General features: G+C 47.3%; 1 protein-coding gene across 1 annotated transcript; it reads right to left on the reverse strand.

Moving 5' to 3' along the window:
* Window positions 1-7,112: 7,112 nt before the first annotated feature.
* LOC123191879 (uncharacterized) lies at window positions 7,113-19,197 on the reverse strand. The gene is made up of 8 exons (XM_044604444.1): window positions 18,956-19,197; window positions 18,560-18,871; window positions 18,328-18,465; window positions 18,136-18,225; window positions 18,011-18,036; window positions 17,876-17,917; window positions 17,659-17,730; window positions 7,113-7,294 (listed from the first exon to the last, which is right to left on the reverse strand). The coding sequence occupies exons 1-8, from the start codon at window positions 19,180-19,182 to the stop codon at window positions 7,113-7,115; spliced, it is 1,089 nt and encodes a 362-aa protein (XP_044460379.1). The 5' UTR covers window positions 19,183-19,197.
* Window positions 19,198-72,089: the final 52,892 nt, after the last annotated feature.

Raw genomic sequence — 72,089 nt, forward strand, 5'->3', positions numbered from 1 at the left:
ATGCCCCCCTTTAGTCCCGGTTGGTGCCACCAACCGGGACCAAAGGCCGCCGCTTCCCGCCCTTTGGGCTGCTGAAAAGAGGCCTTTGGTCCCGGTTGCTGGCACCAACCGGGACTAAAGGGGGAATTAGTCCCGGTTTATGCCACCAACCGGGACTAAAGCTTGGACTATATAACAAACACTTGTGAAAATTTTCAGTTTGCATCGCCAGTTCCCCCCTCCCCCGCCGACGACGCCGTCAGGCTGCTCCACCTCGCCGTCTATGCCGCCGCTGCCAATGTCGTCGCCTCCACGAGCCCGCGTCGTCCTCATCGCCGGCATCCTCGAGCCCGCCGTCCTCGTCGTCCCCGTCGCTGCGTGCCTCCCCGAGCCCACCCCTCCTCGTCCCTATCGCCGGTCGCGCACCGTCCCCATCACCGTGTGCCGCCCCGAGCCCGCCGTCCTCGTCGTCGGACTCCTGCCATCGCCGCCCCCCTCGAAGTGAGCCCCCCCTTTCCCATGGTCCCGATCGAGTGCGGCCCTTGCTCTCTGCCGGCCCCTGCTCCATGGTCGCCGCCGGCCCCGACGCATTGAAGAGCAGAAGGAGAGGAGAAGGAGAGTAGGAGTGGAGCAGCAGCAAACTTTTCTGAAATTTCTGAATTTTTTTACAGATATGAACAGTGCATATAGAGGGTGTTTGATCAAATGCTAGATGGCTTTGGGCATTTTTAGGATTTATGATATTTTTTGTGGTGAGGTACTGATGCAAGACAAAGGTGATGGCAAAATTTCAGAATTTTTTGATTGGTTTAGAATAGGTTTTCAGCAAGGAATTTGAATCTGGTTCAAATTTCATTTGAATGAAATTTAAAAAATTTAAACTATGGATCAGAAGGTTTTTGGTGAAATGGAGTGTGGGTACTGTCATGAAGTTGGAGTAATTTTTGTGGTTGTAAAAGAGTTAGGAAAATTTAGAATGTGCTAAATATGTCAAAAATGTCAAAAATTTATGTGAAAAAGAATGAGAGGAAAAAGGAAAATAAGAAGAGGAAGAAAGGAGAAGAAGAGGAGAAATAAATAAGAAGAAGAAGAAAAAGAAAAAGAAGAGGAAAAGAAGAAAGGAATAGAGGAGAAGAAGGCCTTTGCTGAAGACATGGTTTTTTGTACAGGATAATTTGGAAGGCCTTCTTCAGCAAAGGCCTTTGAAATACCGTTATTTGGAAGGCCTTCTTCTCCACTATTCCTTTCTTCTTCCCCTTTTTTCTTCTTCTTTTTTTTCTTCGATCTTCTCCTCTAGCTATTCCTTTCTTCGAGGGTTCTATAGGGCCGAGGGGTCGAGAGAGGTTTCCTAGTGTCAAAGTATTAAAGAAATCCATGGCTTCATCATTAGCCGGAAGTAACCAGGGCATGACCAAGTCCATCAAAGTTATTTTGGAATGGTGTCCCGGATATGATAATTTGCCTTTTTGTATGAATCTCAGCAAAGGCCTTCCAAATAACGATATTTGGAAGGTGTTGCTGAACTTTGTACCAAAAAGCGAATTATCTTATCTGGGACTCCGTTCCAAAATAACTTTGGAGAGCTTCATACCATCATGCACATGTTACTTTTGCCTAATGATGAAGACATGGTTTTGTTGAATCCTTTGACACTAGGCAACCTTCCGACCCCTCGGAGATCCTCTCGAACATGAGAGGAAGAAGAGGATAAAAAAGAAGAGGAAGAAGAAAAAAAAGAGGAGAAGAAAGAATAGAGGAGTTCTTCTCCTCTATTCTTTCTTCTCCTCTCTTTTTTCTTCTTCTTCCTCTTTTTTTATCGGGAACGAGGGTCGTCGAGGGACATATAGATGTAGTGTCGTCGTTGTCGATATATACCCCCTCCCGATAGCTTCAACACGTGGGGGGGGGGGGTCGAGGCCACTAATTAATATATATGATTCCTTACTATGATTAGGTAGCTAGTTCTACGTTTGGCACTAATATATCCATCTGTCATGTTTGAATAATAATTTCCACGTTGTAAATATTTGTAGAAACTATGGACACCGCCCTAGACGAAGCAAAAAAAGCGTTGTTGAGGGACATAATTGCAGAAGGAAGTGATGACGTCTCGTTGTTTCTCAACGACACCGATGGTCTGGAAAGAGAGGGTGAAGAAGCTGGCTATGGTGACCTAATGCCGGTGCAAGAAGAAGAACATGAGGACGGCTCCGGTGACCCAATGCCGGTGCAAGAAGGAGACCGTGATGACGGCTCCGGTGACCGAACCGAGTCCGGCCAGGTATATATATTAGTTAAGCCTGTGCTGACTAGCTGATTGATGCATTCATTGTTTTGGTATGTACACATATTAATTAAGTCTTTGTTCTTTTTTCTAGCCCTCCGGATCGAGCACAACTTCGGTAAAGAGACGAGGCCCGAAGAAAAAGTTGAGCTTGGATGAAAAGTTTGAGATCATAGCAATCGCGCCCGACGGCCAACCGATTGAACCCCTCCGGACAAAGAGCGCATTTGTTGCTCAGTGCGGGGTTCTAGTTAGGGACAAGATCCCGATAAGCATCCAACAATGGTTTAAGCCGGCTACAGAAGACCCTGAGGTGTCTTATGTCAATGATATGCAGAAAAATGATCTTTGGACTGAGATGAAGTCAAATTTCACCCTACCGCTAGAGGATAATCCAGAGAACCCAGTTAAAGAGCAATTAATCAAGTCTTTTGCTCTTAAGAGGATGGCAGAACTATTCAGGAGGTGGAAGAAAGAGCTGAATAAGTTTGTCAAAAATAATGAGACACCAGAATTCAAGGGCAGATATGAGAAGATCAGAGATCACTGGCCCGCATTTGTGTCCCACAATACATCGGAAAAGAGTAAGAAGATGTCGGCGACAAACAAGCAAAATGCTACGAAGAAGATGCTTCACCATCGCACGGGGTCAGGTGGCTACCTCGTAGCCCAGCCTAAGTGGGCCAAGACTGAGAATGATCTGGTTGATAAAGGGATCGAACCAGAGACAATTAGCTGGCCAGACCGTTGCCGGACTTGGTTCTTCGGGGCTGGCGAAACCTTGGACCCTGTAACAGGGAAGTGCATTTGGACGAACGATCAAATGGACATACCAGTCAGGAAGCTTAAGCAGTATATCGAAGCAGCGCAGCAAGGGAAGTTCTTTCCAGACAGAGAGAACGACGAGCTCACAATGGCCCTCGGGAATCCTAAGCACCCTGGACGGACACGAGGCACGCCAGGCTCCATTCCGTGGAAGGTTGGGTTTCCGGACGCAGGCGGTTACAAATCCCATGAGAGGAGGAAAAAAGTGCAGCAGACCCAAATGCAGGCGCTGCAAGCAAGGGTAGACGCGATAGAGGAACGAGAAGCAAATCACAGCAAACATACTGCCAAAGCCTCCCCCGAAGCTACCCCGCCATTTCAGCGCAGAAGCAGCGTGGCTTCCACCGAGCTGCTCCAGCCGGAGCATGCCTTGATGGCTCCTGCCAGCTATCCCGTGGATGCTATCACGGAGTCTCAAAATTGCCACCTTATGACGCAATGGATGAATTTGAAGGTCAAGGCGGCTGTTGGCTCTGTTTATCCTACTGAACCCGGCGCAACTTTTCACTGCCGGCCGATTCCAGAAGGATATGCTAGGGTGATGGTGGATGAAATAACGGAGGGATTTGAGGACCTCCAGCTTGACCACCCTACCGGTGAAGGGGAGACTCGGCTGGGGTCTGCTCTGAAGACTCCATGCCTATGGCGGAAGGAGCTCATCAACCTTCCGAACTGGATGCCTCCGCCTCCTCCTCCTCCTCCGGCGAGTCAGGGCACTCCGCCTCCTCCACTGCCTCCTCCTCCGGCGAGTGACGATCAGGGCCCTCGGCCGGCTCCTTCTCCGGCACGGGGCGGCACTCCGCCTCCTTCTCCGCCTGCGCCGACGTGCCCGAGCAGCCAGCCTCCTCCTTCTCCGCCTCGTCAGCAAGGGCAAAAGAGACCTGCCGCCGCTCCAGCTGCTCCGGCGCATCGTAGTCCTTCTCCTCCGCCTCGTAAGAAAGTAAAGAAGACAACCGCTCCGTCTGCTCGGTCGGCGTCTAGCAGTACAACCAGAGGCGGGAGGACATACAGATTCGGTCCTTCTCTGAAGACTCCAGAGAAGTTACCATATGAGAGGACCCCGGAGGAGAACGCCGAGATCGAGTGAACCGAAGTGGATGACTGGTTTCAAGGGTTGAGAGTAAAGAGACATCCACCTCCGGAGGAGAAGGTAGATCCGGTGAAAGTGAAGCGCACTCTGGCTGCCTTGGCAAAACCACCCAAGTCTCTGCCAAAAGGCAACTATGAGCGCATTATTGCAAAGACATGGGCCGAAGCGGAGCGGTCGGGAAGTACAGTCAGTGATCAAAGGCTGAAAGAACGACGAGCAGCTGGGAAACAAATTGCCCAGCTCGGCGAACAAGCGAAGCAATCGTGCCCCCCCCTCAAGGTGCCTAGCGACATCGTCGATCCGAGGATGGTGCCCGGTTATGGCAGTGTTGACGATTACCTGCCCGACGATTTATAGTATGATCCCATGGAGGTGCAGATACACAGATACGAGTACGGGAAGCCTCTCGTCAAAGATGAAAAATCTTTAACAACGATGATGCGAAGATTACATGATTGGTACTTGAAAATCTGCAGAGAGTCTGGGGGGAGGAGTACTTTGTATGCGAGAGTTAAACCGGAGCATGACCTCATTGGAATTGAACTGTTGCCTATTCCATTTGAGGAGTTCTATCAGTTTTTCAATCAATTGGCCCTCGATAAAACAACGATCACCTGCTACTGTCTGTAAGTACTACTACTTCTGTCATTAAGTCTCTCTATATAGCTCATCTCTTTCATTGCATGTATTTATAATTATCCTCACTATATTATGCAGAATGAAGATCGCCGAATTGAAGAAAAGACAAATCGGTGATATTGGGTTCGTTAACACATATCTCATAGATGCAACTGAGGTTCAACATCGTCCCGGAGATACCGAGGCAAACTTGCTACGATCATTAAAAAAAATGAAAACAAAGATATAATACTCTTTCCTTACAACTTCAAGTGAGTGTTACTGTCTTGTGCATATTCGGTTTCCCTTATATATTAGTCCAGGTTATAGTAATGTAATTGATGAGTTATGCATGCGTGTGCAGTTTCCACTATATTCTCCTAGAGATTAGGCTTGAGCAGGGAGTAGTAACCGTCTTGGACTCTAAACGAAAAGATCCCCAGGAGTATGCGGACATGACTGAAATCCTCAAGAAGTAAGTTAAATCGATCATTATCCACCATATCAGCAACTTTGTTCATTTCCTGATATCAAGTAATTGTTTTCTTTGTCCGGCAGGGTTTGGAGAAAATTCATCAGAAAAGTTCCGGGACTGCCGAAGGAGCTGGAATTTAGACACCCGAAAGTAAGTACTATAGTAGCATGTTCCGCGCATCTCCTAGTGATTCAAGCGCTAGTTTCATCAATACCATTTAGCATTCTTGCTTATCAGTTTGATTGACCTCTATTTCTTGTAAAGTGGTTGTGGCAGGAACAAGGAAATGATTTCTGTGGATACTACTTCTGCGAGTCCATCCGCCACACGACCTGTGAGCGGGACGGATACTCTGACGAACAATATGAAGTACGTAAATAACAACATTCACAATTTTATTTTATTACCATCATTTGTATTGAGTTTCATTCATTCATATATACATGTATTGACCCCCTTCTTCAAATTAGATGTTTCGGAAGCGGGATGAACTCCTAGCACCAGCTCGCATGCGAGCAATTCAAGAGGAATTGGCGACATTCTTTCTTGACCACATGATCGCTGAAGACGGAGAATACTATGTGGACCATGAGTCCGTATGATTATATTTGTGAGAGATAATTATTGTATATATGTAGCCGGTAGTGTCGGATAGATATACGAGAACTTGTTGTTCGACCAATCTCTCGGAGAAGGAGAGGTGGTCGATATCACTTCTCTCTGTATGCATATATGTTCATGACGATCTTCTGTTTCCTTCGTTTGCTTACTAGCTAACTAGCGTGTCTAGTCCTCTCTATACGTATGTATAGTACGTAGCGTCGACCAAGCACGGACATAAGAGAGGACACTTCTCTCTATTAATTATAGCTAGCTAACACAATATATGAAACACCTAAATTAACCCCCCAAAACCCCCAAACCCCCCCCCCCTCAAAAAAAAACCTCAGCCACAGAAATGCTGACGCGTGGATGCCCACCAACCGGGACCAAAGGGTCTCCTGCCTGGGCTCCGCGCACATGCCACGTGGAGGCCCATCAGTCTCGGTTCTGGATTGAACCGGGACTAAAGGGGCAGGGCATTAGTACCGACAGGAACCGGGACTAAAGGCCCTTACGAACCGGGACAACAGGCTCTTTTTCTACCAGTGATGGAGTAAAGAATTGCAACAAAGTCATCAATCTCCTTGTGTGATTTGTCTAGATTGTTCGAGCTGAAGCTGAAAGAAATGACTGTTGCTGCCGGTTGAGACATCCCGAGAAAAAAAATCAAATGCGAGTGATGTAGTCCTACCATCAAAAGAAAAGAAAAAAAGAGTACTCTACTTCTCATGCATCAACGTGGCTCTCATGTGTGGATGTGTGATCAAGGAAGATGATATGGCAAATAAAGGTTGTGAAGGATATTTTTTGGGGGTCCGTTGGGAACAGGCCGTGAGGCTGAGATTTGAGTCCGTGCTTCTGCTACGAGGACAAAAATGTAAAGCGCCAACCAGCAGATCAGCTGCTGCTGCAGACAAAAAAGTTCAGACTTGAGAGCCGTGCATCTCGCTTTCTTTGCAGAGCATTGCATGGCATGCAGGTGTGATTGTAATGAGAAGGTTCATGGTCCATTTGTCGTAGTACTCTACTATCATAAGATTGATTGATAATGCTATTTTAGTCGGGATTGTGATGATTTATGTCTTAATGGTTATGCTGTAAATAAAAACTTGATTAATTAAGTGACACTAGTTCAACAACGCCCCTGCCCAGCCCACTGGATGGGTAGGGTACTAGAATTAATTACTGTGATTGCTAATTCTCGCAGGTTACCCCCTCATCAGCTCTATTTATTAGGCTTATCGCCCAAGAAATGTCACAAAGCGGCCGTCCGCCCAGTGGGATGGGAGGGAAGAACGGTTGTCCTTACCTGACCGACTGCCCAGCGTACGTGGCCCCATGGTCTTTCTTCCTTTCTTCCTTTCTACTTTCACCCAAAGGAAACAAGCTTTTGAGCTTTGACCCTGCACTCTAGCCATTTCTGCAAATCGTGGGTTGCCAATGGCAGGCAATCCAAACAAAAACACTGATTAGTTCTTCTTCACGTGCTTTACCAATTTTTCTTCAAGGTAACAGAGTGTAAATACTCGCAATGAGGGATGGGCACAAAGTCATGTACAAGCCAGCGTACGTACGTATCAAAGGAGGGACATGCCCCATCCAGAACTCACTAGTCTATCCACGGGCACACACAATGCCTGATGCACTGCACGAACGCACCTTAACCCGGCCCACAACCCACTAAGGGCCTGTTTGGTTCCAATAAGTCACCTGACTTATAAGTCAGGTGACTTAAAACCAGTGACTTATAAGTCACGCCTGTTTAGTTGTCACCTGACTTATAAGTCACCTGACTTATAAGTCAGGTGACTTAAAACCAGTGACTTATAAGTCACGCCTGTTTAGTTGTCACCTGACTTATAAGTCACCTGAGCACATCTTTTCATCTTTTTTTTTATGTAAAGGTGGTGAGACCCATGCAAAAGGGGATGACTTATAAGTTTTAAGTTGGGGTGAAGCAACTTATGATAAACAATTCACGAGTCGTGCTCCTACAGTTTATTCTATTTTGCCGCTGCTCGTGGTTTTTTTTTTCTTGCGATAAACAATTGACGCTACATATGTAAAATGCTTGCTTGCACTTTTTTTTGTGTGTGCGATAGATAACTATTTCAAATGCTTATACAAGAGTGAGAGTGCAGTTCGCCTGTATAAACTCAATCAGACATTTGAGGCTTTTTAAAAAATCAAAAGTCGGTGAATCATTGGATAATATTCAATCTATATTGACGAGCGAGCCTATTATAGAATAGACAACCGTTATCAAGTGCTTGAACACCTACACCGACGGGTTCAATGTTAGTCGGTAATCAAGGTCCCCCCCCCCCCCCCCCCCCCCCCCAACACACACACACACACACACACACACACACACACACACACACACCCTGTGGTGGAGCTAACATCTAAAAAAAACAGGTGTGCAAAGCTCATTAAAAAAACTTAGTTATACTCAAATTTCTACTAATTTGTTTGTTGTTATATGTGATTAGACCTATGTATATAATCTTTTGTCAAAATAATGGATATATATTTGTACACCCATGTCCTTAATTGTGTAGTTTCACCCATGCATATACAACACAAAAAGGGCCCGGAGACTAACTTAGCACAAGCCTAAGGAGTTGTAAGTGTCCACTCCTTTGATGGTGGACTTGGGGGGACTCCTCCTAGATCTTGAAGATGAGTATCATCCCTGCGTCAGACCCATGCCACCACTCAATAGTGGTGAACATGAACTAATCGACACATGCGAGATTCCTTCACCTCTCGAGTGAGGCAGTCGTTCTCCCCTTAGAGAACGACTGCCTCCTATCATTTTTTGTCTTAGTCGACTTTCAACATCGTGGCAGATTTCTTGATGACCTAATACTTCACGACAATAGCAAACCATCGTTCTTTCAGTGCCTCCAACTTGAATTGGATTTTGGTTTCACCTACTCCGTCTACTTCACCATTCGCATCCAGTGGTCCAAAATGCAAGGTTTTTGTTGCACCAACCAAACATCGATCTTCCAGAAGAATGGGTAAGACGCTTGAAGCATAAGTGCAGAGCTATCACTCAAGTTTCTTCTCTTTGTTACCCGTGGAAACGGTTGTAAGGACTTACTGGTGTCAATCCCTTTTTTATCAACTGAGCAAGCAACCTCTTTCCAGGCTAACCCATGTAGTCCTCTCCTCATGCCTGATGAAGTAGTCAACCCCCCCCCCCCCCCCACACACACACCTCTTAACTAGTATGCCAGCATTTGTGACAACGAGGAAGACTTGTTGTCGCTCGGAGCAATATCTTTTAATTTGTCAAGGAAGGCTTGTTTCAAGTTGTCGCATTTTGCCACAAAAAAGTTAGTGATAACGACGAGGGAATGGTGGGATAGGGTGTTGGCACGGAGAGAAGTGGAGAATGTGTGGTTGTTGTGCGAGTTGATCGAGATGAGAGAATAATTAGCGACGGAAAACAATGTCACTGGCCGAGCTGATGGCTGGGAGGAAGATGTAGTGGTCGAAGAAGTGTGGCGGGTAAGATTGAAGTTTAGCGTTTAAGATATATACGAGGTGAGTTGAGCATGTTCTTACCTCTACCATGTTCAAACGTATTTGAAAATAATTGACTGAAAAAAAGAAACAATCATATAGTGACCCGCTCCCCCCGCGCCGTCCTCCCCAGGGCGGCTCGGGCGGCGACCCCTCCCCCCGGCCGAACCACCCCTTTAGCTACTCCCTCTCCCTCCCGCCGCCGCCAAAAGCTCCTGCCGGGCAAAGCCCGCTCAGATCTGGCGGCTGCGGGGCGTCGTTCTTTGCGCAGAGCGCCTACGAGCCGGGGGAGCTCTGTGTGGCGCGGGCGGCGCGGCGTGACTCCGGCGCGCGTCTCTTCTTCGAGCGCGGTGGCCGGGGCCGGTGGGGGGTGGGTGCGCTTGCGGCTCCCTCCCGCTGGCCTCCCTCGAACCGGCGACTCCCTGCTGCGTTGGTGCCCGGTGCTTCGGGGGCGTCGGGGATCTGCTGGTTTCGGTTGGGGGTCCGGCGGAGGTGCTCTGTGAGGCGCAGGGTGGTGGTGCTCGCCCCTTGCCTGGGCGACGTGCCTACCGGCCGCGGATTTGGCTTCGATCCGATGGAGGGCGGGCGGGGCATGTTGGATCCTGCCGGATCTGGCCTGCGGTGGACCGGGTCCGGTCATGTGTGGCGGCGGGGCTGCAGTGGCCCTTCTCTGTGGCAATGTGCAGGGGGCAGTGCTCCACGACCTATCGATACTTCTAGGAGGTGGTATTCTCACTTGGGCGAAAGCTCTGCTCCTGCCGGAGCCGGCGACGGCTGCGGGCGCCGTGCACCTCCGTGGAGGCGGCGCTGTCATGGTGAGTGCTCCTCCGAAAACCTGGGGAAACCCATGTTCCAGGTTCTCCTGGAACGGGTGATGGCGGCGCATTTTGTGTCGCATCCCTTCTTGAAGGCATCATCTAGGTTCGGCTCGGTTCGTCTATGTGGGGGCTGCTCGCTGTGGGTTTGATGGTGGTGGTGGTGTGGCCAATTTGGGGTCGACGGTGGTGTGTGCCTTGTTGGTGAGGAGGTGGTGCTCTGTCTGCGAGATCGTGGCTCAGCCATGCGCCGGAATGGGGTTGATTTTCATCTGAAGCCGGGTTAGCGGGGTCGTTATCCTACTCAATGGATCACCTCGTTCCCATATGGCACACCTCTACCTCTGCGGGGTGCTGTTGGGTGGCAACCAGCCGACCAACGTTCAAGGCTCTTCTCCTTGCTTGGTCAGATGAAGGTGTAAGTTGAGGTCCTCCTCCTTGCTGATTGTGCTGATGATATTTGGAATGGCGGTCGGTGGTGTTGGTGCGTCCGGCTTCGGATCTTCAAAAGGCCTTCTTCTGTGCCCTTTCCTCGGCGGGTCTTCCGGAGGTTCGGCTGGATGTGTGTGTGCGTGCGTGTGTGTCTTTTTTGGTTGTGTCTCCTCTTGTTTCCCCCGTGTATTCTGGTTCGCTTGAACCTATCTTGTATGGAGCTGCGAGGCTTCTAGGCAAATTCGATGGAATATGAGCATGATTGGTTTGATGCCAAAAATTGGCATGCCAACATTTGACAAATGCCAAATATTAGCTAGTGCTTGGTTGGTTACCAAGTTTACTTGCCAACCTCACGAGAAGTTGTCAATTATGGCAACTTTGAATATTGCCAATTGTTATGCCAAATGTTGGCATCAAACCAATTATCCTCATATATTCAGGTGGTTGAGCCCCCCCCCCCCCCCCCTCCTCCCCGGTGAAAATTTCAAAAAAAAGAAAATTTTGACTGAGATCAAAAAGAAATGCGGACACTCTAGTCCTCTTGTGTGAATGTGATCAAGGAAGATGAAGGGCTAATAAAGGCCGTGAACGATTTTTTTGCCAATCTGGCAACAGTTGGTGCGGCTGAGATTCTGAGTCCATGCCTCCGCGGACCGCGGTGGTATTGCCGCTGCCCGCTGCAGGTGCAGAAAAGAGTTCAGAGCCGACTTCAGCGTGCATTTTTTGCTTTCTCGATCCTTCTTGTCTTGTAGTACTACTAGTATATGCGATTTACAGAAAGTAAAAGCTGAAGCCTGCACACAAGGGGCGAAGGCACAATGCAAGTCACGCCTCCGTAGACCGTAGTCGTCCTGGCTGGCCGTCGGGGCCTCCTCCGCCTCGCCACTCGACCACAACGACACAGCACATCCGGCGCCTCCCAATACCCTCCCCCTTCATTCCCACCTCGAATTAAGCACCCCGTCTCTCTCCCCTGGAGCGCAGCGCAGCGCGCACCCGTCTTCTCTCTGGTTCCTCGAAAGCGCAGGCGATCGTTGGGGGGGAAAAGCAGAGCGCGGGTGGAGCGAGGAATCCATGGAGGCCGGACATAATGCTGCCGCAGCTGCAGCCGCTGGAGGGGGAGGAGACCCCGTCGAACCAACAAGGTAATCCCCTCCGTAAACCCTAGGCTAGGGTGGTGTATCATCAGGCGCGACTAGTTCGGCGCCGGATGCTGTGGCGGGCGTCGGATGGAGCGAGGGCGAGTAGGGAGCAGCTTTTGCGCGCTTGGTCGGCGGCGCATGGAGGCGGAGTTGGGGCTGGAGCGAGGTCGAGGAGGGAGCAGCTTTTGCGCGTGGGTACTGCGAGGGCAGGTTTGAGCGCGAGCGTGTAGAATGTTTCCCGCAGCGGCGGAGACGCCGACGCCGACGGCAATGAGCAGCCGTAGCCTGTCTAGGCCGCGGGCGACGGCTAAACGGGCCAAATCTCATCGGCCCAAAATATTTACAACACCTGAGCAGCCCAAGTAGGCGTGCTCCGCGGCGATTTGTTCTTTAGGGTTTCGAAAATGTCATGCCTTGGCTCGGCCATCATGCCTAAACCGGGCCTTGCACACGACACGGAGTCCTTAGACAGGCCGTTTGCCACCAGAATTGACTCAGACACTTATTTTCGTTGGGGAGGATCTGCTTATCTAGAGATACAGTATTATTATTAGTACCTGACGGATGCTTGATACTTAGTGTAGTTGTTATTGTACAAGATCTGAATATTAATGGAAGCATTTGTGTTAATAATTTGTTACTTTTCCCTGCAAATAAATAAATAATATGTTGTTACTTCTGCATAATTGTTTGGTTGTGCTTGTTGACATTACCAAGGTTATATGATTTCTATCCGAGCTATTGCACTTTAATTTGCATAAGTCATTGCATTTATTTACTTCAAGTGTTTATCTTAAAGTTTATGAATTCAACTTTGCTAATTGTTCCAATCTTTTTTTTTTTGCATTTCGAAAATAATTATGCATCTGCTGTTTTCTCAACGATACGATCCTGTAAGACATGAGCTGTAATTCGTGAACACCCGTACATGCTACAGCAGTATATAACATAGAAAACATAAAGTGTTTTCGTGATTTTGATTGCTGTAGTTTTTATAGTACCATATTAGTGTTGGTTCCTTCACACTAGTAGAAAAAGGGCCTTTAGTCCCGGTTCATAAGGGCCTTTAGTCCCGGTTCTGGAACCAGGACTAAAGGGTCGGTACTAATGTCTATCCCTTTAGTCCCGGTTCAATCCAGAACCGGGCGCGGCCACGTGGAGCTCCACCTTTAGTCCCGGTTGGTGTGTTACCAACCGGGACTAAAGGAAATTTTATAATTTTTTTGATTTTTTTTAAATTTTTTTGATTTTTTTTTATTTTCAAATTTCTGAATTATTTTAACCTCTAGTCTGTAATCACCACCCCTCATCACTTCTCAATTTATCCTCTAATCACCCCTCATTATTTCAAATCATCTAACTTCCCGAACGGTCACCCATCCTCCCACTCCCCCAGCCTGAGCACGCTTAACTTTCGGGTTCTATTCTCCCTCGCTCCAAGTCTACACTTGTTGTTTTCCTGACAATACTAAAATGTCAATCCTATTAACCTTCAGGAATTTTGCTTGAGCATGAAGTGACACATTTCATAGTTTTATTTTGAAACTATTGTTTTAAAAAACAATAATTATTTAGTAACACTAATATTCTAGAATAATTAGTTTGACCATTGTTTGACCACAGTTTGCCCACTGTTTGAATTTTTTTTGATTTTTTTCACTCTAGATCTTAAAAGCCCCGTAACTTTTTTCTATTAGGTTTTTGAGGATTTTGAAAATGTTTAACGGGGTTCCCCCCGTTAAATTCGGGTGTAACTTTCGAGTAGATGATTTTTCATATAAAAACTTTTTATCCGAGTTAGTATGCAAAAGTTATGCCCATTTTTACAAATTTCAGAGAGATTTTGCAAATAAAGTCAAAATTCACATTTGCAAATTTTCCCAACAACTAGACCACATATCACATGGAAAACTTATTTTCTCTTATTTTTTTGACATTTTCATCATTTTCTTTTATTTTTTAAAAAACTGAAAAGGCGATCAGGGGGGTAGAGTTTGAAAATGGAACCTTTAGTACCGGTTCGTGGCACGAACCGGGACTAAAGGTCCCATTTTCATTAGTCCCGGTTCGTGCCTCAAACCGGGACTAAAGGTCTAATCTTTAGTCCCGGTTTGAGGCACGAACCGGGACCAATGGTTGTGGGCCAGGAGCGAGGCCCATTAGTCCCGGTTCATCCCACCAACCGGGACCAAAAGGTCCAGATGAACCGGGACCAATGGCCCACGTGGCCCGGCCGGCCCCCTGGGCTCACGAACCGGGACCAATGCCCCCATTGGTCTCGGTTCTGGACTGAACCGAGACTAATGGGCTGACCCGGCCTAGACCAAAGCCCTGTTTTCTACTAGTGTCATGTGAACTTCAACTTGTATTATTTGCAGATTTTTGTTAATCAACATTGATCTTATGTGTAATTAAGCCTGTAATTTGCAGATTTGACATCGCCTTTGCCCAGAATTTAGTAAACGAGAATAGATGGGCACAACTTGAGAATTATATCAGACTACTTATTGGTAATGACCAGCATCCATATCTATACCTTCTGTGCCGCAAAGCAGAATTGCTGGGATTGAAGGAAGGAGGTTTTGATGGTGATACACTTCTTCAGTATTTCAATTCGAAAGTGAAACCATTAGAGGGGTTGAAGACTGATTTCACCAATACCATTTTTCTTAATGACACCATAAAGGATATCTCTTTGTGGATACATGGCAAGAAGTAATTATTTGTGCTTTATCTTTCAATTTTGTACCTATGCTCTAATTTTGAATTTTTGTTGTGCTCAATTTCTGGATTAAATATTCTGTTTGACTCCATGTGTGCGTAGGGAGCTGACAGCTGATCCAGATGCTCTCTTATTGCAATTACTGACCATCTGAGGTTATACTGCACAAACATATTTGAGTAAGTATATTGCTACTTGCATTGTTATCTCGGTGTTACCATTGTTTTTCCCTTGCGTCATTTCCATGGCCTTGCCATTAACTATGCCATTTTCCATCTTTAGGCACCCACGTAAACCGAGAGCTTCACCCAGTCCATATCATCCATATGTGTTCTCATTACCAGAACGTAAGAAGTTCCGATGTCTAATGTGCCAGGATGTTTTCAACACCAAGCCAAACAGATTTTTTCAGTCCCATGTGGGAAAATGTAAGAATGTCGCAGCCGATGTGCAGAAAAGAAGTGCTCCCCTCGTGGCACAAACATTTGTGCAAGAATCTGGAAATGTGTTGAATGTTGCTGCAGAGAGGATACTACAGCAAGTGAATACTGCTGGCATGTCCAGTAAGAAGAGGAAGTGCATCATGCCTCATGCTGGGAAACAAATGGCTGCTGCTGAATCAAGCAGGGCAGGGAAGAACGATGGTGGCCGTGTCACTTTGGATGAAAACAAATCATTTTCAGAGTTGCTCCGTCAAGGGAGGTCCATTGCGCTTAAGTTCAAGGACATGCATGGCAACCCTGCTGCACTTGATGATGCGCGGTTATAGTTGTTTGAACTATTCGCAAAGATGGGATCAACTATTATTACTGAAGATAGGCTGCACAAGGAGCATTTGTCCCTGGAGTTGCCACAGGCTGAGCAGCAGGTGCTGCCGTACCCTCTGGTCTCAGACAGTGTGGAGCCCTGGAATCAGCCCTCCATGAGCCAGCAAAGAGAGGTCCAAAGCCAGCAGAGCCAATGGAGAAACAACACAATGCTTGACACTTTAACCAGGACTTTTCCTGCAGTAGCTACTGTGTATGGTGGTCGACGCTCTGGCCGCCATCCTGGATAAGGCTAAGGGGGCTGGCCATATCCACGGCATTGTCCCCCACCTAGCTGGAGGGGGTGGGGTCTCCCTTCTGCAATACGCGGACGACACCATAATAATGGTAGAAGGTTCAAATCAGGACGTGGCTAACCTGAAGTTCCTCCTCCTTTGCTTCCAGCAGCTGTCGGGCCTTACGATCAACTTCGACAAGAGCGAGGTGATGGTCCTTGGCTACCCTCAGCCGGAGGCCCAATCTATTGCTGATCGCTTGAACTGTAGGCTGGGGTCCTTCCCCACGACCTACCTGGGGATCCCCATTAGTGACTCGCGCCTCACCGTGGCGGACCTCCGTCCTACGGTGACCCGTATGCAACACCGTGTCGAACCTTGGAAAGGGCGTTGGCTATCAAAGGCCGCTCGGGTGATCCTCATCAACTCCTCACTCGCCAGCCTCCTTTGGTTCCTCATGAGCTTTTACAGCCTCCATGAAACGCTGCCCACGGAAATAGCCAAATACCAATCCAGGTTCTATTGGGCTGGCGACGATGACAGGCAGAAGTACCACATGGTGAGTTGGCCGGACATCTGTAAACCAAAAGACCAGTGGGGTCTTGGGATTCTGTCCTCCCGCCGCATGAACATCGCCCTCCTGACCCGGTGGCTGTGGCGCATCGCCAATGGGGACGGAGGCCTGTGGCTCACCATCATCCGCAGCAAATATCTTCGTGGTCAGCCCCTAGCTTTCTGTCAACGGTCGGGCGGATCCCAGTTCTGGCAGGCCGTCGTGCAGTTGCTCCCCGTGCTTCGTATAGGCACGTCCATCTCGGTTGGAACTGGGTCCGCGACCCTGTTCTGGTTCGATCGGTGGCTCGGTGACGCCCCTCTGGCCGCCCGCTTTCCTGCTCTCTTCGCCATTGCTGTTGACCCTCGGGTCTCCGTTGAGACGGCCCTTATTGACTTAGGGCGCCTCGCATTCCGTCGCCCTTTCGGGCCCCTTGAAGTGGCCGCCTGGGATTCTCTACTCCAGGACATCGCCCTTCTCCCGATGCGCGTTACTGACGCCCCGGACGCCATCTCGTGGCGCCTAGAGGCCTCCGGCCGTTTCTCTACGAGATCCCTCTATGCGGCCATCGCGCCTTCGCTCGCCCCCGAGCCCTTTGGGCTCATTTGGGACATCCGGTTGCCTCTGAAGATTCGGATCTTCCTTTGGCAGTGGATTCGTGGCCGCCTCCCCTCGGGTGTCGAAGTCCTCAGGCGCAACGGACCCGGAGATGGGCTCTGCCCTCTGTGCGGCACCACGGAGGATGCTAACCACATCTTCTTCACGTGCCATGCGGCACAGTTTCTCTAGTCCTGCTTCCGCGAGACGGTTGGTGGACAATGGTGCAACTCCAACTTCCCCGACCTCCTTGCGGAACTCCACAACTCCCCTCCCCGCCACCGCCACATTCGCTGGCTCTGCGTTGGAGTTCTCGCATGGACGCTTTGGACCGTTCGCAATAAGCTCGTCATCCAGAAAATCCCTCTTCGTCGCGCTACTGACGCCATTTTTAAAATGTGTGGGTACTTGCCGCTTTGGCGGCCGCTTAGCCGCCCTCAGGACCGGGACGTCATCAACACCCTCCTCGCCGACCTTCGATCGCTCGCCTTCCGCCTGGCGCCTCCGCTTCCGCCGCCACCGCCGGAGCCCGACTAGATGATGTCGTTCCTTTTTGTGTTTGGGCTTGTTGAGCTGTGCCCTCAGCATGAACACTTTATTTGTGTGTGGTCCTGCTTTGTGCCCCTGTTGGATGTAGACCTGTGTGTGAGTGTGTGAACCTTTGTACTGTTGGCTTGGGTAAGTGCTTTATATATAAAGCGGGGCGAAAACCTTTTTCGGTAGAGCAGAGACAGTGGTTTGTAACAAACACAAACAAGAAAATTGACAAGCAAGATACTCCCTCCATCCCCAAAAAAGTGACAAAAGTTGTACTAAATCAGTGACACTTATTTTAGGACGGAGGGAGTACGAGGCATCAAAGTAAGATGCGTTACATAAATGCCCCAATCTAACTTTGTACAGTGCAATCTAAGGGTAACAGAACTATGCATTAATTGAATTACCTTCCTTTGCATTTGATTGAAGTGGGTTCCCTCGATGGAGCTCCGGAAGTTTACCGGCTTTTAAACACCCCTCTAAATGTTATCAAGTGAGTTTATCAGCACACACGAACTCACATAATCAAAGGGATATCAGCAGACAAAGCAACAGCAGAAAAATATATATTATCAGATATGTTGTTTACAAACTGGAATTAGATGGTCAGGGACTAGTTTTTACCAATAAGATCTGACACCCGGCTGACTGCATTATCGGGCAATCCTGCAATTCAAAACATTCAAACATTAACTGCCGCACATATGCTGAGGTAAGGAGAGAGGGGTCGATGTTGATATTATGCCAAGATGTTCATACCATAAAGTGGGCTTGCAGAGGGCAGGCTGCAAGAATCAAGGAAAATGTGTGAATGCAAGTGAAACTCAGAGACAGCACTGTGGAACTGGGTTTCATCTGATGATAATTAATCAAGTTCTAAATACCTCCTCCTCCTCTTGAGATAGCACTTGGCAATAGCCTCCGGCTTTGGCCGCGGGAATTGTTGCGTCCAGTGGCGCCTTGGACGAAGGGGACTAGCAAATAAAAAATGATCATATATGGGGGAGATCAGATTGATATGTACTCAGTTGATACTCGAACAGTGAAAGATTGGATGAATGAATACAGGAACCCACCTGATGGGAAACAAGTCCTGCGGGAGACCTGGGCCGCCGGGCAATAGCAACTTGCGTCTCAACTCAGGACTCTCAAGAGCCAAGTCATCGGCAATGAACGATGCCTTCTCCCTCACCAGTATCCAGTTCAGGGACGCCCTACACAGACAGGAATAGGATTGATCTGAGGCTCAACAATGACAAGTACTAGAACAGTGTCTCGAAATAATATATTAGGTAGTACGTAATGTACCTAAATTGCGGCGAGTGGAGTGTGTATTGGAGGATGGAGGCGAGCTTGGCGCTGCGACTGCAAATGGACTTGAGGAAGCTGAGGTCGCGGTGCACGGACTGGTTCGCGAAGCCGCCCGCTGAGCACCCGGCGACGTTTGCCAGGGACCAGAGCGCGTGGAGGAAGATGAGGAGGGAACGGGTCTCGACGCCCCGATCAACGGCCGGCGGCAGGAAGCGCGTTATGTACTTGATGGCCTCTCTCCACTGGCCCCGGATCAGCAGCTGCCGCAGATGTAGCCTGCTCATCTGCACACCCGACTCATGCACAACGCTGCGTTGCGTACGCGGCAGGGGTTGCGTTAAACAGCAAGGAAACGGCGGGCCGGCGTGCGTGCGGGCGGGCGGGGGTGCGTACCTGTCGTAGGCGGCGTCGAAGCCCTGGAGCCAGAGGTAGGTGAGGAGCCGCCGGTTGCGGAGCCGCCTCACCAAGGGATAGTCCTGGAGCTTGCCGCTGCCGAGGCCAATGGTCTCCATCTGCTTGCCGCTGACGAGGCCGATGGTCTCCATCTGCTTGCCGCTGACGAGGTCCCAGATCTCCTTCGGCCCGCCGATGCCGGGCTCCATGATCTCCTTCCGCCCCATTGCGCCGAATGCAGCACAGAGCCTCGCTAGGGATTTGGGGGAACAAGGAATTGGGGGAGCGACGCCTTGCATAGGACGGGACGGCATGCGGGACCCACAACCGTCGTTCCTCAACCGGGGCGTCTCGCCCCCCCTCCCGGTGCCCGGTGCCCGCTCCCGGGATAACTTTTCTTCTTGGCAGCTCCCGCTCCCTGCCTCCACTGTCGGGACAAATATTTTTCTATTAGCCGACGCCGGAAGATGCTGTCTCATAATTTTCTTTTTATATACAGGGTAAATGCACGTGCATTTCTAGCTTTTATTGTCGTACAGTATAAGCGTGAAGGTGCATCATACATGAAGATATTTCCTCATGGATCCTAGTACTAGTTAAAAGGCAATTATTTTAAAAAATCAACAAAAGCTTATGATAATATACTGATAGAATATACTAATATACTAATACTTACTACAGATGAAAAGATTTGAAATAGCCACCGCCATGTAGTTGAAGAAAGGTTTCTTTGCGCCTATTGTGGCGTATAGGAAATTTTACATGGCGTGAAACGATGAATGTCCATGTATAGTACACACAAACATACATGAATATGGACAATATCAATCCATAAAATGCCCGTCATTGATGCCTTCGATCACTCTTTGTATGCATCAAGATGCTTTTGACATGTAAATGTTTAGTTTATTCTACACATCAATATTTAAAATTCAATACCTTAGTACCAACCGTAGGATACAAAAGCAACGGCCCCATCACAAATGCGTTCTTCTAATACTGAAAGAATAATACATGATATTCAATAAAGCTCTCCCATCTATATTCACGAGAAACTTGATCAAGTTGTTTACAATGAATATTGGTCGGCAAAATTCCCATTGGCAGCGATTGTCCATAAACATCATATACATTCAAATCGCTGGCCGTTATTATTGGATACATATTACTATGACGGTAATCAATTCAGGAAGTGGAGCTGCAGGAAATTTGAAGCACAGTGGCTTAAGGGAGAAACTGTGATGAAGTTGTTCACACAGAATGGGACAAAGCCAAACTAGCATGGGCTTGGACGAAGGCGGTGCATGTTGATCTTCATGAATGGGATAGGGAAACTCTGAGGGCTTGTTTGGTTGCACAGAATCCCTCGTGGATCCCCGTCAAAAACGGGGGCGTACGGCCCACGAGGCTAGCCGGCCCGAGGAAAGGTACTGAACCATTTGGTTGCCTAATCACCATGGATTCTTGACGGAGCAGATTTTTGTTAGATCCCTCGGTATGGGGCCAAGCGCAACTGAAAGTCATGGATCGGAGGTCACATGAGGGGTTTATCCAGGTTCGAGTTTGCAAAAAAAATACCCTACGTCCTGCTGGTTTCGGTTGTTCATAATGGAGGGATACCTCGTGCAAGGGGTTACAATGGTGTTTGTTGTTGCTACTGAGAGTTTCTCCTATCTAAGGATAGATGATCAAGGGGAACCCTAGACCTCCCTTTATATAGACATGAGAGGTCTTTGTAGGAGAACGCTGCAGAAAACAAAAAATTTCCGACCTACGCAACAGCCCAGGACCACTATGGAGACTGCATACAAGGTTTGATCTTTTCGTTACCGACTCGTAGCGCAGCGGAAGTAGAGTCGACGACGATCGACGGTGCACATCCCCGTAGCTAGGATTTACAACCTCCCAACCGCGAGGATGTATACCCTCATCTGCCCCTCGGACAGCCCTCCAGGAGGCGGTCGGACAGTCCCCCGGACGGTGTTGCGGACAACCCTTCGGGAGGACCTTCGAAACTCAGACGGTCACACAGACAGCCCTTCGGGAGGCACTCTCGAACTAAGACCTAAACTACGATTTCTCTACAGAGTTTCACACATACAGTGTCATCTATTCGGCAGGGCTTCGCCGTCCTGAACTAGTTCCCACCGTAACCCAGACAGTCTTTCGGCTCTACGAAACTATTTCGTGGGGACGGAGAGAGAAGCCAGATCATTGAAATGGCACTTGTATGTGAGAAAGAGTGAGTGTGGAGAGTGCATCGCCACCTCTATTTATAGGAAAACCCAAGGGGAAGGGTGGGACATGGAAAACCCAAAATACCCATGTTTTATGTCACACATAAAGGGCGTTATGGGGAAGCAAGTGGGGCTCCATGGAGCAGCCCCTCTTGGACGTCGAAAACCCTTGTGGGACCCCCCCCCCCAAGGGTTCCCATCCTTCCATGTCATCCCTAGATCTTTTGGGGCAACTCCCAAAAAGGTGGCTTTCCATAATGTAACCATAAAGCTGATTTCACTATTCATGACGACATTTTTCAGAGTCCGTTAAATCCGAAAATATTTCTATGGGTCTTAGAATTATTCCAATACCCACGAAAATCATTTTGGGTTTGTTTCGAAACAATTTCGGATCTGTAAATTTCATCTGCGAAAAGCAACCAAACCGGTCTCGGCAACTCCGAAAGATTTTCGGTTTTTATCTCGAAAAATTCCCAGAAGTTTCCCGTAAGCCGCCGTAATAACTATCCAGTTACGGATGACATTTAACAAACCCCAAATTTCATGAATCAAGCATGAAGAAACTCGATACTCATGGTCTAAGGAATCATGCAAACATTAACCATCTATGTGTTATTAATCATTGACTTGTGACAAATGTATCTCATAGCATAACATCAAAACGGGTCGATTCAACACAATTGTTCTTCTAACATTGTGCCCTCAAAGTTGCTGGCATAGACATGCCCCTGATTGGAAAAACATAATCATCATGCAACACTTGAGCTAGTCTTAGAGGAATGACTAGGAATACATTTTACCGTTTATTATTCCACACATGCACATGGGTTTTCCCTAGAGCCTTTATGGATATAGGGGCTCGGGAACCACAAAAATTATAGCATGGAACATAAACATAACTATGAGCATGAAGATAAATAATAACATTTATTATTGCCTCTAGGGCATATCTCCTATAGTCTTAGGGTTTACATGTTGGATGCGATCTGAGGCGTCGCCGCCCTCTAGTCTTGGACATCAAGAAGGTCGTCTGGCACCTGGTTAGCGCTACGCCGTGGACCTTTGGGCCCCCTTATGGTTGGTGAGGCCGGGCTCCTTGGTGTTAGCCACCCCTGGTACAGGACCCCGTCAGTAGCCCTCGAGCATGGCGAAGGTCGCATCGAGGATCGCAATACCTCCGGCGGGCTCCTTCATTGCGCGTCCCTTGAGAGCCCAGATAACCTCCGAGTAAAACTCACTCGAAGGATCAGGCGGCCTTTAGTTCTGACGCCAAGTTGACGCCGTTGATGATCGCATCATCAGTCTTAAAAAAGGGGACCAACCGTAATTGTCGCCTCTATCTTCTGCAAAAAAAGAAGAAAATAGAGAAAAAACTCTCCCAAGGTGACGGAAAAAGTGGTCCTTTCCGCCGTAGGTGGACAGCGCCTCGAGTACGGATGTTTATAAGGAGAGGGAAACCGAGGGTTTCAAAACCCTACCTCATTCTAGCTCTCGCCCTTGCTCATCTCGAACCCTCTGTCGCGCCACCACATAGTTTTTCGTTGTTCCTGTCCCTTCGCCGCTGATGGCCAATACGAGGAGCGAGAGGGGCAGGATGGCTTCCGTCTCAGAGCTGCCCTCCAGGTCCGCCGGTGGAAAGCGAAAGAGGACCCACTTTCATGGCTGGTTGGGCACGAAGTCCTTTCATGGTGCCAGTCCACAACTCCCCCGACAGCCCACGGCTTCCTTCACTGATTGGTGTGCGTACTCGTGTTCCCACGCTCCTGACTCCCACCATCGAGGTCTCTCCTCCATCGTTATCGTCACGGAGTGGTATCTGTGGAAGCAACGCAACGCATGCAATTTCGATCATTCTTGCCCCTTCGTCAACTACGTGATGCAATTCATCCATGAAGATGGGAGATGTTGGGCCAAAGCCGGCACCACCAGGATAGGTAACACAATTCCCGAGGTTTAGCTTATGTAGGTGGGGATGAGCATCCCCTCCCTCTCATGCTCGGCCATCATGTGCGCACATGCTAGTGTATGTGTGATGTGATGTAGCCTTGACATGTACTTTGCTTCTTCTCCTTCTATCGATAGAATGAACGCCCATATGCAAGCTCTGCGTATTTGCGAAAAAGATCTGTGCATTGTGCTGCAGATGTGACGACTGATGAAGCTTGTTCCATACGGGATGACTTGAACCTTGCTAATTCTTTGGGTTTCATCAAGTGGAGGTCAAGTCTGACTTCTAAATGTCACCAAAAAGAAGATGGAAGGACGCGATAACATTTTCTTGCGGGGTGGGTGGACATGACAACATCAACAGGGAAGGCCATTTTTACACATTGATTTTGTTCTGCTAGCTAAGCGGTGTACTCCTTCCGTCTGATGAAGAGTGTACATTTGGCTTTAAAATTTGTTCATAAAAAAGTGTATTTCTATCTTTTCAATACACTTTAAAGTAGAAAAAAATGTTTCTCTCTCATCACACGGTAATCAAAATCAATAACATTCTACACATGGTCTTCATAATTTCTACATGCATCTAGCTCATTGGTGGTTAGGTAATTAAAGAGGAGAAAGATGACGGATTGCACCTTTCCGATGCATTTTTTACTTCATTTCATAACTTGTCTTAAAATTTCTGTATGTACATTTTTCACTGGACGGAAGGAGTATGTGCTAGCTAATTATTGTTATTATAATAAAATTTCGTTTTATTGGATAGATGTCTAGCTAGCAATCTCATGAACGATATAATTTTGGTTCGAAACTAGTGAAGCTACCCACGATGGCCCTAAAAATGACGATGGCCTTAATAAAAAGAACATATCGTCGGCAGTGGAGCTTCGGCCAGAAGAAAGGTTGTCCAGGCAGTGGGGCCGTCTTGACTCTTGAGTGGGACTGGGAGCGGGAGCGGGAAGTTGTCCCGGTAGAGCGAGCGAGCACCGGGCACCGGGAGGGAGGGGGAAGGAAATGCCTGGGTCTCGCATACCGCCCCTCCTTCATAGGCCCTGTTTGTTCCCCAAATCGAATCCTCGCGTTTTCTCCCAAATCGGCCAAATCCCTAGCGAGGCTCCGTGCTGCATCCGGCGCAATGGGGCGGAGGGAGATCATGGACCCCGGCAGCGGCTGGCCGAAGAAGATCCTGGACCCCGGCAGCGGCAAGCCGATGGAGACCATAGGCCTCGGCAGCGGCAAGCTCGAGGACTATCCCTGCGTGAGGCGGCTCCGCAACCGGCGGCTCATCACCTACCTCTGGCTCCAGGGCTTCGACACCGCCTACGACAGGTACGCACCCCCGCCCGCCCGCCCGCCGTCCCACTTTGCTCGTCTCCTTGCCGCTAGGCTAACGCGCCCCTGCATGCCGTGTATGCCATGCAGCGTCGTGCACGAGTCGGATGTGCAGCAGATGAGCAGGCTGCATCTGCGGCAGCTGGTGGTCTGGGGCCAGTGGAGAGAAGCCGTCAAGTACATAAACCGCTTCCTGCCGCCGGCCGACGACCGGGGCGTCGAGACCCGTTCCCTTCTCTTATTCCTCCACACGCTCTGGTCTCTGGCCAACGTCGCCGCCTGCTCAGTGGGCGGCTTCGTGAACGACTCCGTACGCCGCGACCTTCACTTCCTGACCAACCTTTGCTGTCGCAACGTCAAGCTCAACTCCATCCTCCAATACACGCTCCACTCACCGCAATTCACGTATGCTACGTACCTAATACCTACTCCGTATAATATTTCGAGTCACTGCTCTACTTGTCACTATCGAGCCTCAGATGAATCCTATCTTTGTAGGGCGTCCCTGGACTGGATACTGGTGAGGGAGAAGGCATCGTTGATTGCCGATGACTGGGCTCTTGAGACTCCTGAGTTGAGACGCAAGTTGCAATACCCGGTGGCCGGGGTCTCGCGCAGGACTTGCTTCCCATCGGGTGGGTTCCTGTATCCATTCATTCATCCAATCTTTTACTGTTCGAGTATCAACTGCATGTCAATCTGATCACCCCCCGCATGTTTAATTTGCTAGCCCCCTTCGTCCAAGGCGCCACCGGAGGCAACAATTCCTGCGGCCAAAGCCGGTGTCCATTGCCAAGGGCTATCTCAACAGGAGGAGGAGGTATTTACAACTTGATTAATTATCATCAGATGTAGTTTTCATTTGGCATTCACACATTTTCCTTGATTCTTGCAGCCTGCCATCTTCAAGCCCACTTTATGGTATGAACATCTTGGCATAAAAGCAACATCCCTCTGCTAACCTCCGCATATGTGTGGCAGTTAATGTTTGCTATGTATTGAATTGCAGGATTGCCCGACAATGCAATCAGCCGGGTGGCAGATCTTATTGGTAAAACTAGTCTCTGACCATCTAATTCCAGCTTGTAAACAAAATATGTGATGAGTATTTTCTGCTGTTGCTTTGTTTGTGGACATCTCTTTGGCTATGCAAGTTCCTGTGTGCTGATAAAACTTACTTGATAATATTCAGAGGGATGTTTAATAGCCGGTAAAATTCCGGAGCTCCGTCAAGAACAGCATCTTCAATCAAATCCAAATGAAGGTAATTTAATTAATTCAACGTTGTCTTACCCTTAGATTACACTCTGCAAAACTGAGCTAACTCATCTGACTTTGACGCCTTGTATTTTTCTTGTTAATTTTCTTATTCATCATTGTTACAGCTTCTCCGGTTTTATTGCACAGATTTTACCATTGTTGCTTTTGTATTGTGCTAGGCTAGCTTTATACTTGGAGTATTTCATTGAAGTGGCTCATGCACCATGTAGTCCCACTCTATATTTTGTTCAGCTCATCCCTCGATTTTTTTGTTCCTAAGCTCATTGTTTGCCAAACACCTCCAAAGTTTAGTATTCCGTTATTCTTCTGTTGGTTGCTCACATGTTATGCACGTTATATATGCACATCGGCATGATAATTCATAGCAGCACTCCAATGCAAGCTTGACGTTGTTCTTTGCACGTCATCAATGCAGGGAACCTGCTGTCATTTCCAACTGCTCAACTGAGTTAACATATGAAATCAAAATTCTTTAGAGAAGTCCAAATGTGCTAGTGAAACGCCTAAATGCTCAACTAATTCTTGTAGATGCACTACTTATTACTGTGCTTCGTGTTGTTTGTTGCATTTTTAAGTGCCCACCTGATGCCACTTCTAACGAACTGGTTGCAGCTGCTTCTGGTACTCCACTTCTGCAGGCCATATCTGGGACCGTGACAAATCCTGCTAAAAACACTGGGACCTCATCAGTGACGAATGAAGGTAAATTAGTTGGAAATTGGATCATAATTATTCTCTACATGTCATCGTTTCTTACTGCAAAATTCGATTCAGGTGCTCCAACTTGCACACATCAGGCTAGTTGTCCTTCGTGCTCATCAGTTCCAAAATCAGGTGAAGTATTTTAAATTCGTTGAACCCTAGAATGATTCAGTGTTAAAGAACAACAAATGAACTAATCAAGGGATTATAAGCATTATTTCTGACTCTTCACAGGTGCGGCAGTCTCACAGCATTTTAGAATCCCTTGGATCAAATCTGGCACAAATGCTGGTAAGTTAACTGAATCCCTTGGATCACAACCATTTCCATAACTTGTAGAAACTCCATCTGCACATATTGGTACCTGAATTTCTAACTGCTCAACTGAGTTAATATATGAAATCATAATTCTTTAGAAAAGTCCAAACGTGCTAGTGAAACGCCTAAATGTTCAACTAATTCTTGTAGATACACTACTTACTGTGCTTCGTGTTGTTTGTTGCATTTTTAAGTGCCCATCTGATGCCACTTCTAACGAACTGGTTGCAGCTGCTTCTGGTACTCCACTTCTGTAGGCGATATCTGGGACCGTGACAAATCCTGCTAAAAACACTGGGACCTCATCAGTGACAAATGAAGGTAGATTAATTGGAAGTTGGATCATAGTTATTGTCTACTCCCTCCGTTCCTAAATATAAGTCTTTTTAGAGATTTCAATATGAACTACATACAGATGTATATAGACATATTTTAGAGTGTAGATTCACTCATTTTACGCCATATGTAGTCCATATTGATATCTCTAAAAAGATTTATGTTTAGGAACGGAGGGAGTACATGTCATCGTTTTCTTATTGCAAATTTCGTTTCAGGTGCTCCAACTTGCACAGATCAGCCTAGTTGTCCTTCATGCTCATCAGTTGCAAAATCAGGTGAAGTATTTTAAATTCGTTGAACCCTAGAATGGTTCAGTGTTAGAGAACACCAAATGAACTAACCAAGGGATTATAAGCATAATTTATAACTCGTAACAGGTGCGGCAGTCTCACAGCCTTTTAGTATCCCTTGGATCACATCTGGCACAAATGCTGGTAAGTTAACTGAATCCCTTGGATCACAACCGTTTTCATAACTTGTAGAAACTGCATCTGCACATATTGATACCTGAAATTCTAACTGCTTAACTGAGTTAATATATGAAATCCTAATATTTCTTTAGAAAAGTCCAAATGTGCTAGTGAAACGCCTAACTGCTGAACTAATTCTTGTAGATGCACTACTTACTGTGCCTCATGTTGTTTGTTGCATTTTTAAGTGCCCACCTGATGCCAAATCTAATGAACTGGTTGCAGCTGCTTCTGGTACTCCACTTCTGCAGGCCATATCTAGGACCGTGACAAATCCTGCTAAAAACACTGGGACCTCATCAGTGACAAATGGAGGTAAATTAGTTGGAAGTTGGATCATAGTTATTGTCTACATGTCATCGTTTCTTACTGGAAAATTCATTTCAGGTGCTCCAACTTGCACAGGTCAGCCTAGTTGTCCTTCGTGCTCATCAGTTGCAAAATCAGGTTCAGTATTTTAAATTCGTTGAACCCTAGAATGGTTCAGTGTTAGAGAACACCAAATGAACTAATCAAGGGATTATAGCATAATTTCTAACTCTTCACAGGTGCGGCAGTCTCACAGCCTTTTAGAATCCCTTGGGTCACATCTGGCACAAATGCTGGTAAGTTAACTGAATCCCTTGGATCACAACCCGTTTCATAACTTGTTGAAACTCCATCTGCTCATACTGCTACCTAAAATTCTTGGTTGTCACTTGTCAGAGAAACTCCATCACAATAATAATATTCTACCTGCCGTGTTCTGTAACCACCATGTTGATATTCTGCTGTCCTCTTACCTCTTGGTTCCTACTGCGGATTGTTTTCTCAAAACTGTTGGAGTTTTTCTGACTGTTGCATTTGTCAGCTACTTTCTTTCTTCTATTTGTTTCTACCCATAATAGTTGCAGGATTGCACTTGCATGTGGGGCTAATAAGCATATGTAGCACAATATTTTTTGGTATATATCTAGTTAATGTTCTACCATCTCATAAAAAATGGAAGTTGAGTTTAGCCTTTGATTTCTGATCTAAAAGCCCTTCCAACACATTTTGAAATGTTGACTGTTAAGAGAATATTATGCGTAAAGATTCAATCAAGAAGTGCGGATATACTCTGGTGATCCTAAATGGTATTGATGCTTGGCAGGCCCAATCAAGCATTCTGTTGGAAGAAAAAGGAATCCAGGAGAAGATTTGATGACTGTTGATGTTTTGCCAAGTAAGTCATCACTCACCAATAGGTTTTACCTTTCTCCATCCATGAAAAAATATCAGCACCTTTCTAGCTTTGTACTGCATCTTTTTTCTGGCAAGAATGCAGCTAGCTATCTGGACACTATTAACTTGATGGAGTACTTGTTGGAGTGCAGGAGTTGGTGACTGAAGTGGAAGCTGGATCTTGCAGCGCCAACTTGACGGCTAACTGATCGGGCATTACTTGTGGTGCTCCTTGAGTCTTTGCTACCGATTGTGTGGGAGCATCGAGCTATGTTATGCTATAAACTTGAGACCTGCAAGTCTCCTAGCTAGAACTACTTTTACTAGTGTTATGTTATCACCGTGGAGACCGACATTACAGCTGTGTTTCCAAGTGCTTGGTCTCGTGTTAAGTTGTAAGGGGATCGTGAATCAGAACTAAATCAGATTTATTATATATCATCGACCATGTCAGTTTTTGATTTGTTTCTAGTGATGCTTATTGTTGGTTCAGGTCTTCTGAAGAATAATAACAAATTTTTACATTTGTTGCAGAAGTTCTATGAATACAATTTTTATGAACTGGTTGTCAGGCTGCTTTGCCTCCTTTTTGTGGATGCCTTTACTTTCTGCACTTGAAATCATTGTTTGTTTTGTCCTTACTTTTTCCATTATAGATTTGTCTTTGGATTGACTAATTTTGGAATTATATATTGGCGTGAAGCTTGACATTTTTTTAATGGTACTAATTGAACAACCAAAACGTCATACATTAGTGGACAGAGGGTGAATTATTAGGGAAACTTATGGCACACTAACCAGAAGTTAATTTTATGTCTCTTATCCTTTTTCTCAACAAGTCCTGCAGTTTTGTTATTAGAAATCCAAGCTCTAGTTGTCATAATATCATGCACTCACGTAATTGTTACAAAATGGCGCTAACTTACTTTTTTTCGTAGTTCAGCCAACATTGAGCTGTGGTACCAGATGCGATAGAGTGGAGAAAAGACCTGGCTAGGACTAGTGATTGTCGCCTTGCCACTCATCTTATTCGAAAGTGTCTCTGCCTCGGACACTTGATAATTTAAAACTTTTTGTAGTGTACAAACTTGAGCAATGATGCATCAATGCTAGTTGTAATGATTGCTTTTATGCCAGCGCACAAAACGGGTTAGGTCAACACTTGGTCGTAATGAAATGCGGAACCAGCAATGTTTGAACCTTGGTGTGAAGTGGTGGATATCTTTTGTGATATTTTTCAAACTTCTTGTTCACATGAACTCTGAACTTTTATGTGTTTGTGGGTTTTGTAGATATTCACTCCATCGAGAGTCGAGGCATGATAAGCTAGAGTTGACTCCAGAGCCCCGCGCTCTCTCTCCCCTACTTCGATGAGAGATCTCTGCATGAAAGAAGACCAACCAAGTGTCAGGTATCGGATGATCGAAAGGCCAGCCTATCGGGATGAGCCGAGGACTTGGATCTCAAAACTAATTCGGCTGGTTCGTCATCGTCCCACCCCTCTCGGGAGAAACTCGCCGGAGCCTCGAGCCTGCAAGCGGCGGGGATTGAATTTTGACAGTGTTTTCCTGGCAGTTTTAGTTGCTTCATCGGTGGCAGTTTTAAACAAAAAAATGTCTTCTTCTAAAGAAGCTTTCACGTTGTTACGAAGAAGTTGTTATCCCCTCACAACTAAAACTTCTAGTGAAATCGTTCGAAATGCTACCCCCTCCTAACGTTCACCAGGTAAGAGGGTCCATTATACAATGGAAAATGGAGTGCTTTTCAGGTGACCATCAATTATTTTTTGTACCCACAAATTATTATATATTTCGGAGGAGATTCTCTGAAGCGTGTTTTTTGTGCCAACTTCCTCTATAGCAGTTATATTTTTTAGAAAGGAAAGTTGTTGGAGATGCTCATCTACAACTAGGCGCCCCAAACCCCCTATAGTCCGGGCGGACGGCCCGGTCACTAACCGGTCAAAAAAATGCGACGCAGACGGACACCTCATATAGTATCTAAATACCCGGGCTGACCGAGACACCTCATATCTAGCCCGAATCTGGGGCAGATATGAGGAGGCTTGGTTGCGCCCGGGTGCGTCCGCCACGTCGAATTCGACCCACAATTGTCCACCCTAACCCCACATATATTCGTCCCCATCCGCTCCCCAAACAAAACCCTAGCCACTCCACTCGCGTCCACTCCGTCCTTGAGCTCCCTTTCGGTGATTTCCAGCCTTCTCCGGCATGGGGGGCAGCGGATCCGAGTCCTTCCTCACCTGATATGCGGACTGGGAGCTCATCCCATGCGAGCCCGAGGAGAAGATGGTTGTCCGCATTGCGCTTCGCCGTGCACGCGAGGAAAATGCCTGACAGCGGTCGGACTCGATCAGACAAGAATCCGTTGCGTCCGCCAAAATGGTGCTTGGATCTAACGCGAGGCGCATTGCCACTGCCTTGCCGGAGGCGGCGCGGTTCGTTTGGCGTCCGAACGCCGTGGCGGAGGTGAAGGAAATATGCCCTAGAGGCAATAATAAAGTTGTTATTTTATATTTCCTTATATCATGATAAATATATATTATTCATGCTAGAATTGTATTAACCGCAAACTTGATACATGTGTGGATACATAGACAAAACACCGTGTTCCTAGTAAGCCTCTACTAGACTAGCTCGTTAATCAAAGATGGTTAAGTTTCCTAACCATAGGCATGTGTTGTCATTTGATGAACGGGATCACATCATTAGAAGAATAGTGTGATGGACAAGACCCATCCGTTAGCTTAGCATGGTGATTGTTCGGTTTTATTGCTATTGCTTTCTTCGTGTCATATACATATTCCTTTGACTATGAGATTATGCAACTCCTGGATACCGGAGGAATACATTGTGTGCTATCAAACGTCACAACGTAACTGGGTGATTATAAAGATGCTCTACAGGTATCTCCGAAGGTGTTTGTTGGGTTGGCATTGATCGAGATTAGGATTTGTCACTCCGAGTATCGGAGAGGTATCTCTGGACCCTCTCGGTAATGCACATCATGATAAGCCTTGCAAGCAATGTGACTAATGAGTTAGTTGCGGGATGATGCATTACGGAACGAGTAAAGAGACTTGCCAGTAATGAGATTGAACTAGGTATGAAGATACCGACGATCAAATCTCGGGCAAGTAACATACCGATGACAAAGGGAATAACGTATGTTGTCATTACGGTTTGACCGATAAAGATCTTCGTAGAATATGTAGGAACCAATATGAGCATCCAGGTTCCGCTATTGGTTATTAACCAGAGAGGTGCCTCGGTCATGTCCACATAGTTATCGAGCCCGTAGGGTCCGCACGCTTAACATTCGATCACAATTTTGTATTATATTAGTTATGTGATTTGGTGACCGAATGTTGTTCGGAGTCCCAGATGAGGTCACGTACATGAAGGGGAGTCTCGAAATGGTCGAGAGGTAAAGATTGATATATTGAACGATGGTACTCGGACACCGGAATGGTTTCGGAGTGGTTCAGGTATTTTTCGGAGTACCGAGGGGTTACCGGAACCCCCGGGGAAGTAATGGGCCTACATGGGCCATAGGGGAGAGAGAGGGGAGCCCACAAGGGGTGCCCCCCCATGGGCTGTCCGAATTGGATAAGGGGAAGGGGGCGTGACCCCCCCTTTCCTTCTCCCCCTCCCTCTCCTTCCCTTTTCCCCCTCCGAAAGAAAGTAAGGGGGGCTGACTAGGACTAGGAGTCCTAGTCAGTTTCTCCCCCATGGCCCCCCCTAGGCCACCAGTTCCTCCCCTCCTCCTTTATATATGGGAGCAGGGGGCACCCCATAGCACATCAATTGTTCTCTTAGCCGTGTGTGGTGCCCCCCTCCACAGTTTACTCCTCCGATCATAGCATCGTAGTGCTTAGGCGAAGCCCTGCGCAGATCACATCACCATCACCGTCACCACGCCGTTGTGCTGACGAAACTCTCCCTCGACACTTTGCTGGATCAAGAGTTTTAGGGACGTCATCGAGCTGAAGGTGTGCTGAACTTAGAGGTGCCGGACGTTCGATACTTGATCGATTGGATCACGAAGACGTTCGACTACATCAACCGCGTTAAACTAACGCTTCCGCTTTTGGTCTACGAGGGTACGTGGACACACTCTCCCCCTCTTGTTGCTATGCATCTCCTAGATAGATCTTGCATGAGCGTAGGAAATTTTTGAAATTGCATGCTACGTTCCCCAACAGTGGCATCCGAGCCAGGTCTATGCATAGATGATATGCACGAGTAGAACACAAAGAGTTGTGGGCGATAATAGTCATACTGCTTACCACCAACGTCTTATTTTGATTCGGCGGTATTGTTGGATGAAGCAGCCCGGACCAACCTTACATGACCATGTTCATGAGACCGGTTCTACCGACGTCCTTTGCACACAGGTGGCTGCCGGGTGTCTGTTTCTCCAACTTTAGTTGAATCGAATTTGACTATGGCCGATCCTTGTTGAAGGTTAAAATAGCACACTTGACAAAAAAAACGTTGTGGTTTTGTTGCGCAGGTAAGAACGGTTCTTGCTAGAAGCCTGTAGCAGCCACGTAAAACTTGCAACAACAAAGTAGAGGACGTCTAACTTGTTTTTGCAGGGCATGTTGTGATATGATATGGTCAAGACGTGATGAGATATAAATTGTTGTATGAGATGATCATGTTTTGTAAAAGTTATCGGCAACTGGCAGGAGCCTTATGGTTGTCGCTTTATTGTATGGAATGCAATCACCATGTAATTGCTTTACTTTATCACTAAGCGGTAGCGATAGTCATAGAAGCAATAGTTGGTGAGACGACAACGATGCTACAATGGAGACCCAGGTGTCAAGCCGGTGAAGATGGAGATCATGACAGTGCTTTGGAGATGGAGATCAAAGGCACAAGATGATGATGGCCATATCACATCACATATTTTGATTGCATGTGATGTTTATCTTTTATGCTTCTTATTTTGCTTAGTACGGCAGTAGCATTATAAGATGATCCCTCACTAAATTTCAAGGTATAAGTGTTCTCCCTGAGTATGCACCGTTGCTACAGTTCGTCGTGCCGAGACACCATGTGATGATCGGGTGTGATAAGCTCTACGTTCACATACAACGGGTGTAAGCCATTTTTGCACGTGTAGAATACTCGGGTTAAACTTGACGAGCCTAGCATATGCAGATATGGCCTCGGAACACCTAGACCAAAAGGTCGAACGTGAATCATATAGTAGATATGATCAACATAGAGATGTTCACCATTGAAAACTACTCTATCTCACATGATGATCGGACATGGTTTAGTTGATATGGATCACGTGATCATTTATATGACTAGAGGGATGTCTATCTAAGTGGGAGTTCTTAAGTAATTTCATTAATTGAACTTAATTTATCATGAACTTAGTCATGATAGTATTTGCATATCTATGTTGTAGATCAATAGCTCGCGTTGTAGCTCCCCTATGTTTTTGATATGTTCCTAGAGAAAACTAAGTTAAAATATTATAGTAGCAATGATGCGGACTGGGTCCGTGATATGAGGATTATCCTTGTTGTTGCACAGAAGAATTATGTCCTTGATGCACCGCTAGGTGACGGACCTATTGCAGGAGCAGATACAGACGTTATGAACGTTTGGCAAGCTCGGTATGATGACTACTTGATAGTTTAGTGCACCATGCTTTACGGCTTAGAACCGGGACTTCAAAAACGTTTTGAACGCCAGGGAGCATATGAGGTGTTCCAAGAGTTGAAATTGGTATTTCAGACTCATGCCCATGTCGATAGGTATGAGACATCTGACAAGTACTTTGCCTACAAGATGGAGGAGAATGGCTCAGTCAGTGAGCATGTACACAGAATGTTTGGGTAGTACAATCGCTTGAATCAAGTGGGAGTTAATCTTCCAGATAAGATAGTGATTGATAGAGTTCTCTAGTCACTATCACCAAGCTTGAGGGAGTCCTGGATTAGGGGGTATCCGGACAGCCGGACTATATCCTTTGGCCGGACTGTTGGAGTATGAAGATACAAGATTGAAGACTTCGTCTCGTGTCCGGATGGGACTCTCCTTGGCGTGGAAGGCAAGCTTGGCGATACAAATATGTAGATCTCCTCCTTTGTAACCGACTCTGTGTAACCCTAGCCCCCTCCGGTGTCTATATAAACGGGAGGGTTTAGTCCGTAGGACAACAACAATCATACCATAGGCTAGCTTCTAGGGTTTAGCCTCTACGATCTCGTGGTAGATCAACTCTTGTACTACTCATATAATCAAGATCAATCAAGAAGGAAGTAGGGTATTACCTCCATCGAGAGGGCCCGAACCTGGGTAAACATCGTGTCCCCTGCCTCTTGTTACCATCCGCCTTAGACGCACAGTTCGGGACCCCCTACCCGAGATCCACCGGTTTTGACACCGACATTGGTGCTTTCATTGAGAGTTCCACTATGATGTCACCGTAAAGCTGGATGGCTCCTTCGATCATCGATAACGATGCGGTCCAGGGTGAGGTTTTCCTCCTCGGACAGATCTTTGTATTCGACGGCTTCGCATTGCGGGCCAACTCATTTGGCCATTTGGAGCAGATCGAGAGCTACGCCCCTGGCCATCAGGTCAAGTTCGGAAACTTGAATTACACTACCGACATCCGCGGAGACTTGATCTTCGACGGATTCGAGCCCATGCCAGGTGTGCCGCACGATCGCGACGAGCATGATATAGCTCTGCCGTCGGACAGTGTTCGGGAGATCACACCGGCAACTACTCCGGCCTTCAATCCAGGGCAAATTGTGCCATCCGAGGACGGGCGGATAGACCCCACCTTGGAGGCTGCACTCTCAGCGGTGATAGAGCCGGATACTGACCTTACCCCTCACGAGAGCCGTGACGCCGGACCACTGGATTCATCTTCGGCCACGGACTCCGAACCGCCTGCGCCCATGCCTATCGAATCCGATTGGGCACCGATCATGGAGTTCACCTCCGCGGATATCTTTCAGCACTCGCCCTTTGGCGATGTGCTAAACTCGTTAAGGTCTCTCTCCTTATCAGTAGAACCTTGGCCGAACTATGTCCGGCTAGAATGGGATGCGGATGATGAAGAAATTCATTCCCAACCCACCACCCACTTAGTAGCCACTATCGACGATTTAACCGACATTCTTGACTTCGACTCCGAAGACATCGATGGTACGGACAATGATGCGGGGGACGAATAGGAACCACTGCCCACAGGGCACTGGACCGCCACCGCATCATATGATATATACATGGTGGATACACCCAAAGAAGGCAATGGCGACAAGAAAGTGGAGGATGACCCCTCCAAGAAGCAACCCAAGCGCCGACGTCAGCGGCGCCGCTCTAAGTCTCGCCACAGGAAAAGCGGTGATACCGGCACAGGAGATAATAGTACTCTGGACAGTGCCGAAGACGATGACAATCCCCTCCAACAAGATTTAGGGACGGAGGATGAGCAAGCCAACTCTCCTGAGCGAGCGACAGAGGGAGAGGCGGAGGATGACAATACATGCCTCTCTCCAAAGACGAAGTGAGCCTCGGCGACGAAGAATTTGTCGTGCCTGAGGATCCCGTCGAACAGGAGCGCTTTATGCGCCGGCTTATAGCCATGACAAATAGCCTGAAAAAAGCAACAATAGCTTCGAGCTGATCAGGATTTGCTAGCAGACAGAGGGACTGAAGTCCTTGCGACCGAGGAATATGAACTCGAACGCCCTTCCAAGGGTTACCCAAAGTGCAGATTGCTACCCCGACTTGAGGAGGAAGCATTGAAACCTACATCACCAATGTACGATGCGGCTGATCGTCCACCTCGTGGTTGAGATAGAGAGGCATTCTAGCCTGAAGCTCCGCCCGCACCCCGCCGCCACTCAAACAAAAATACCAAGGCACGGGGCAACACGCGAGACCCGCGAGATGTATTGGAAGACAGGGCAAAACACGCAAGATTGATCTATGGATCATGAGGGCGCGCGCCTACACGCGACGATGATCTTCACGTCGGATACACTAAATGTAAATCTGGCCGAGCCGAACACGGCAGACAAGATTCACATGAACTGCGTCGTGATATAGCCCGGCATAGAGGCGCCGCACACCCCCTATGCTTCACTGATGAAGTTATGGATCACGAATTCCCAGAGGGTTTTAAACCCGTAAATATCGAACCGTATGATGGCACAACAGACCCCGTGGTATGGATTGAGGATTTCCTCCTCCACATCCACATGGCCCGTGGTGATGACCTACACGCCATCAAGTACCTCCCACTAAAACTCAAAGGACCAGCTCGGCATTGGCTGAATAGCTTGCGAGCAGACTCCGTCGGCAGTTGGGAGGATTTGGAAGATGCATTCCTTGACAACTTCCAGGGCACTTATGTGCGACCACCGGATGCTGACGATTTAAGTCATATAACCCAGCAGCCAGGGGAATCGGCCATGAAATTCTGGACTCGGTTCCTAACCAAGAAGAACCAAATAGTAGACTGTCCGGATGCAGAGGCCTTAGCGGCATTTAAACATATTATCTGTGACGAATGGCTCGCCCGACACCTCGGTCAAGAGAAGCCAAAATCCATGGCAGCCCTCACGACACTTATGACCCGCTTTTGTGCGGGCGAAGATAGCTGGTTGGCTCGTAGTACCAAAACATCAAGCAAACCTGATACATCAGAAGCCAGGGATAGGAATGGCAAACCACGACGCAACAAACATAAGCGCAGCAAATATTGTGAAAATGCCAAAAACACGACAGTTCATGCCAGGTTCAGGGGCTCAAAGTCTGGTCAGCGGAATGGGCCACCCAAAAATAAAAATCCAGGTACTTCCAGTCTAGACCGCATACTCGATCGCCAATGCCAAATACATGGCACCCCAGAAACGCCAGCCACCCATACCAACAGAGAATGCTGGGTCTTCAAACAAGCCGACGGGGCAGGCGCCAGAGACAAAGGGCGGTCTCAAAGCGACGATAGCAGCAAAGATCCTAGACCATCGAACACAGCAGGGCAAAAGAAATTTCCCCCGCATATTCAATCGGTGAATGTGGTACATACCACCCAAATTACCAACTCGGACCGGATATCCATCCTTAGGGATGGTGACTCAACGGAACTTGTCGTCCCATAATATAAACTGGGGCCAGTCACCTTCAACCACACGGATCATCCGGTCAACGCCAATCAGGGCAATCCAGCCGCACTAGTCCTGGACCCAATAATATACGGGTTCCACCTCACTCGAGTCCTTATGGACGACGGTAGCAGTTTAAATCTGCTTTACCAAGACACAGTGCACAAGATGGGCATCGATCATTCGACGATCAAACCCACTAAAGCCACTCTCAGAGGCATTATACCAGGTGAGGAGGCTCGCTGTACAGGCTCCATTACCCTTGAGGTAGTCTTCGGTTCACCAGAAAATTACCGTATCAAAGAGTTAAACTTCAAAATCGTCCCTTTCCGCAGTAGTTATCAAGCACTGCTTAGACGAACCGCATTCGCTCGATTCAATGTGGTGCCACATTATGCCTACCGTAAGCTCAAGATGCTCGGTCCATGCGGTGCCATCACGGGTAATGGCAAGGCCAAACTTTCCCTCGGCGCCAGCATATACACCACTGCCTTAGCAGTAGAGACAACGAGCAGCACCTGGCAGTCGAACCTCGAGAAGATGTCTGGGCCTACGGATAACGTCAAGGAACTCCGACCTACTTCACGAAAGGATAGCCTGGCCCGTCCAGGGCTCAATTAAACACTCCGGCGAAGGCCAGGACAGGCCGCACTCGGCGGCTTAACCGCCCTGCGGCACATAAATATTTCTTATATTTCCCTCACAGGTTCACCTTTGCGCCGACCAGGATGGGCTATATGAAGGCAGCTTGAACGCGTAAGGGAATCCTTTGACATTCCCCGCAATGACCATCCGGTTATACTACGGATCCGCACTCAGCCTCTTCCACCTGGTTTCAGCAGGTTTCGCAGTCATATTCCTTTATTTTATATATCACATTATTTGTACCTATACGCATAGACGTACCACCTAAATACAACATGAGGATTTATATGACGCTTATCTGCTGATTATTTCTTATTGAAATTCTTTTGTTAAAGTGGCATCTACAAATAGCGATACGCCTTAAAATATGTCAGGGGCTACGTTTTACCCATAATACGGCAGTAAAGTCCGAACACCTTCATGGAAGTTCGGCACCCCGAACTTATAACATTATATGCATCAGCTCCGAATCATGTCTTGGGTCAATAGTTGGGTTTGCCCGGCTCCCATGTTTTGGTACCTTACGTTCCGCTATATCGGCTAAGGTAGCACTGGAAGAACTACTGCGATTGTGTCCCGGTTCTTCCGGACGAACACCTCAGTAGAGAAAGCTAAAACTGACTGTCATGATAAGGCGAGAGCTGGTCAGCTATTCGAGAGGTTGCAAAATCTTTAAGGATTTCTTCCGCACAATGCCATAACCAATGCAGCATGCGATGGATCGGTTCTTTCTCCGATCAGGTGCTTATAGAGCCCCTAGTACGGTCTTCCAAACACCAGGGGCTGCGCCGACCATACTAAAGCTCCTATGGCTAAGTGAGAGTGATAAAGCCCTATAGTCCGATTGCCTGGTTCGTTGTGCTGAGCACCTCCTTAGGAGGACCCAAAACTAGGATAAAGAGTGCTCAGGTTTATCCCGAACACCCCCGTACTTCATACGTGGGGGCAGCTGACGACTGGTCAACTCTCAGATTTAACATATAAAACGGCCGCACAGGAGGGTAAACTTTCATATAACAGGAGGTAACTGATATAACCGACCTTGTTTTAACATTAGAAAGTACAACATGATTTGCATTCATGGAAATATAAAGTCCTTGGTGCATAACTCTGCAGTAAGGTAGGATCCTTTCAGGACATTCTCATAATATAACTCGGGCTTGCGGTGCTCCTTCCCCTCCGGCGGTCCTTCGGTCATCAGCTTTTCAGCGTCCATCTTCCCCCAGTGCACCTTTGTGCGGGCGAAGGCCATTCGTGCACCCTCTATACAGACCGACCGCTTGATGACGTCAAGTCGAGGACAGACACCCACAGGCCGCTTCACGAGCCCGAAGTAGCTAGTTGGGATCGGCTCAGCAGGCCACAACTGGATAATTAAATCCTTCATGGCTAGTTCTGCCGCCTTCTGTAGTTCGATCAGCTGTTTTAGCTGATCGGCAAAAGGCACCGGATAATTCGGTGCCAAATACTGCGACCAGAAGAGCTTATCCGCAGTATTCCTTTCTTCGGCTCGGTAGAATTGAGCGGCATCTGATATGCTGCGAGGTAGCTCGGCAAATACCCCTGAGAAATCCGGATTCAAAATTAGAAACATAAGCCCCCCCAAATACTTACTCTACGGGGAAAACACCTTACCAGCCGCGATCTTTCTCGCCTCTTGGATCTCCTGCAGGGCGCTTCGGGTTTCCCCCTGGACATCGCTCGTGGCCTGATGAGCCTTGGTGAGTTTGGACTCTTTCACCGTTAAACTCTGCTCCAAGGTCTCGCATTTCTCTACGGCCTCTTGTAGCTCCTGCTCAGCTTTAACAACCCTGGCCTCGTGTTTCTCACGAAGAGCCTGCTCAGTGGCCGCCATTTTCTCGGCTTTGGCCATAGCCTTCTTGAGGGCTTCGACTTCGGTCACAATTCCTAGCGCAATGTCATAAAGCTTAGTTCATACTGCAAATTCATTCGCAATAAACGCGAACAAGACTTGTGCATACCCTGTTTATCCCTCAACTGCATTTTCAACTGGTCAAGTTCTTCCTTGGCCCGCTCCAGACTCTGATTCAGTCCGGAGATTTCCGCAGTATGGGAGGCAGCAGCCGCTACAGACGCCTGCTCATAACAAAAGAGAAATAACTATCATTTAATGAGTCTTCCTACGAATATATATTTGACCCTCTGTCCAGTTTCTTCATCGAACAGTGTATCAGGGGCTACTATCCATACCATGACACTCTTCGACAACACATAAAACATACCTTAAAGCCTCTTATAAGGCTGATACAGGCTTCGTTCAGCCCACTCTCAGTTGACTAAATTTTCTCAATCACCGCACCCATAAGGGCATGGTGTTCGTCAACGAGGGAGGCGTCTTTCAACACCACTAACAAAGCATCTGGCACTTTTGGATAGACAGAGGCCGCTAATGTAACAGGCACTCCCCCTCCAGCCAAAGGAGGCTGCCTACTTGATCCGGGAGCCGTACATGTCTCTGGAATCGCATCCGGCTGGCAGCCGAACTCAGTATCGCTCCCGCCATCAGCCCCCATGGGAATCTTTTCCCCCATGTGTCTGGCCCCTGAGGTTTGACCTCCAGGCGCCGCCTTCACGGTTCTTTCCTTTCCTCCTTGGCCGGGGTCCTTCTGGGACGAAGCCTCGGTGTTGTACACCTGTTTGGAGGAAGGGGCCTTTGGGGGTGTCCCGCTCTCCATAGCACTTGAGCCCAGCAAGTCCTCTGATGAGGATTGTTTGGCATGAGACCCCGCCAGACTACAAAAAATATGGCTTGGGTTAAAATACTAAGCCACGATGAGTCCGGACGCCTAAAACATACTCGGATCTTATACACTTACGAGTTCACCAGGGGCTGGGCCCTGGGATCCCATGCCGGGCCGCTGTCGGCGGCGGCAGTTGACTCCTCCAAAAGAGGAGCCTTTCCCCTTTTGGGCAGCTCGGCCTCCAAGTGCACGAAGGCCGTCCTCTTCTTTCTTCCCCCCGCGGGGGATTCATCTTCCTCCTCCTCCTCGTCCTCTTCAGAGGCGGGATGGGCATTGGAGCCTTCGGATATTGTGTCTGAAGTGCCATGGCGACGAGGGCCGCCCCGGGTCTTTTTGGCCTCCTTCTCGGCCGTCTTCTTCGGCACCTTGTAAGGTGCCGGGACCAACATCTTCGTCAGAAGTGGGATGGCCGGTTCTTCGGGCAGCGGGGCCGGACAATGGATCCGCTCCGCCTTCTTCGTCCAGCCCTGGGAGAGTTGTATAAAACACGTTAAGCGGTTCTTTTGGGTTACGCGGATAAGAAAGTTTGATAACTCACCGAACTTGCTGGGCGGGACAGTTGGTACCCACGGTCTTTGACGGAGTCCGGCCATGATTTGCTGGACTTGAAAAGCACCTTTCAAATGTCCTTGTGTGAGGAGCCGAAAAAACCCTGCAAGGTTTGGTGCCGGGTCGGATCGAATTCCCACAAATTGCAAATCCGGTGCTGACAAGGCAAGATCCGGCGAATCAACATCACCTGGACCACATTGACAATCCCAATGTTCTTGTCTCCCATACCTTCAACGTGCGTCTGGAGTGCCGATAGTTCGTCGGACGAGGACCAGTCTAGGCCTTTCTTGATCCAGGATGTAAGCCGCAGGGGGGCGCCGGATCGGAACTCAGGAAAGGCAGCCCACTCTGTGCCGCACGGCTCAGTGATATAAAACCACTGCTGTTGCCACTCCTTGACAGGATCATTAAGGTTCCCATTGGCCATATAACGTTGGGCATCTTGCTCACCATGGCGCCCCCACACTCGGCGTGCTCACCGCCCACCACCTTGGGCTTCACATTAAAGATCTTCAACCATAAGCCGAAGTGCGGTGAAATGTGGAGAAAAGCCTCGCACACGACAATGAATGTCGAGATATGGAGGAAGGAATTGGGGGACAGATCATGAAGATCGATCCCATAATAATAAATGATGCCGCGAACAAACGGGTGGAGGGGAAACCCCAGCCCGTGGATGAAATGAGGGAGGAATACAACCCTCTCGTGGGGTTCCGGAGTAGGGACGATTTGTCCCGCCGTCGGAAGACGGTGGCTGATTTTCTTGGCCAGATACCTGGCCTTCCGAAGCTTTTTAATATCCTTCTCTTGGACGGTAGGGGCCATCTATTTGCCTCCCGCTCCGGGTCCGGACATCTTTGGAGAACCTCTTGTGGACAGAGAAGAGGAACGCTTGAGCGTTGGAGCTTGAGCAGAAGGGAATGAGCTGGGAGGAAGGCGTGGGTTAGAAGAATAGATCCTTGTCCCCTTATAAGGACAGAAGAGGCGATGCGCCTCCCCACTTGCCTGGTAAAACCTCTTGCTCCCCGTCGGTGTCAAAACTGGCAGATCTCGGGTAGGGGGTCCCGAACTATGCGTCTAGGCGGATGGTAACAGGAGATGGGGGACACGATGTTTTTACCCAGGTTCGGGCCCTCTCGATGGAGGTAAAACCCTACTCCTGCTTGATTGATCTTGATGATATGAGTATTACAAGAGTTGATCTACCACGAGATCGAAGAGGCTAAACCCTAGAAGCTAGCCTATGGTATGATTGTTGTTCTTGGTCCTACGTACTAAACCCTCCGATTTATATAGACACCGGAGGGGCTAGGGTTACACAGAGTCGGCTACAAGGAAGGAGATCTACATATCCGTATCACCAAGCTTTCCTTCCACACCAAGGAGAGTCCCATCCGGACACGGGACGAAGTCTTCAATCTTATATCTTCATAGTCCAACAGTCCGGCTGTCCGGATACCCCCTAATCCATGACTCCCTCAGTAGCCCCCGAACCAGACTTCAATGGTGATGAGTCGGGCATGCAGATTGTCTTCGGCATTGCAAGGCGGGTTCTCCTTCAAACTCTGAGTACCTGTTAAATAGTGTCCGGCTTCTCGTAAATGTTGCGCTTCTTGGCTTCTGCGTCCAATAATGGCCACCTTCCACGTGTCAAGCGAATGTGAGGAGCCAGGGCATTTTTATATTTACCACCCTAGCTATGTGAATAAGTTGTCTATTAAAGAGACGAGGATTCTCAGATCCAAACCACACCACCCTCCCTCAGCGAGCATTCATCGGAGCGCGCCCGAAAAAATCCATTCCAGCATGGCCGGCCAGCGCAGCTCCTCCTCTCGCTCCCGCAGCCCCAAGCCTGGAGATTGGAAGAGGTGTTCCGTCCCGCACAATTAGTGAAGATACAGACCCAGGGATTTCTCCCCCCAGCTTATATGGTTCCAGTTCGAGTCGGGCTCAGCACCTATAATGGCGGGGAGCAAGCGGAGAGCTTTCCCAACCCCTCTAAGGGAAAGCAGGTATGCCTTGTCCCTTATTTGTTAAGGGGACTCGGATTTCCAATCCATCCGTTTCTCCGAGGGCTCCTGGAGTTCTATGGCCTCCAGTTGCATAACCTCACCCCCGCCTCCATACTGCACATCGCTGGTTACATAGCCCTTTGCGAACTGTTTCTGGGCTGTGAAGCTCATTTCGCACTATGGAAGAAGTTGTTCTGCCTTGTGCCCCGTACACAGAGGGGATCAATATATCAAGTGGGCGGAGTCGAAGTGTGGCGCATCGCCGGGACCGGATACCTATCCGGTACCCCGAAGAAGACGTCTGAAGACTGTCCTTCAGAGTGGTTTTATATGGAGGACGTCCCTCTTGCGGATCCTGTTCGGATCGGCCTTCCCGAGTTTGATAATGCTCCTTTGAAGAAGCGCCTGAGTTGGCGACCACGGAGCCCTCAGGAGGAAGATGATAGAGACGTTCTTTACCTGATGGGCCGGATAAAGGTATTGGCTCAATCAGGACTGACCATAACCGAGGTTATGTCAATATGCATTATGCGGGGGGTGCAACCACTTCAATATCGAGGCCACCCTATGTGGGATTTCAACGGCGAAGATGATGCCACCCGCTGCGGCCGTAAGGGACCAGACTCAATTGCCGCCCTAGCAAAAATCATGTCCGGTTTGTACAAGGGAGAGGAAGAGGAGTTCCTCCGCATCAAGCCACAGGATGGATTCTCCATGTACAACCCTCCGAGCTGGGTAAGCTACCTCTTTTATGGCCACCCATTCCGTATTTTTGCAGTAAATATTTTACCTTGCCATTTCATCGCAGGAGCTGCATAAGGCCGTGAGGGAGATCAACAGCCCACCTCCACAACCAGAGGATCCTGAATGGTCCCTCGACCCCGGCCTTAAAGAGGATTCAGACATATTCGTGGAGCTGATTGATAGGGTATTCTACCAATTGAGCTGTGATGATGCCATGGTGGCCATTACAGCCGACTACCCTGGGCTACTCCCAGCCTCGCAGGTAACTGAGACCAAAGTCCCAACTTTTGAAAAGGATTCCCCTTTATGCACTGCACCCACCGTAAACAAACGATGTTTCACAAGGAAGGCCCTCGGGACGCCATGCCGAGCCCGTGGCGACTCGCCGACAAGGGGCTCCAAGGCCGGACAGGCTAAAAAGGAAGGCGGTCCGGACGGAGACGCCGGCGCAGAGGTATGATGTAACGCCTCGCATCGCAGTTGTCATCTTTTAAAAACATAACAACACTCGTATTTCCCAGAAGGAAGAACGCTCGCCGGACTATATCGGAGAGGTCGCCGATCACGCCTCTACCAGTCAGGCTCCAGGGCCAGACACAGAGGCAGAAGCTAACATGAGGCGCACGCCAGATGCTCCTCCTACAAAGGATGCGGATAAAATATCCGCTATGAATTCCGAAGTGGAGAGCGCCATGAATCACAGGCGTCGCCGAGCCGTACTCCATGACGCTTGTTTCTCCCAAGAGGCGTTTGATGCCTTCAACTCAGGAGATGCGTATATCCGTGCAGCTCAAAATGGTCTAGCCAGAGCCACAGACCAGTATGTAAAGGATATACGGGTAAGAAAATTTGATGATTATATATATCAGTAGCCCCTGACACTTGAAACAACTAAAATAACTGATTGAAGGATCATAACGTATGTAGGTTCTTGCAGAGAAGAATACCCAATTATCTCAGGAGCTGGAAGAGTGCAAAGCCCGGCTTCAGGCTGCACTTGCCGCAGAAGAGGGATCCAAGAAGACCCCCGCTGGTAACTACTGCGTTCATGCGACGAACGGCAGGTATCAGATGTTGTTCGGTGTGCCTGCAAGTCTAAGAATAGCTTTTGCAGATGACTCCGGAGTAAACCCGGAGGCCGTGCCAAGGGGTGCGAAACATGCTGAACGACAGCTAAATGCTGGTGAGCGCGTGCTGTCGCACGTCATTCAAGAGAAAAATAATCTCCAAGACGCTAATACCCAGCTGAGCGTGGAACTGAAGGATGTCCGGGCCCAGCTTGCGGACTCCGTGAAGGAGAATAAGCGGCTTCGACGCGGCATTTTTAGTAAGTGCTTAAACGAACCCTTCAAAGAGTTCGGCGAGTAGGCCGGCTAACAGAGTTGTGTCTGCAGGTATGCTAACGGGTCGTCCCGCGGAGGAGATGCCCGAGTCCGCGGGTGATCTTCCACCTGAGCTTTCACAACTACCCGAACAAGTTCGGCAGGTGATGCAAGGTATTGCCCAGGCCTTGTGGCCATCCGTCTCCCTGCCGGCGGGCATTGGAGAGCTTGCGGAGAATCTCAAGGGAGCGCGGAGGCGCTTCCAATTATGGAAGATATCGGCCTGCCGTTAAGGTGCCAGGGAGGCCTGGGCCATGGTGAAGACTCGGTATATCAAGGCTGACCCAAACCACATGGCCGAGGTCGGACCTGTGGGGCCCGATGGGAAAGAGATCCCTGTTAGCTTAGTGTATGGGCAAGTAGAATTAGCCGCAAAGTATTCCCAACAGGATTGTAGGCTAGAAAGCCTGTTGGATGGTATAGAAGAGGAATTTAGTCAGTCTAAGTGACTATGTAATTAAAGTGACATGTATAATGCCTTCTAGCCTGATTGTAAATCATTTGTCATGGCGGACCTTTTCGCTTCAACCTCGGGACCCGATAGTCCGGAGTGTATCCGAATACCCGCTCAGTTATATAAGAACCGGGGTATGCGTGGAAACCAGGCGTGGGGGTCATGAGTGCTTGAACAGACAAGTACCCAACTAGTTATGTTATATTACATGGGTAGTAAGTAACATCTTCCAGGGAGAATAGTTCCGTTAAGGGTTCCTTTCACTGGGTACGCATGCCCTAAAGTGCATGTCCGGACTGCGGAAATAGGTGCAGGAAAAAACATCTGGGGGAGCATATGGAAAGTAAAAAAAATCATCTTTTGTTCACCGACCGAATATTCCCTTAAGAACGCTAGCTTTCGGCTTCACCCAGTCTGAGGTACACATCCGGCTGACCCGGCAGTAACAATCGCAGAGGTGCTCCCCTTATGCCCTAGCCGAATTACCGGGAACGTAGGGCATAAATACAAGAGCCAGGCAACCCAGCTTGGCCAAAACTTAAGTCATATCGATGCATATAATGGTGAAGAAAAGGTACATGCGGAAGAATAACACATGTGCGGGGCATGAAACCCGGATAAATAATTAAGCTTTTGTGTAAGAAGCCCCCAGGTATAATGAGCGCGGTTAGCGTGTAAATAGTGTGCAGGCAAGGCACAAGTTGGCCCTTGAAGGCCTTGAGGAAGAAAAAAGAAGAAAGAAGAAAAAGACAGATAATGTATATGCAAAAATGGACAGAGGAAGGAGACAAACATAGAGTCCAACACTAGGCGTAGAATCTTCGGAGCCTGGCTGCGTTCCATGGGTTCGACTCAAGTTGATTATCTGATGCATCCCGCAGACGGTACGCTCCACCGGTCAGAACTTGGTCAATAATGAAGGGACCTTCCCATTTGGGCTCGATCTTGGTCTTTTTCTTCTCCGTCAGGCGTAGAACTAGCTCACCAACGTTGTAAGTTTTGGCCCGTACTTCTCTGCTTTGGTATCTTCGAGCCTGTTGCTGATAAAATGCGGAATGGGCTTTTGCCACGTCGCGCTCCTCTTCTAGGGTGTCTAGACCGTCCTGCCGATCGAGCTCGGCTTCTCTTTATTCGTACATGCGCACTCGAGGTGAGTCATGAATTATGTCGCAGGGCAGAACTGCCTCTATGCCGTACTGAAGGAAATATGCCCTAGAGGCAATAATAAAGTTATTATTTATTTCCTTATATCATGATAAATGTTTATTATTCATGCTAGAATTGTATTAACCGGAAACATAATACATGTGTGAATACATAGACAAACAGAGTGTCACTAGTATGCCTCTACTTGACTAGCTCGTTAATCAAAGATGGTTATGTTTCCTAACCATGAACAAAGAGTTGTTATTTGATTAACGGGATCACATCATTAAGTGAATGATCTGATTGACATGACCCATTCCATTAGCTTAGCACCCCATCATTTAGTATGTTGCTATTGCTTTTTTCATGACTTATACATGTTCCTATAACTATGAGATTATGCAACTCCCGTTTACCGGAGGAACACTTTGGGTACTACCAAACGTCACAACGTAACTGGGTGATTATAAAGGAGTGCTATAGGTCTCTCCAAAGGTACATGTTGGGTTGGCGTATTTCGAGATTAGGTTTTGTCACTCCGATTGTCGGAGAGGTATCTCTGGGCCCTCTCGGTAATGCACATCACTTAAGCCTTGCAAGCATTGCAACTAAATGAGTTAGTTGCGGGATGATGTATTACAGAACGAGTAAAGAGACTTACCGGCAACGAGATTGAACTAGGTATTGGAATACCGACGAGGGAACGACGTATGTTGTTATGCGGTCTGACCGATAAAGATCTTCGTAGAATATGTAGGAGCCAATATGGGCATCCAGGTCCCGCTATTGGTTATTGACCGGAGACGTGTCTCGGTCATGTCTACATTGTTCTCGAACCCGTAGGGTCCGCACGCTTAAGGTTACGATGACAGTTATATTATGAGTTTATGCATTTTGATGTACCAAAGGTTGTTCGGAGTCCCGGATGTGATCACGGACATGACGAGGAGTCTCGAAATGGTCGAGACATAAAGATTGATATATTGGAAGCCTATGTTTGGATATCGTAAGTGTTCCGGGTGAAATCGGGATTTTACCGGAGTACCGGAGGTTACGGGAACCCCCCGGGAGCTAAATGGGCCATGATGGGCCTTAGTGGAAAAGAGAAGAGGCAGCACTACATGGGCCGCGCGCCCCTCCCCTCCCTTGGTCCGAATAGGACAAGGAGAGGAGGCCGGACCCTCTCTCTCTTTTCCCCCCTCCGCGAATCATTGTGGGGGGGGGGGGAAATCCTACTCCTAGAGGGAGTAGGACTCTCCTGGCGCGCCCTCCTTGGCCGGCCAGCCTCCCCCCTTTAGTCCTTTATATACAGAGGCAGGGGCACCCCAGAGACACACAAGTTGATCCTCGTGATCGTTCCTTAGCCGTGTGCGGTGCCCCCTGCCACCATATTCCACCTCGGTCATCTCGTTGTAGTGCTTAGGCGAAGCCCTGCGTCGGTGGAACATCATCATCGTCACACGCCGTTGTGCTGACGGAACTCATCCCCGAAGCTTTGCTGGATCGGAGCCTGGGGAGCGTCATCGAGCTGTACGTGTGCTAAGAACTCGGAGGTGCCGGAGTAACGGTGCTTGGATCGGTCGGATCGGGAAGAAGACGTACAACTACTTCCTCTATGTTGTGTCAACGCTTCCATTGCGATCTACAAGGGTACGTAGATCATACTCTCCCCTCTCGTTGCTATGCATCACCATGATCTTGCGTGTGCGTACGAATTTTTTTGAAATTACTACATTCCCCAATAGTGGCATCCGAGCCTAGGTTTTATATGTTGATGTTATATGCACGAGTAGAACACAAGTGAGTTGTGGGCGATATAAGTCATACTGCTTACCAGCATGTCATACTTTGGTTTGGCGGTATTGTTGGATGAAGCGGCCCAGACCGACATTACGCGTACGCTTACGCGAGACCGGTTCTCCCGACGTGCTTTGCACATAGGTGGCTTGTGGGTGACAGTTTCTCCAACTTTAGTTGAACCGAATGTGGCTACGCCCGGTCCTTGCGAAGGTTAAAACAACACCAACTTGACAAACTATCGTTGTGGTTTTGATGCTTAGGTAAGATTGGTTCTTGCTTAAGCCCGTAGCAACCACGTAAAACTTGCAACAACAAAGTAGAGGACGTCTAACTTGTTTTTGCAGGGCATGTTGTGATGTGATATGGTCAAAACGTGACGAGATATAAGTTGTTGTATGAGATGATCATGTTTTGTTAAAGTTATTGGCAACTGGCAAAAGCCTTATGGTTGTCTCTTTATTGCATAAGATGCAAGTGCCAAATAATTGCTTTACTTTATCGCTATGCGATAGCAATAGTTGCAAGAGCAGTAGTTGGCGAGACGACCGTGTGACGACACATTGATATAGATCAAGATGATGGAGATCATGGTGTCATGTCGGTGACGATAAAGATCATGACAGTACTTTGGAGATGGAGATCAAAGGCGCAAGATGATGATGGCCATATCATGTCACATATTTTGATTGCATATGATGTTTATCTTTTATACATCTTATTTTGCTTAGTTTGACGGTAGCATTTTAAGATGATCTCTCACTAATTATCAAGAAGTGTTCTCCCTGAGTATGCACCGTTGCGAAAGTTCTTCGTGCTGAGACACCACGTGATGATCGGGTGTGATAGGCTCTACGTTCAAATACAACGGGTGCAAAACAGTTGCACATGCGGAATACTCAGGTTATACTTGACGAGCCAAGCATATACAGATATGGCCTCGGAACACAGAGACCGAAAGGTCGAGCATGAATCATATAATAGATATGATTAACATAGTGATGTTCACCAATGAAACTGCTCCATCTCACGTGATGATCGGACATGGTTTAGTTGATTTGGATCACGTGATCACTTAGAGGATTAGAGGGATGTCTATCTAAGTGCGAGTTCTTAAGTAATATGATTAATTGAACTTAAATTTATCATGAACTTAGTCCTGATAGTATTTTGCAAATTATGTTGTAGATCAATAGCTCGCGTTGTTGCTTTCCTGTGTTTATTTTAATATGTTCCTAGAGAAAATTGTGTTGAAAGATGTTAGTAGCAATAATGCGGATTGGATTCGTGATCTGAGGTTTATCCTCATTGCTGCACAGAGGAATTATGTCCTTGATGCACTGCTAGGTGATAGACCTATTGCAGGAGCAGATGCTGACGTTATGAACGTTTGGCTAGCTAAATATGATGACTACTTGATAGTTTAGTGCACCATGCTTAACGGCTTAGAATCGGGACTTCAAAGACGTTTTGAACGTCATGGACCATATGAGATGTTCCAGGAGTTGAAGTTAATATTTCAAGCAAATACCCGAGTTGAGAGATATGAAGTCTCCAACAAGTTCTATAGCTAAAAGATGGAGGAGAATCGCTCAACTAGTGAGCATGTGCTCAGATTGTCTGGATACTACAATCGCTTGAATCAAGTGGGAGTTAATCTTCCAGATAAGATAGTGATTGACATAATTCTCTAGTCACCATCACCAAGTTAGTAGAACTTCATGATGAACTATAGTATGCAAGGGATGACGAAAACGAATCCCGAGCTTTTCATGATGATGAAATCGATGAAGGTAGAAATCAAGAAAGAGCATCAAGTGTTGATGGTTGACAAGATCACTAGTTTCAAGAAAAGGGCAAAGGGAAGAAGGGGAACTTCAAGAAGAACGGCAAGCAAGTTGCTGCTCAAGTGAAGAAGCCCAAGTCTGGTCCTAAGCCTGAGACTAAGTGTTTCTACTGCAAAGGGACTGGTCAGTGGAAGCGGAACTGCCCCAAGTATTTGGCGGATAAGAAGGATGGCAAAGTGAACAAAAGTATATTTGATATACATGTTATTGATGTGTACTTTACTAGTGTTTATAGCAACCCCTCAGTATTTGATACTGGATCAGTTGCTAAGAGTAGTAACTCGAAACATGAGTTGCAGAATAATCAGAGACTAGTTAAGGGTGAAGTGACGATGTGTGTTGGAAGTAGTTCCAAGATTGATATGATCATCATCGCACACTCCCCTATACTTTCGGGATTAGTGTTGAACCTAAATAAGTGTTATTTGGTTTTTGCGTTGAGCATGAATATGATTTGATCATGTTTATTGCAATACGGTTATTCATTAAAGTCAGAGAATAATTGTTGTTCTGTTTACATGAATAAAACCTTCGATGGTCATACACCCAATGAAACAAGTTCATTGGATCTCGATCGTAGTGATACTCATATTCATAATATTGAAACCAAAAGATGCGAAGTTAATAATGATAGTGAAACTTATTTGTGGCACTGCTGTTTAGGTCATATTGGTGTAAAGCGCATGAAGAAACTCCATGCTGATGAGATTTTGAAATCACTTGATTATGAATCACTTGGTGCTTGCGAACCATGCCTTATGGGCAAGATGACTAAAGACTCCGTTCTCCGGAACAATGGAGCGAGCAACTGACTTATTGGAAATAATACATACTGATGTATGCGATCCGATGAGTGTTGAAGCTCGCGGCGGGTATCGTTATTTTCTGACCTTCACATATGATTTGAGCAAATATGGGTATATCTGCTTGATGAAACATAAGTCTGAAACATTTGAAAAGTTCAAAGAATTTCAGAGTGAAGTGGAAAATCATCGTGACAAGAAAATAAAAGTTTCTACAATATGATCGCAGAGGTAAAATATTTGAGTTACGAGTTTGGTCTTCAAGTAAAACAATGTGAAATAGTTTCACTACTCATGCCACCTGGAACACCATAGTGTAATGGTGTGTCCGAACGTCATTACCGTACTTTGTTAGATATAGTGCGATCTATGATGTCTCTTACCGATCTACCACTATTGTTTTGGGGTTATGCATTAGAGACAGCTGCATTCACGTTAAATAGGGCACCATCTAAGTCCGTTGAGACGACACAATCTGAACTGTGGTTTGGCAAGAAACCAAAGTTGTCGTTTCTTAAAGTTTGGGGTTATGATGCTTATATGAAAAGGTTTCATCCTAATAAGTTCAAACCCAAATCGGAGAAATATGTCTTCATAGGATACCCAAAGGAGACTGTTGGGTACACCTTCTATCACAAATCCGAAGGCAAGACTTTTGTTGCTAAATTCGGAGTTTTTCTAGAGAAGGAGTTTCTCTCGAAAGAAGTGAGTGGGAGGAAAGTAGAACTTGACGAGGTAACTGTACCTGCTCCCTTATTGGAAAGTAGTGCATCACAAAAAACTGTTTCTGAGACACCTACACCAGTTAGTGAGAAAGCTAATGATAATGATCATGAAACTTCAGAACAAGATACTACTGAACCTCGTAGATCAACCAGAGTAAGATCCGCGCCAGAGTGGTGCGGTAATCCTGTACTGGAAGTCATGCTACTAGATCATGATGAACCTATGAACTATGAAGAAGCGATGGTGAGCCCAGATTCCGCAAAGTGGCTTGAAGCCATGAAATCTGAGATGGGATCCATGTATGAAAATAAAGTATGGACTTTGGTTGACTTGCCCGATGATCGGCAAGCAATTGAGAATAAATGGATCTTCAAGAGGAAGACGGACGCTGATAGTATTGTTACTATATACAAAGCTAGAATTGTCGCAAAAGGTTTTCGACAAGTTCAAGGTGTTGACTACGATGAGATTTTCTCACTCGTATCTATGCTTAAGTCTGTCCGAATCATGTTAGCAATTGCCACATTTTATGAAATCTGGCAAATGGATAAACAAAACTGCATTCCTTAATGGATTTACCAAAGAAGAGTTGTATACGATGCAACTAGAAGGTTTTGTCGATCCTAAAAGTGTTAGCAAAATATGCAAGCTCCAGCGATCCATCTATGGACTGGTGCAAGCATCTCGGAGTTGGAATATACGCTTTGATAAGTTGATCAAAGCATATAGTTTTATACAGACTTGCAATGAAGCCTGTATTTACAAGAAAGTGAGTGGGAGCACTACATCATTTCTGATAAGTATATGTGTATGACATATTATTGATCGGAAATAATGTAGAATTATTCTGCAAAGCATAAAGGAGTGTTTGAAAGGAGTTTTTCAAAGAAAGACCTCGGTAAAGCTGCTTACATATTGAGTATCAAGATCTATAGAGATAGATCAAGACGCTTGATAAGTTTTTCAATGAGTACATACCTTGACAAGTTTTTGAAGTAGTTCAAAATGGAACAGTCAAAGAAAAAAGTTTCTTGCCTGTGTTACAAGGTATGAAGTTGAGTAAGACTCAAAGCCCGACCACGGCAGAAGATAGAAATAGAATGAAAGTCATTCCCTATGCCTCAGCCATAGGTTCTATAAAGTATGCCATGCTGTGTACCAGATCTATTGTATACCCTACACTGTGTTAAGCACGGGAGTACAATATTGATCTAAGAGTAGATCACTGGACAGCGGTCAAAATTATCCTTAGTGGAATAAGGAAATATTTCTCAATTATGGAGGTGACAAAAAGGTTCGTCGTAAAAAGTTACGTCGATGCAAGTTTTGACACAGATCTGGATGACTCTAAGTCTCGATCTAGATACATATTGAAAGTGGGAGCAATAAGCTAGAGTAGCTCTGTGCAGAGCATTGTTGACATAGAAATTCGCAAAATACTTATGGATCTGAATGTGACAGACCCGTTGACTAAAATTATCTCACAAGCAAAACATGATCACACCTTAGTACTCTTTGAGTGTTAATCACATAGCAATCTGAACTAGATTATTGACTCTAGTAAACCCTTTGGGTGTTTATCACATATCGATGTGAACTATGGGTGTTAATCACATGGTGATGTGAACTATTGCTGTTAAATCACATGGCGGTGTGAACTAGATTATTGACTCTAGTGCAAGTGCGAGACTGAAGGAAATATGCCCTAGAGGCAATAATAAAGTTATTATTTATTTCCTTATATCATGATAAATGTTTATTATTCAGGCTAGAATTGTATTAACCGGAAACATAATACATGTGTGAATACATAGACAAACAGAGTGTCACTAGTATGCCTCTACTTGACTAGCTCGTTAATCAAAGATGGTTATGTTTCCTAACCATGAACAATGAGTTGTTATTTGATTAACGGGATCACATCATTAAGTGAATGATCTGATTGACATGACCCATTCCATTAGCTTAGCACCCCATCATTTAGTATGTTGCTATTGCTTTTTTCATGACTTATACATGTTCCTATAACTATGAGATTATGCAACTCCCGTTTACCGGAGGAACACTTTGGGTACTACCAAACGTCACAACGTAACTGGGTGATTATAAAGGAGTACTACAGGTCTCTCCAAAGGTACATGTTGGGTTGGCGTATTTCGAGATTAGGTTTTGTCACTCCGATTGTCGGAGAGGTATTCTGGGCCCTCTCGGTAATGCACATCACTTAAGCCTTCCAAGCATTGCAACTAAATGAGTTAGTTGCGGGATGATGTATTACAGAACGAGTAAAGAGACCTATTGGCAACGAGATTGAACTAAGTATTGGAATACCGACGATCGAATCTCGGGCAAGTAACATACCGATGACAAAGGGAACGACGTATGTTGTTATGCGGTCTGACCGATAAAGATCTTCGTAGAATATGTAGGAGCCAATATGGGCATCCAGGTCCCGCTATTGGTTATTGACCGGAGACGTGTCTCGGCCATGTCTACATTGTTCTCGATCCCGTAGGGTCCGCACGCTTAAGGTTACGATGACAGTTATATTATGAGTTTATGCATTTTGATGTACCGAAGGTTGTTCGGAGTCCCGGATGTGATCATGGACATGACGAGGAGTCTCTAAATGGTCGAGACATAAAGATTGATATATTGGAAGCCTATGTTTGGATATCGTAAGTGTTCCGGGTGAAATCGGGATTTTACCGGAGTACCGGAGGTTACGGGAACCCCCCGGGAGCTAAATGGGCCATGATGGGCCTTAGTGGAAAAGAGAAGAGGCAGCATTACATTGGCCGCGCGCCCCTCCCCTCCCTTGGTCCGAATAGGACAAGGAGAGGAGGTCGGCCCCTCTCTCTCTTTTCCCCCCTCCGCGAATCCTATTCCAACTAGGATTGGGGGGGGGGATCCTACTCCCAGAGGGAGTAGGACTCTCCTGGCGCGCCCTCCTTGGCCGGCTAGCCTCCCCCTTTAGTCCTTTATATACAGAGGCAGGGGCACCCCAGAGACACACAAGTTGATCCTCGTGATCGTTCCTTAGCCGTGTGCGGTGCCCCCTGCCACCATATTCCACCTCGGTCATATCGTGTAGTGCTTAGGCGAAGCCCTGCATCGGTGGAACATCATCATCGTCACCACGCCGTTGTGCTGACGGAACTCATCCCCGAAGCTTTGCTAGATCGGAGCCTGGGGAGCGTCATCGAGCTGTACGTGTGCTAAGAACTCGGAGGTGCCGGAGTAACGGTGCTTGGATCGGTCGGATCGGGAAGAAGACGTACGACTACTTCCTCTACGTTGTGTCAACGCTTCTGTTGCGATCTACAAGGGTACATAGATCATACTCTCCCCTCTCATTGCTATGCATCACCATGATCTTGCGTGTGCGTAGGAAGTTTTTTGAAATTACTACGTTCCCCAACACGTACACCATAAAGAAGGGTGTGTATTCGATAGTATGATTCGACGTGGTCCGCAGCCCCTAGAGTACGGAGTCGAGCTCCTCTACCCAGTGCGTGTTGGATTCCTTTAAGGACCGCACTAATCTGGGTTTGATGCCGCTCACGATAAGACCATTTTCTCGCTCAACTTGACCGTTAGTTTGTGGGTGATAGACAGAAGCATAATCGAGCTTGATGCCCATGTTGCTGCACCAGAGTTTTACCTCGTCGGCCATGAAGTTCGTGCCGTTGTCAGTGATGATGCTGTGGGGGACGCCATAAGGGTGTACAACCCCGGATATGAAGTCTATCACCGGTCCAGATTCGGCCGTTTTAGCAGGTTTGGCTTCTATCCATTTGGTGAATTTATCCACCATGACCAGCAGGTATTTTTTCTTATGGGTTCCCCCTTTAAGGGGTCCAACCATGTCAAGCCCCCAGACCGCGAAGGGCCAGGTAATGGGGATTGTTTGGAGGGCGGTGGGTGGCATGTGGCTTTGGTTTGTAAAAAGCTGGCAACTGACGCAGCATTGGACCAAGTCCTGTGCATCTGCCCGGGCCGTCGGCCAATAAAAACCTGTACAAAAGGCCTTGCTTACCAGGGCCCGGGCTGCGGCGTGGTAGTCCGGTGTTAATTTCTGCCAAAAGCTTCCGCCCTTCCTCTTCGGAGATGCACCTTTGAAGGACTCCGGTAGTGCTTATCTTATACAACTCTCCCTCATGGACCCTGTAGGCTTTAGACCGCCGCACTATGCAGCGTGCCTCATTTTGGTCCTTGGGAAGTTCCTGCCTAGTTAGGTAGGCCAGGAATGGTTCTGTCCACGGGGCGATGATGGCCATTATTACGTGGGCTGAAGATGTTATTTCGGTGGCACAACCTCCGATTATTTCTAAGTGGTCGGTATCGGGCATTGTGGCCGGGTCCGGACTATTGTTACCGGTGTCCCCTTCCCATACCACGGATGGCTTAAACAGCCTCTCCAAAAAGATGTTGGGGGGACTATATCGCGTTTTGCGCTGATGCGGGCGAGGATATCTGCCGCCTGATTGTTTTCCTGAGCCACATGGTGAAATTCAAGCCCCTCGAACCGAGCTGACATCTTTAGGACAGTGTTGCGATAGGCCGCCATTTTCAGATTCTTAGCATCGAAGTCTCCATTTATTTGGGATATTGCAAGGTTCGAATCCCCACGCACCTCCAGGCGTCGAATGCCCATGGAAACTGCCATCCGAAGACCATGCAGCAGGGCCTCGTATTCGGCTGCGTTGTTGGAGTCTGTATATAGTATCTGGAGTACGTATTGAACTGTATCTCTTGTTGGGGACATCAGGACGACTCCAGCCCCCAGACTAGTCAGCATTTTGGAGCCGTCGAAGTGCATGATCCAATTGGAGTATGCGCCGTACTCTTTGGGGAGTTCGGCTTTCGTCCATTCGGCGACAAAGTCGGCCAATACTTGTAACTTAATGGCTTGTCGGGGTTTTTATGTTATGTCGAATGGGAGGAGCTCAATGGCCCATTTGGCAATCCGGCCCATGGCGTCGCGGTTGTTTATAATATCATTAAGTGGTACTTCCGAGGCTACTGTAATTGAACACTCTTGAAAGTAGTGTCGCAGCTTCCGGGATGCCATGAATACCGCATAGGCTATCTTTTGATAATGTGGGTACCGTGATTTGCATGGAGTGAGGACAGTGGATACATAATATATCGTCTTTTGAAGGGGGAATTTATGTCCGTCCGTTTCTCGTTCGACGACGAGCACTGCGCTTACAACCTGATGAGTTGCCGCAATGTACAACAACATTGGTTCGCTGATGTTTGGTGCGGCCATGATTGGGTTGGTTGCTAGTATGGCTTTTATTTCTTCCAATCTGGCTGTGGCAGCATCCGTCCACTCGAAGTGTTCGGTGCGCCGAAGGAGGCAATAAAGGGGTAATGCCTTTTCTCCTAAGCAGGAGATAAAGCGGCTTAGAGCCGCCACCCATCCGGTTAATTTCTGGATTTGTTTGAGGTCCGTTGGGATAGCCAACTGTGATAGAGCTCGAATTTTGGACGGATTTGCTTCAATTCCTCTATTGGAGACAATGAAGCCCAGGAGCTTTCTGGTTGGTACACCGAAAACGCATTTTTCCGGATTTAGTTTGATGTCGTATGTTCGGAGGTTGTCGAATGTGAGCCTCAAGTCGTCTATTAGAGAGTTGACGTGTTTGGTTTTGACGACCACATCATCTATGTATGCCTCTATTGTTTTGCCGATCTGTTTTTCCAGACATGTCTGAATCATGCGCTGATATGTTGCGCCGGCATTTTTGAGCCCAAAAGGCATTGTGTTGAAACAGAAGGGGCCGTATGGTGTGATAAATGCCGTTGCAGCTTGGTTGGACTCCGCCATCTTGATTTGGTGGTAGCCAGAGTATGCGTCAAGGAAACACAATGAATCATGTCCTGTGGTAGCATCGATAATTTGATCAATGCGGGGGAGGGGGAAAGGATCCTTTGGGCAAGCCTTGTTGAGGTCCTTGAAATCAACACATAGGCACCAGGATTTGTCCTTCTTTGGTGCCATCACCAGGTTTGCTAGCCAGTCCGGGTGTTTTATTTCTCTGATGAATCCGGCCTCCAATAACTTGGCTACTTCCTCTCCCATAGATTGTCTCTTAGGTTCAAAGAAACGCCGAAGAGTCTGCTTAACCGGCTTGAATCCCTTTAGAATATTAAGGCTGTGCTTGGCCAGCCTACGTGGGATTCTCGCGCAGGAACTCTCGTAGTGCAGCGTCCACGACGGGGTTTAACTATGCCCCGATGGAGGTTGTCTTTGTAGGATCCGTTGAGTGGACTTGGAATTTGACTATTTCATCCGCTGGTTTAAAAGAGGTGGACTTGGATCTCTTGTCAAGTATCACGTCGTCCCTGTCCACTGTGGAGCGCAGTGCAGTTAATTCCTCGGCCGCAAGGGCTTCGGATAATGCCTCGAGGGCCAATGCGGCCGTTTTGTTTTCGGCATGGAGTGTTGTGTCCGGATCACTAGCGAGAGTGATGATTTCGTTGGGCCTAGGCATTTTGAGTTTCATGTATCTGTAATGGGGTATGGCTTGGAAGATCGTGAATGCCTCCCGCCCTAAAAGGGGTGGTATCCGCTACTAAACGGGGCCACTTGGAATGTAATTTCTTCGGACCTATAGTTCTCTGGCGTGTCGAATACCACATCTAGTGTGATTTTCCCAGCATAGTGTGCTTCCTGACTGGGGATGATTCCTCTGAAGGTTGTGCTGCCTTGCTCAATGCGGTTCCAGTCCACTTCCATTTTCTGAAGAGTTTCCTCATAGATGAGGTTTAATCCACTGCCGCCGTCCATGAGTACTTTGGTGAGTCGAAAGCTGTCCACAATTGAGCTGAGGACCAGTGCAGCTGGTGCTCGGGCTGTTCGGAATTTAGGTTCTTCACTGGCATTGAAGGTAATAGCCGTGTCACTCCATGGATTTGTTGCTGCCACGTGGCAGATTTCGGCGAGGCTGCGGATTGTTCGCTTGCGCCTATTGTTGATGCGAAGGTCTCAAAGACTGTTAATACCATATTGTTATCCCCGGGATGGTGCTCTGTGGCATCTGGGGTGAGAAGATCCTCACCACTTTTGGCCACCTGCCGGAGTACCCAACATGCTCTAAGGCTGCGTGTTGGTACGATATCCGCTGTACTATGAATTTTGCAGGGTCCGTTGAGCCATCCCTCCAATATGGTTCCACGCCCTATAGAGGGTTTTTTATTTTTTGTAATTAACTCGGATGTCTTGTGATAGTGCACCCTTTTACTTTGGACTGGGTGTATATTCGGAGCCGGATTACCCCAAAATTTCGTTTGGGTTTCCAGGCACTTTCCATCGCTAGTACTTTCGTACTATGGACGCCAAGTCAGCGAAGCGTGATATGTCACGGCGACTTATGGCGTTAAGGATTCCCTTGTCCGTGCAATTATTGCAGAAAAATGAGACCGCGTCTTCCTCGCGACAGTCCTTAACCTTGTTCATCACAAGGAGGAATCTGGCCCAATAATGATGTACTGTTTCCTGGGGCTCTTGCCTGATGTGGGAAAGATCGCTTATGTTTGGGCGGGTGGGTGGAATTGAGTCCGAACCCTTACCCGATCCGAGACCCAGGGGCCGAGGAGCTTCCAATCTTGGAAGTTCGGGCTCCAGGACGTTGCCCGATAAGTCTGGCCCACTGCCTGACTCTAGGTTAAGGGCTTGGGTGATGTCCTCCCGCAAACGGGTATCCGGCTCGGAGAGCTCAGGAATCCGGACATAGTTAGTCCTCAAGATAGAGGAAGAATCGCCGCATTGTTCCTCCACCACCGCAATATGATGGGTGACCGGTGGAGAGTTAATCTCCCTTTGATCGGGTTTAAGCCCAATCCGATCATAGTCCATGGCGACTCCCAAGGCGGCGATGCGATCCAAGAGCTTGTTTAGGGAAGAGAGCTCCATTGGATCCATCTGCTCGGCAAGTTCCGAGTTAACGTGGAGGTTGTTTTTGATGACCCGACAAGTCATCGTCGGTTCCGCAGCCGAACAAGCGGTCATGATGAAACCGCCTAGCCGGAGAGTCTGGCCGACAACCAAGGCTCCCCCGGTGGTAATGTTGTTTTTAAAAACAAGAAGAGACATCCTTCCTCGCAGCGACGGCACAGTGGAACTCTCAATGAAAGCACCAATGTCGGTGTCAAAACCAGCGGATCTCGGGTAGGGGGTCCTGAACTGTGTGTCTAGGCGGATGGTAACAAGAGACGGGGGACACGATGTTCTTACCCAGGTTCGGGCCCTCTCGATGGAGGTAAAACCCTACTCCTGCTTGATTGATCTTGATGATATGAGTATTACAAGAGTTGATCTACCACGAGATCGAAGAGGCTAAACCCTAGAAGCTAGCCTATGGTATGATTGTTGTTCTTGGTCCTACGGATTAAACCCTCCGGTTTATATAGACACCAGAGGGGGCTAGGGTTACACAGAGTCAGTTACAAGGAAGGAGATCTACATATCCATATCGCCAAGCTTGCCTTCCACGCCAAGGAGAGTCCCATCCCGACACGGGATGAAGTCTTCAATCTTATATCTTCATAGTCCAACAGTCCGGCCAAAGCATATAATCCGGCTGTCCGGATACCCCCTAATCCAGGACTCCTTCACTCCCCAAACACCGTAATTGATGGCGCGGCTGGGTAACCCACGTCCGTATTGATGAGAATCCTGTGACAAGGGGACATGATCTCTGCTCCGACAAAATGTGCCAAGGAAACCGCCTCGCGATATACGCCGAGGCTGGTTGAGAAAAATGGTTCGAATAATGACCAAGCCTTGGTGTGATGTCATGCTTCAAGATGCGTCAGTAGATTAGATTTGTGGAAATATTATTCTCTCTACGGTGGTATGTGGAATTTATTTTGCAGAGCCGGACACTATCCTTGTGTTCAAAATCTTCTATGGACTATTCGGAGGAGGAACCCGCCTTGCAATGCGGAAGACAAACTACGCGCCGGACTCATCATCATTGAAGCCTGGTTCAGGGGCTACTGAGGGAGTCCTGGATTAGGGGGTATCCGGACAGCTGGACTATATCCTTTGGCCGGACTATTGGACTATGAAGATACAAGATTGAAGACTTCGTCTCGTGTCCGGATGGGACTCTCCTTGGCGTGGAAGGCAAGCTTGGCGATATGGATATGTAGATCTCCTCCTTTGTAACCGACTCTGTTTAACCCTAGCCCCCTCCGGTGTCTATATAAACCGGAGGGTTTAGTCCGTAGGACAACAATAATCTGTTGGGGATCGTAGCAATAATTCAAAAAAAATCCTATGTTTCACCAAGATCAATCTAGGAGATACTAGCAACGAGAGAGAGGGTGTGCATCTTCATACCCTTGAAGATCGCTAAGAGGAAGCGTTGCAAGAACGCGGTTGGTGGAGTCGTACACGCAGCGATTCAAATTGCGGTCGATTCCGATCTAAGCGCCGAACAACGGCGCCTCCGCGTTCCACACATGTACAGCCCGGTGACGTCTCCCGCGCCTTGATCCAGCAAGGAGAGAGAGAGAGGTTGGGGAAGACTCCGTCCAGCAGCAGCACGACGGCATGGTGGTGGTGGAGGAGCGCGGTACTCCTGCAGGGCTTCGCCAAGCACTACGAGAGACGAGGAGGGAGAGAGGTAGGGATGCGCCTTGGGAGAGAGAGACTCGTGTGTTGGGCAGCCCCAAAACCTCCACTATATATAGGGGCAAGGGGGAGGGGAGGCACCCTAGGGTTTCCCCTAGGGGGGCGGCGGCCAGGGCAGATGGGATATCCCCCTTGGGTGACTTGGTCCCCAAGCCAGGAGGTGGGAACCCTAGATGGGGCACCCCAAACCCCCTGGTCACGTGGGATTAGGTGAGGGGGGCGCACAGCCCCTTAGTGGGCTGGTTTGCCCCCTTCCCTTGGCCCATGAAGCCCCCCAACACTTGTCGGGGCTCCGAAATACCTTTCGGTCATGCTGGTCATCACCCGGTACCTCCGGAACACTTCAGGACTCCAAATCCCTTCGTCCAATATATCAATCTTCTCCTCCGGACCATTCCAGAACTCCTCGTGACGTCCGGGATCTCATCTGGGACTCCGAACAACATTCGGTAACCACGTACATACCTTCCCTATAACCCTAGCGTCATCGAACCTGAAGTGTGTAGACCCTATGGGCTCGGGAATCATGCAGACATGACCAAGACATCTCTCTGGTCAATGACCAACAGCGGGATCTGGATACCCATGTTGGCTCCCACATGTTCCACGATGATCTCATCGGATGAACCACGATGTCAAGGATTCAATCAATCCCGTATACAATTCCCTTTGTCTACTGGTATGATACTTGCCCGAGATTCGATCGTCGGTATCCCGATACCTTGTTCAATCTCGTTACCGGCAAGTCTCTTTACTTGTTCCGTAACAGATCATCCCATGATCAACTCCTTGGTCACATTGTGCACATTATGATGATGTCCTACCAAGTGGGCCCAGAGATACCTCTCCGTTACACGGAGTGACAAATCCCAATCTCGATTTGTGCCAACCCAACAGACACTTTCGGAGATACCCGTAGTGCACCTTTATAGCCACCCAGTTACGTTGTGACATTTGGTACACCCAAAGCATTCCTACGGTATCCGGGAGTTGCACAATCTCATGGTCTAAGGAAATGATACTTGACATTAGAAAAGCTTTAGCATACGAACTACACGATCTTGTGCTAGGCTTAGGATTGGGTCTTGTCCATCACATCATTCTCCTAATGATGTGATCCCGTTATCAACGACATCCAATGTCCATGGTCAGGAAACCGTAACCATCTATTGATCAACGAGCTAGTCAACTAGAGGCTTACTAGGGACATGGTGTTGTCTATGTATCCACACATGTATTATGGTTTCCGGTTAATACAATTATAGCATGAACAATAGACAATTATCATGAACAAGGAAATACAACAATAACCATTTTATTATTGCCTCTAGGGCATATTTTCAACAGTCTCCCACTTGCACTAGAGTCAATAATCTAGTTCACATCACTATGTTATTGTAATGAATCCAACACCCATGGGGTTTGTTCATATATCACTTGTGAGAGAGGTTTATTAGTCAATGGGCCTGAACCTTTCAGATCCATGTGTGCTTTACAAATCTCTATGTCATCTTGTAGATGCAGCTACCACGCACTACATGGAGCTATTCCAAATAACTGCTCTACTATACGAATCCGGTTTACTACTCAGAGTCATCTGGATTAGAGTCAAAGTTTGCATCGACGTAACCCTTTATGACGAACTCTTTTACCACCTCCATAATCGAGAAAATTCCTTAGTCCACTAGTTACTAAGGATAAGTTCGACCGTTGTCATGTGATCCATTCCTGGATCACTCTTGTACCCCTTGATTGACTCATGGCAAGGCACACTTCAGGTGCGGTACACAGCATAGCATACTGTAGAGCCTATGTCTAAAGCATAGGTGATGACCTTCGTCCTTTCTCTCTCTTCAGCCGTGGTCGGGTCTTGAGTCTTACTCAATGCTCACACCTTGTAACACAGCCAAGAACTTTGCTGATCTATTTTGAACTCCTTCAAAATCTTGTCACGGTATGTATGCATTTGAAAGTACTATTAAGCGTTTTTGATCTATCCTTATAGATCTTGATGCTCAATGTTCAAGTAGCTTAATCCAGGTTTTCCATTTAAAAACACTTTTCAAATAACCCTGTATGCTTTCCAGAAATTCTACATCATTCGTGATCAACTATATATTAACAACATATACTCATCATGTAACATCCCAAATTTTCAATTTGGAATGTTTTACAATTATTAGCTAAGCATCTATGCATTTTGTTTGAATTGAGTGGCATTTGGAAATTTCAGAGGCATTTGAGTTTTATTTGAATTTGAAATTGATTTTGGCAATTGAAATTTATTTCAAAAATACCTGACAAATACTTGAGCAAAAATATGAGAGGAGTAAACATGACACTCCAAAGAAAAATGTCAAAATAAAATATTGCCAAAAAAGTTTGAATTCAAATTTGATTTTCTTTGGAATCTACAAAAAAATGTTTTTATTTTTTGTTTATGTTTTGCCTCTGAAAAAATGTTCACGTGTAGGATTTATTTTTCTGATTTTATTGATATATATATATATGTCCTATAAAAAAATATTATAGTTTTCTCTTATATTAGTTTTCTCTCTCTGTCGTAACTCAAAAAAGGAAAAGACCCAGGCACGAGCCAGGCCAACCGGCCCAGCCGACAACCGAGCCAGCAAGCCCAGCAGCGCTGAGCCGCCGCCCACCAGCGACCGAGCTGGCCTGCCCCAGCGCTCGACGCCCGCTCCCTTCGGTCGACTGCTCGCCGCCTCCTCTCTCCCTCTCACTGACCCGGGACCCCACCCTATCCCTAACCCCTCGCCCATGACACGCCGCACCAGAGCACGCGTAGAGCGCGCCCGACACCGCGATCTTCTCGGGATCATGATCCCACGTCGCCCCCTCGCCCACGCTTATGCCCTATATAAACCCCTCGGCCTCCTCTTCCGAACCCCCCAAAACCCTACCCCAACTCCCACCATAGCTCGCGCCCTCGCCATCCCGATCTCGCCCCAGCCACCACAGTTCACCGTCGTTTGGTTTCACCGGTGCGCATCCACAACCTCTCTAACCTCTGCTATCGGTCTATCCCGACATCACCAACCCTTTTGACATGTTTCTGTTCGTCTTCGTCATCTACAGAGGCCACTCCCAACCCCGCACGCTCCATCGGAGCACCGAGCTCCACCGCCTCGTCTTCGTCGTTTCCGCCGCCCCTGACGTCCTCTCGCCTCACGACCAACAGAAAATCGGACGCCCCCGAACTCCCGCATCACTTGGACATCCTCGCCGACGCCGCCGACGACCGAAGCCCCGCCGCCCACTGGCCTCTTCTTCCCTCCCACGCCAGGCTCGTCTCTATAAGCATGAGCACACCTCCTCTGTTTGCTCATTTTTTTCTTTTCCGAACCGTTAAGTTAGATTAGATCGATTAGTAGATCATTTTATTTTCATTAGATCGGTTTTAGTTACGGTTTTTAGTGGTTTAGTGCGGTTCAGATCAAACGACTAGATCAGTTTTAGTCAAAAAAAAAACAAAAACACATGTACGTCTTGTTAAGTTGCGCCTGGGCGCCGTTTAGTTTTAGATCGCACGCCCCATAAGCCCATAGCGCCCGTTAGTTTTTTTTCTGTTATTTTAGTTTCTGTTTTTAAAACAGAATAGTTCCAATCTTGAAAAATCTATATCTTTTAGGTTATTTAATATTTTTAGGTGAGTCTTTTTGCTCTAGTTTGCAAATTTCCTATAGTTGCTGTAGAAAACTAGATTCGGCCATGTTTTTAAAAATTGCTTTATATTAGTTTTAGTCAGATTAGTTTTTCTGCTGTAAATTGAGTTAGGATTGTTTTATTTTAGTGATTCTTTTTGTCACTGCTTAGTTTTGACCTAGCCTAGCAGTAGGAACTTGTAGGGGTATTTGTAGATTATATTAAAATATGTTTTAGTCAAATCTAGCATTTCTAGTTTTATTTTAGCTTGCTGCTGTTTCCTGATGTTCTAGTTATTATAGAATTTTAGTTTACCCCTGTTATATTTTATTTTAGATTAGTTTCTGTAGTTACAGAGGGTGAACATTTATTTACAGTAAAATAAAAAGTTTTATTTTATTTTTGTTTTAGGTATAACAGGAGTTCTATAATAGATATTGATGTGATTCTTTTTGCACCTAATTTGTATGTTGTTTTCCTTTATGTTAGTTAGCAAAACCCTTATTTTGGATCTGTTAAGAAAAGTGTTAGTATGTTAAAACTATTTTTCTTGTTTTTGCTTGATGTGATGAAAACCTTGATTTTGTTTTCCTCGAGTTTTCTTTGTTTTTGGTTTGAGTGCTTGTGTGTTTTTTTAGCTTGCTGATATGTTATTAGTGAAATACTTATTTGTGCTATTGTTTGACTCGATAGAATTTCCGGAGTGCGAAGCTTGCTATCTCGAGTCACTAGCATTTGAAGACCGTCAGCCAGGCAAGTCATTTGATCATGTTTTACAATACCTATGATTTTTGTTGCATTAGAATTATCCCTCCCCACCATGCATGCAGTAGGAGAATTTTAAGTTATGTCTTGAGTAGTATCATGAGGTAGGATGAATCCATTTCCCCTTGCTACTATTGCCCGGGACGATGTAGTTCATCTTGCTATGCTCGTAGATGGGGTTGGTTGATAGATTCATAAGGGAGATGTGAGAGTCTAGATGATGACAACCCCATGACTTCAAGCTCAAGATGGACTTCAAATTCACTACAGGGTGGAGGACGGTTGATGGGCACCTTGGAGAAACCAGCGGATGGCTGGGATGCATGGAGAAGCGCCACGACATCTTGCCGAAAGCTTCACCTAGCCACAAAGAGACGGATGGATACCCCTTGACCAGACGCTTACTTGTGCAGCCGCAAGCCATTATGGGCTCTGGCTGGGTTGACCGTAGGCGTGACTCTGGACAGACGGTGCCAGCAGATGTAGAAGAATGGTAGGACATGGATGGGTACCGGCAGTGCTCAGAGAAACTCTACGGAAGACCCTGTTTCGTTCATCCCGTCTTCAAACACCAGGCAGTGCGAGGACATAAAGGAGGGAACGATTCTTGCGGGTAAAGTGCACAAGACTCTGCAGAGTAACAACCTAATCGATTAGTCATGTCCCCGGTTATGGACAAATGAGCCTCTAGAAACTGGAGTATTTCGGAAATCTCAACACCGAACAAATAAATTAATTGAGGGGTTAATTAACAATTGGGAATGAGACATTGGTTGGCGGAACCATCTCAATAACTACCAACATTTTGTAGTAATTGTAAGCAAGTCCTTTGTTGTAGGAAAAAACTGGCTTTTTCGCAAAAACATAAAACTTAGAGTCCCACAGCCAAATTGCATATAGTATTAACTTTATTATTGTTGTTCTCTCTTTGACTTGCCGGCATATTCTAAATGCTTACCTACACGGCTACAACGTCTCATGTTGCAGAGGAGTTTTCCGACCAGGAGTGAGGCTACGATCTACGCTTGGCGATTGCCCTATGGAGTCGTATGGACTCGCTTTTCGTCTACGCTTGCACAGCTTTCTTTAGTTTATTTCTCATGAGTTGGCCTTCGGCCGAATTTATTCTGATGTAATAAAGACTCGATATGAGAATCGTGTAATAAATTCAGGTGTGATTGAACTTTGAATCTTTTCATCAATGTACTGTGTGTGCCAGCATGATCTTGGGATGGTACAGCTACATAGAGACTTGACCGATTTTGGGCTGGGTCATTACAGAGATGGTATTCAGAGCACACTCTGACCGTAGGACGTAACCCCTAGGATCGGAAAGCCATAGGAAGAAACTATTTTATTTTATGTCCTTATCATTCCGTAATACTCCCCTGTTCATTTCTGACTCCTCTCCGATTTCAACATTCTAGATGGCCATCAAGTTCATCCCAGTTCTGCTCCCGGAGTTTTGCCAGCCAGATGAGACAATGCTTTTCGGTAGGAGGCTGGTCCAGATCACCAAGGAATTGAAGATTGCTCTACCGTCTATCACCGGGACCCCTATCATGGCATTTCCAGAAGACCGTGGTTATAGGATTAAGGTGCACATACCAGGGAGGACTTTCGGAAGTCTCTCAGCGCCCGTTAACTTCAAGTTCACTGCTCCCACTTGGATACTCGGGAGGGACATAACAGTTCATAGTGCACTTGGACGCATCCAGGAGGAATACATGACCGAGCTTGTTGGATCAGACCACACCATGATCTCTCGCAGGACTGCAGATGGAGAGATCATCCGCACCATAGATGACGACTCCGTTCACTCATATGTCCAAGACTTGGAGGCTCACATCAGGGCTCAAGAGATTCAGATGCCCAGGAGCTTGAAGACGGTCCAAAAGTTGCATCTTCGTGAAATTGAACTGGAGGATGCAGCACGTGAAGCCCACTATGAGCATGAGGATGAAGTCAAGGATTTTATGGAAAGACTCGAGGACCGGAAGAAATATATCGCCACGCTGGAGGAGAAGATGGATCTGGGAGAAGACCTTTTTCCGAGTGGAGATGATGGACCTCTCATGAGCAATGACCAGGATTATGAAGAGAGCTCCACCGAAGGAAGCCGCAAGAGGAGGCGCCGCACCAGAGGACGACGCCATGTTATTTTATTTTCGTCGATCGGTTAGGCCGTTATTTTCGATTAGTCGTGAGATTTTGTAATCCGAGATTGAACCTTGTTTCAGATGAATGAATACATGATTGGTGTGATTTTGTTTGCGCATTCATTTGGGTAGTGCTATTTTCTCATTAGACCCTTGTTCTATTCTAATTTCTCATCCACTCCATAACACCAGATGCCTCCGAGACGTGACCCCGGTTTCACTTTCCCGCCGGAGCTCACCCAGCTGATTCAACAGTAGAATGCCTTAATGCAAATGCTCATCCAAAACCAAGGCAACAACAATAACAATCCACCGCCACCACCCCCTGTCGATAACCTGACCCAGTTCCTAAGGCTGAATCCGCCGGTGTTCTCTAGTAACACCGAGCCGATTGGAGCTGATGATTGGCTCCGCAAGATCGGAAGGGATCTAACAACTGTTGGATGCATAGATGCTGAGAAGGTGCGTTTTGCTGCACATCAACTGAATGGACATGCAGCCTCTTGGTGGGAAAACTACACCGCCACTTATCCGTCGCCACCATGACATGGGATCAGTTCCACCGGGCTTTCCGCACCGCGCATGTCTTAGCTGGAGCCATGAGTCTGAAGAAGCGTGAGTTCCGCAACTTATGCCAGGGGAACCATACTGTGGGGCAGTATGTGGATGAGTTCAGCAAATTATCTCGATATGCCCAGATGATGTGGCCACAGATGCCGCAAAACAGGAGAAGTTTCTTGAGGGACTCAATGATGAGCTGGGAATGCATCTAATGGTGGTTGCCTTCAACAACTACCAGGAGCTGGTAGACAAAGCCACTATACTTGAAGGCAAGCAGCAACAGATTGAAAGCCGCAAGCGGAAATATGGCCAGGGAAAGTACAACTCCGGAGCTCGGCAGAAGCCCCGCTATGCCCCATACTCGGGAGGACATACCCATCACAACCATGGAGGACACAATGATGGAGGACATAACCATGGAGGGAATGGGAACAATCGCAACCACGACAACAACCCCAAGTCAGGCAATGGAGGCAATGGCAACCAGCATCGTCCTGCTCCGACTCAGAAGGATCTGAGTCATATCACCTGTTTCAAGTGCCAGAAGACAGGACACTATACCACCGATTGTCCGGATGCCAAGTAGAGGAATGGAAACGGCAACGGCAATGGGAGCTCAGCAAAGAAGCCCAACCCTTTTCCTCGTGCTCAGCTGAATCACATTGACGTGGAGGACGTCTATGATCAGCCAGACACTGTGGTTGGTAAGTTTTTATTAAATTCACGTCCAGTATTGGTACTCTTTGATTCCAGTGCAACGCATTCATTCATATCAAGGGTAGTTGTGGAAAAGTATGGGTTGCCCACTAGGACCCTTAGAACCCCGTTCCAAGTCACTTCCCCAGGAGGAGAGATGATGGCAGGCTTAGGCTGTCATTCAACCCTCAGCATCGGAAATCATGATTTTCTCGTAGACCTCATAGTCTTAGAATCCCAGGGATTGGACGTGATCCTAGGCATGGACTGGTTGACGAAGTTTGAAGGGAACATCGACTGTGCCCGCAAGACGATTTTGCTCACCACCTCGGAGCAGAAGAGAATCAAGTATGTATTCAGACGCACACCGATAAAGAAGCAGGTGAATTCCCTCACGGGAGTGGTTCAGGAGGAAGTGCCTGTAGTACAAGATTTTCCGGATGTATTTCCGGAGGAACTACCAGGAATGCCACCGGATAAAGAAATAAAATTTTTGATCGAGTTATTACCTGGCACAGCCCCAATATCCAAGAGACCTTATCGGATGCCCCCGAATGATTTGGAAGAGATCAAGCAGCAGATCAAGGAATTATTGGAGAAAGGATATATTCGCCCAAGTTCATCACCTTGGGGAGCCCCAGTTCTTTTGGTAGAGAAGAAGGATGGAACCCTGAGAATGGTTGTAGATTATCATTCATTGAACGACGTGACCATCAAGAATAAGTACCCTCTACCGATGATTAATGATTTATTTGATCAGCTAGTCGGAGCCAAAGTATTTTCCAAGATCGATCTTCGATCAGGGTATCATCAGCTAAAGATTCATGAACAGGATATACTCAAAACAGCCTTCACCACCAGGTATGGTTCACATGAGTATACTGTCATGTCGTTCGGATTGACTAATGCCCCTGCGTATTTCATGAGCATGATGAACAAGGTATTTATGGAATATCTGGACAAATTTGTCGTGGTGTTCATCGATGACATATTGGTTTTCTCCAAGAGCGAGGAAGAGCACGAGGAACATCTGCGTCTAGTCCTGGAGAAACTTCGAGAACATCAGTCATATGCCAAGTTTAGCAAATGTGAATTCTGGTTGAAGGAAGTTGGATTCCGCAGACATGTTATTTCAGGAGAAGGAATAGCAGTCGACCCCACCAAGGTTGAATCGGTCACCAACTGGCAATCCCCCACCTCAGTCAAGGAGATCCGCAGTTTTCTCGGACTTGCAGGATATTATCGGAGATTTATTGAGAATTTCTCCAAGATTGCTAAACCCATGACCGAGCTGCTGAAGAAGGAAGCCGAGTACATTTGGACCGAGGATTGTGAAGCCAGTTTTCAGGAGCTGAAGAAACGTCTAGTTACAGCCCCAGTGCTCATTTTGCCGGACATACACAAGGATTACCAGGTATATTGTGATGCTTCTCGTCAAGGACTCGGAGGAGTGCTCATGCAGGAAGGAAAAGTTGTAGCTTATACCTCCAGACAGCTACAACCTCACGAGATGAATTATGCCACACACAATTTGGAGTTAGCAGCTATAGTGCATGCACTCAAGACATGGAGACATTTCCTTGTCGAAAACAGTTGTGATGTTTGTAAGGATCATAAGAGCCTGAAGTATATTTTCACACAGAAGGAATTGAACCTCAGGCAGAGGAGATGGCTAGAGTTGATCAAGGACTATGACATGAGATTGCAGTATCACCCAGGGAAGGCAAATGTTGTAGCAGATGCCTTGAGCCGTAAAAGCTATGTGAACAC

This window comes from Triticum aestivum, chromosome 2A, assembly GCF_018294505.1.
Source record: "Triticum aestivum cultivar Chinese Spring chromosome 2A, IWGSC CS RefSeq v2.1, whole genome shotgun sequence".
NCBI classification, from domain to species: Eukaryota; Viridiplantae; Streptophyta; class Magnoliopsida; order Poales; family Poaceae; genus Triticum; species Triticum aestivum.

What these genes read in the sequence shown, in the direction of transcription:
- LOC123191879 (XM_044604444.1), bottom strand. Translation starts at nt 19,182, where the DNA reads ATGGGGCGGAAGGAGATCATGGAGCCCGGCATCGGCGGGCCGAAGGAG. An exon ending in CAGGACTTGTTTCCCATCAG is followed by an intron (nt 18,226 to 18,327) that starts GTGGGTTCCTGT and finishes TTTATTTGCTAG; the next exon opens with TCCCCTTCGTCCAAGGCGCC. An exon ending in CCGGGTGTCAGATCTTATTG is followed by an intron (nt 17,731 to 17,875) that starts GTAAAAACTAGT and finishes GATAACATTTAG; the next exon opens with AGGGGTGTTTAAAAGCCGGT.